A 72,089-nucleotide genomic window follows, 5' to 3' on the forward strand; every position below is an offset into this window, starting at 1 on the left:
TAATGAAGCAGGAGTTTGAAATGACCGATTTGAGAATCATGAGATATTTTATGGGGTTGGAAATTGACCAAAGATCTGTAGGGATGTTTGTGTCTCAAAAGATGTATGTTGAGGATATACTGAAAAGGACAAAAACGATGAAGTGCAATCTGATTCCCACTCCAATAGAACCTAGCACGAAGCTATTAAATACAGAGAAGGGGATTGAGTTGATGTAAGTAGATATAGAAGCTTACTTAAGAGTCTTAGGTGCTTGACGAACTGAAGGCTAGACCTTATTCTAAGCGTGGGAGTCACAAGTCGCTTTATGGAAGAGCCAACGTATACTCATTGAAAAGCACTAAAGCAGGTACTAAGGTATGTAAAGGGAACTATCTCTTTTGGATTATTGTACACTAAGTCGGATGACTATCAACTTAATGGGTATTGAGACAATGATTGGTGTCGAGATACGGATGATCGGAAGAGCACCATTGGTTATGTCTTCTTCATGGGAAATACAACATTTACTTGGCTATCAAAGAAACAACCTATTGTAGGGCTATCCACATGTGAGGCTGACTATGTGGTAGCAACCTAGAGTGTCAGGCATGCAATATGGCTGAGAAACCTACTGATAAATTTGGAGATAATGTAAGAAGGTAAGGTGTTGATCCAGGTAGATAATAAATCAAGGATTGAGTTGACAAAGAATCCCGTCAATCACGAAAAGAACAAACATATTGATTTGTGTTTTTATTGTGTTTAGAAAAAAGTTAAGGAAGAAAGCGTGAAATTCGAACTCATAGGAAGCAAAGAATAAATAGGTGATATATTCACAAAGCCACTGCCTACAACATCGTTCCAGGAGTACAAGAAACTGATGAGAGAAAGAAAAGAGAAATTTAAGTTTATATGGAAGAGTTTTATTAGATAATTTTAGATTATAAAATTATACCTCATAATTACTATTCTCTCTTTCGGTTTTTATTTTCTATTTTGCTGTAGTAATCCAGTCAGCTATTGTTATTTGTTCCTGTATTTATTCGATCAAAGTCCATGTATTTAAAGCCAACACAGATAAATCAATGCGTAACACAGAGCGTTTTTATTTATTTAACATGAAAATCATAAATACTTTACATTACATGAATCTGAGTCACGTCACATTCTTTTTGCCTGGTTTTACAGATCACTATACCGAATTTATCATAGAGCAACTATGGCATGTCAGTGATTGGGTGCAGGAAAATAGCTTCAAGTATTTAAAAAGGTTGAGTGTATGGGGATGTCATACTCTACTGGATGTAATTCCATCTCATTTGCTTTCTTGCTTTTACAATTTGGAAGAGTTACATGTACGATAATGCAGAGCAGTACGGGTCATATATAGTATCAGTGATGAGAAGAAGCTCAAAAAATCCTCCGGAATATTCCGTCTGAAAAGTTTGTCATTATGTAAGCTACCAAATCTAGAGCATGTATGGGAGAAGGATCCGGAGGGAATTATTGGGGTTCAACTGCTAAAGGAAACGAGCGTTGAAAATTGTGGGCATCTTCAAAGTTTGTTCCCAGCATCGTTGGCCAGAGATTTGTCTAGACTTGAAGTGCTTGAGGTAAAAGAGTGTGGTGAATTGGCAGAAATAATTAGGAAGGATGAAAGAACAACACAAGAGTCTGTGTTTCCTGGTCTCACCACATTGACACTGCATGCAGCATTTGCCAGGCCTCAAATACTCTACACACTACTCCAATCAGGAGGTAATTCTCACATCTTTGCCTTTAAGCTCATTCAAACTTAGTTTATATATATGTATTTATGCTTATGGAAAGTATCTATTGTTAATTAATTTCATTTTGCAGGTGAGTTTAACAGATTGGAATCAGAAATATAGTCCACTGCAAGAGCTATTATGTCTTCGGCCATGGCCCATCCCAAACTCTTCCTTCGGTCTCTTAGATTCTTTGACTATGGATGGATGCAATTTTTCGTCAGATGTATTTCTACCATTCAATTTACTTCCTTTCTTAAATAATTTGGAAAAGTTGGAACTTCGAAACTGTAATTTTGTCAAAACCATTTTTGATGTCAAATGCACAACACAAGACACAGTGACTTTTCCTCTCAAGAAATTGACGACAAATAAAAAATATGTTTTTAAGATTGTTTAATTTTGAAAAGAAATAAACAATATTATTTTATTGGCTTAATTAAATTTTACGTTCTTCATAAATTTGTATATTTTCTTCTATTAATCTTTTTTTCTTTATTAAATATTAATTTTTTTTCAATTAAATTCTTATTGTTTAAATTTTTCGTTAATTAAGTTATATTAATATCTTTATCTGTAAATATTAAGAAATGTATAGTTAATCAATATAAAACAATATTATAATTAATAAAACAATCCAAATATTATATACATAAACAAAAAGTAATCTTTTAATTTGGTGCTCTTTATTTTGGGTTATGTGTGTAAAGGGTTTGTTATAGTTATGAGATGTAGATATTAAGGATTATCTAATATTTATGTTACAATATGTAAATGCAACATACCACATGTTCCTTATTTATTCTTTATTATAAAAAGTAGACACACACTCTTTGTACCTTTCTTATAATACAAGTCATGAAAGACAATATAACCATTTTGTTGTCTAATATATTTATAATTAAAACAAAAAACGTTATTTATTTTCTTTTCATTAATTATAATATCATTTTAAATTGACAATAGAACTTCACATTTGTTTATATGTAAAAATAAATAAATAAAATGACAAAATACATAACAGTCACATCAATCAATTATTAAAATAATTAAACGATTAGTATTTAATTAAAAATATAAAAATATAAGTATTCAATGGATTAAAGTTTATAATAAAAAATGATTAAATTTTCAAAAGACTTCAAAGTTAAATAATTGTATTTTATATAGGGTTATGTGGAATTGGATTTATCATTTAATTAAGAACCTAGATATTTTATTTGGGGAGAAGGTATAAGTAGGCTGTTATATTTTTTTCCTTGGAAATATAATTCAAATAACTAAACGGCAGTTCAACAAAAAAGCCAGAACATTATTTTTGGCGGAATGTGTTTTTAATTGCATCGTGTTCAAAATTAACCTGTATATGTTTTTTTTTTGTTTTGAATTAGTTCAGATAGCTATGAAAATAGTTAACAAGGTACATCAAATATTAACTAATGCTACTAAAATTTTTCACTTGTTTTATTTTATGGCGAGTGATACTATCTCTATACACATGCAGGGGATGATTAGTTTTTCATAGTATAACATCATTATTACGTCTCATTACATAAGCAAATTTATAGTATTAGATATTTTATGTTTTATTTAGATTATTTAAGTAGATATTTCTTTTTATATAATAGGTTAGAATGATAATAGTGAGTTTAAGTCTTATATTGAGTAAAAATAAAAAAAATAAAGTATTATATAACTGTGGATGAAGATGAATGTATCTGTATTTTACTACGTATATGTTTAAAAAAGAATTGTGTTGTTAAGCTAGAGTATGATGAAATACATTATTATTTATATTGAGACTGAAATTGATTAACGGTCATGAGTATGGAGTAAAGGTGAAGTTATGAACAATGTCACTAAATGTTGACTGTATTACTTATGCGTGCTTATGCTGATAGAACAAAAATATTATGTGTGTTTTATGTTCATTAGATGTTAATTCTATTTATATTTCAGATTTTAACATAATACTTTATTGTAATCAGAGTTAAGCAACAATTTACCTATCTCTTAATAATTACATCTAAAGCTTATTCGTTTTAATTACCTAAGGCAACGCGAAATTACAACTTTTACATTATTTTTAAGAAGATTGTGAAATTTTGATTTTTTTTTTTTTGAAATTTATTGTGTATCATTATCAATGCTAACACACATCTCAATTTTTTTGAAAAAGAAAAAAGTTAAAAGGACATGTTACATTCTCGAGTTTTGGGATTATTTATGCTTTATTTCTTTTGGTAAAAAACTATCCATGAATTTGGCACACGAAAGAGTTGTCTTAATATTTAGAAAGCACATCAAGAAATGTCCTTAATACTATTATCATTTTGGCTCGAAAGGACCTCTTTATGTTAAAACATATCTAACGATAAATAGAAGATATCGGTTTAATCTCTTGACAATAAAAATATAAAATGTATAATTAAAATTCATATAACCTTTATTTTTCTTTTATCTACACACTTTTTTACCTTTTTTAAATTGCTTAATTTACCGTAAAATTAATTCACCTTTTCAATATACTTTTTTTCTTATGAAAACCTTTGTGCATATATATTTCAAATAATCTATATAAATTAAATATTTTTTATTTTATATTTGAATATTTTTACTCATTTTTAACATTTTTATTCATTATTTTTTCTTACATAAAAATATTTAACTCTGAATTTAAGTGTTTAATAACATAAATTTTCATTAACTAGGTATTATAAAAAAATGTGTTCTTTAATCACGTTAAAACCCTTTTTTATTCTAGCGATTGTTTTATTTTTTTAAAGAAAAATAATAATAATACAATTCAATACAATAGTACAATCCAATTCAATAATAAATTAAATATATACATAAGAAAATAATAATATTAAACATGATAACAATATTAATAATAAATTAAAATAATAGAATAATATCATTATACATCAAACAATATAATACTTATGATTTTTATAAAATGAATTTTATCTATAACAATTATATATATATATATATATATATATATATATATATATATATATATATATATATATATATATATATATATTTAACCCTTGGCACATGAGAGACTATCCATAAATCGGTGGTTAAAATGGACACTAAAAATTATCTATATTTTTTTTAATTGTTTTATCGAAGAACATTTTACAAACGATTTTTCGATCATCCATAACTCGTCAATAATTCTTATTTAGCCACATATTTTTGTTATTATCAACAAATTTTATCTATCAATAATTCTATTTAATGGAATATAGGTTATTAACTGAATAAATAAAAAAAATATTTCTGAATAGTTTGTGAATTATTGAGTGAGTCGTAGCATATCTAAAGTGGCGGATAAAGTTGTGGTTCGAAGGGACTCGGAATTACCAATAGGGTTGAAAGCACTGTATTATGTAATAGTTTGAGCATTAACCTTTAAAATGGATGCTATTAGGCAAGACATTACTTCCCACCTACTGATAGGGACTTACACGTGTGAAATTCCTAAATTGCATTCAACTTTTTATTATAATGCAAAAAAGTGATTCCATGTGGAAACCGAATTGTTGGGTTTGAAGGGTAGCATGTGACTTCAAAACACCCATAACATTTGATTAGTTCTTCAATTATATATAATTATTATTCATAGAAAGATAAATGATGATAACAACACAAAAAATAAAATTAAATTAAAACCAGTTCCTAAATCATCTACTAATAAGCAAGATTAATTACACTTTTAGTTTTTATTATTTTTAATTACAATTTTCACATTAATCCAACAACTTCTCATCCAATAATATTTTATTGGGTGGTATTATATTTGTCCAATTGAAAATTCCACAAAGTTGTTGATAATAAAGAAAATTATCATTTTTTTTCTTTTATAAAGTAATTCTGTGGCGATTAAAATAATTTAAAATCAATGTATAAAGTAACAATTTTTGTACCATCGTATAAAATTATTTATTGCTAAAAATGTTTTCTTTACTTATATCATATACTTTTTCTTGTTTCTATAATATTAAACGATTTATTATAATATTATCAGAGAAAATATATTTAATTTTTCGCTTTTCCTTTTGACAGGAACACCTAATAAAGATAAAATTTGTTTTTCATCTCTTTTTTTGATCGTTTTTATTTTGCATCAATCAAATTTTGGGCACCCCACACTTGTATACTAACAATACTTTTTCCTATTATTTGAACAAAAAAAAATTGTTATATTTGAAAATATTACTAATACAATGTACATGTTTATATTCAGCATGATACGTTTGGATTTAACATCATTGAAAGTCTTCTTGTGATGGGTACAACACAACACTTTTTTTAGCTGAAGTGCCTAGTTCACAAAATTAATTATAACCATTGTAAGTTACTTTGTCATCGTTTTTTATTCTTGAATAATAAACTTTTAATGTTTTCTAAACAGAAAAAAGGTGATATTTAAAAGTAACGGCAAAATAATTGTCTTTCTAAGATGATGGTATTAGTGTTTAATTGGTGTGAATAATGAAGCAACCTAGGTGTTGTTGAAAGGATTTAAGATTTTGTATATGAGAGTATATATTAATTCATGAGTATTATTGTTTTGTGTTTTGGTTTAAATAATAAATAGTTTGGTTTGAAAGAAATTATGTAGTGAAGCAAAGTTTATCAGTGAAGTATAGTTTAGAGGAGCGACTAAATCCTAGATAGGCGTGGAATTAAAAACATATTTAATTTTATTATTATAAGTTTTTAAATTGAGATTAATTTTATATTTTATTGATACTATATTTTCTCCTAAATACATGAATATCTGTGATTAAAATTTAATTCTAAAAATGTCTAATAATACGTAAACTATACACAAAACGTTGAGTCATTGTCTTCTCCGAGGAAGTCATACAATTATTTTTCTCTATACAAATTTTTGAAGTGTATAAAACAATTTTGTCGGTAAAGAAAAATAATTATTAGCAAATATGTCATACTTTGACCTTAGATACATAGTGTTTTTTTTTTAATTTTCTATTTATTACGTGAATATTAATCATACTATTATTCATATGTAAACAATTTATCCATTTAAAATCACAATACAACTAGTTTCCATCATAAGTAAAATTTTCTTGAATCATATTCAAGCTTCACAACAAACATTCAACTTACGTTGAGAAAACTTGTCGTTTAGTTCTTTTCTTTTCTTTTTTCTCGTTCATGTCTGGTGATGTAAAACTCTTTGCCATCTCACAATTATTCCATATCTTGATTTTAGTGGAAAAAAATTTGCCCACTAAGATATGTTTATTTTGCGTTTCCAATCATTCTTGTTCTGGTTGTGGCAATGTTCAAAGTTATTATTATGTGGTTTTATAATTTTTGTTTCTTTCATCGTTTTGGATTATTATTGTTGATTGTTACATTTGGTGATTTCTACCTTTTTCTTGGTGTAGTAATAATGAGTGGTTTGTGATATTTTTTTATAATAGAGACTTTTAATGAGTAGTAATAATTAGTATTTATTTGACTGTTAGTTTGGTTTATCTCTCATTTGAGTTGGATATTGAGTTTGTTGAATTTATATATGTCCATATTAAAGAGTGGGTCCAATAGCTTGTTTAGTAAAAAAAAATAACAAAACATATCAAAGTTGAAAAAATATATTTAGACAAATTTTCTATAAAAGCTTATGATAAAAAATTAAGTATTTTTTCTATAAATTAAAATTACTTTATGTAAAAACTTTAAAAGTAAAAATGACCAAAAAATATATAAAAAAATTCAACAAATAACTTACATATATAAGCCAATTTAATTTATAAGGATTTTTTATTTTATTTTTTACCATCCTTCTCAACCCCAGTCTAACCTGTCTTGGTTAGAACCTGTATATTAGCACATCCTCTCCAAGGTCTATTTAAATTTTAGTTCTTTCAACTTAAGAATCCACAGTTGAAATCAGAGTTCATTTCTTTAATGTGATCATTTTCACTTATAGAAAGAGATTGTTGAGTTTGCAACAAGCTAACTTTTTAAATCATTGTTGAATTTGCAACTTTGTATATATTCATTTTAATAAAGTGCTTTTTAATCAAATAAGCAATTGCTTTTAATGCATTATTTCCTTTTTTATTTTAAAAATTAGCAATTTCACGCTTTATTTAAAAGTTCTTAAAAAAATTGCTTAATTCAGAAATACTTATTTTAAGTTTAACACGATTTTTCTAATGTCTTCAGAATGACTCTTCCATCATCCTTGCATTTCGAATGATTGGTAATGTTTTATATTATCAGAATAATCAGAATATCAATGCAAGAAAAAGGGAATTATGATAAAATAATTTAAAATCACTCGACTATGTTATTAATATAGCCAATATAATGCACATGTACATTATTATAGCATATGATAGTAGATACATAAAGTATAACTAATAAAACACTCTTCAAACATGCTCAGAAATTATTTTTAGGCACTGCAGAATATAAAATAAAACAGACACACTGATGATATTCTGAGCTTGAATATTGTTATCATGTTGATGTCGATTCAGCCAAAGAGATGATGGTGCTTCTTTCCATGAGCTTCCTCATCTTCTTTCTTGTCTTCCTTTTTCTCATGGTGTTCATGGAACACAAAACCACCAGCACCAACCGCAGCAGCAGCTGCAATCTCCTCTTCTACCTTGTGCCTGTGAGCATGTTCTGGGTCTTTCTTTGCCTCGTGCTTCTCATGCTATATCAGATCATTCACAATTACAGCAAAACTAAATCAATTTGGAATCATATTTTCTTGACATTAAAAGGGACTCAATCAACTCTTTCATGCAGCATCATGAAAAACATATACAAAACACAAACCAGAATGGCATGTACAGAAATATATATCTTCCACCTTTTTCCAAATGAATGATGATTACTAAGTTTTTCCAAAGGGGAAGGGGTGATCACACACATATAATAGATATATACGAGTAAAACGTGAATTGATTGAAGGAAGATACATAAGTGATTACCAAGGCATAAGCACCAGCTGCAGCAGTTCCTAGTTCTCCAAGGTGTTCAAGATGCTTGTGATGCTTCTCCTCCTTCTTGTAATCAACCTCACCGGGAACTTCCTCTTTGTGGTGGTGGAAGAGGTGATGGTGGTGCTCCTCGGCCATGATGATAGATATATAGAAAGTCAAAGCCAAAATGTATATGATTAGGGAAATGGGTTTTAGGTGTGTTGGGAGAATAAGAAGCTTAGTTGTTGTATTTATAATGGAAATGATGATCATCTTAAGGATGTGTGATTGGTTGGTTAGATGCACCTTTCTATAGGCCAATAGATGATTTTATAAAAGATTTACTATAACTTTGCTGCCAATTGTAAAGCAAACAATCAGTTAATGTAATTATCTTATACATTAACTTTACTAGCACAAAAATATGTTTGGGAAAACATTTCAAAAACTAATTTAATTTATTTTATATGCTTTTAGTTGTTAGTTTATTTAATTTTTATTATTGTTTTTTATATTTTACTACATTATTATTATTTAAAAAGAAATTAATAATTGTAAAAAAAATTTGTGAAAGATATATTAGGAACTTATAGTTATATAGTATAGATTATTTAAGGTAAAACTTCGAGTTTTAATTTATTTACTTTATCTTTATTGTTGTTTCTTATATTTTGAGATATTTTTTATATTAACAACATCTTTTATTTTAGATAATAGTTTATTAATAGTAATGATAATAATTTTAGAAACAACCAATTCAAATTGACTTTTGAAAGGGTATTCTATGACTATTGTTGAGACATGTCACACACAAAAACAATGTTTACTTGGTTGAAAATGTAGCAAAACTACTAGCTAAAAATTGTAACTCCTTCATATACAATATTTCCTCGTATTTTCTTCTTAATTGTACATTGGAAACACTAGCTTGTCTTTCTTTTGAGAACAATTCTTAGTTGTATGCCTCTCCTTTTGGCGCTTGAAACACTTCACCTCAAGGAAAATTTTTTCTCCTGTCAACCTGTTAGGAAGTGGAGTGTCTATGAGAGGAGGAGAAAGAATTAATAGCCTAACTGCTAAAGCAGTTAGGAATGGCGGGAAAGGGGTTTGTATAAATAGAATGATGTACTTTGCTTTGGACAATTTTTGACAATTAGTTGTATAGACAGGTACCTTTTGGTCCTGTGGCGGAGATTAGGCTCCCATTGATTACTTATACACTGTTTCTACCATATTGAATAACATTCATTCATTCTTTCTTTCTTTTTTGTGTGAGATAGTTAGAGGGTGTGTTTGGGTTTCTTACCCATAAACCTAGCAATTTGGTCTGACCTGCCGGATCCCAAATTGGGCAAAGTTGAGCGTGAAGGAGGGGAGGATGAACAGACAATTGAACGTCGTGGAGTTTAAGTTGGAAGCGATGGAGATTGACGTTGACAGGATGAAGGCGGAGATGGCCGCACTACGTCAAGATTATGCTACCATGTGCTAGGACTTGCAAGAAATCATGAGGATGCTAGGGGGCGAAATCACGACCATGAGGGACAATCGGACGACAGCCAAGCGTCCGTCAATGAAAACATGAGAAGGCGTGAGGAAGAAATTGGAGGGAGAGGGGGCGACCGATCGGAAGGGCAACCGAACTGGAGAAATAAGGTCGAAGTGTCGGTGTTTGAGGGTCTGGACCCTTTGAACTGGATTTACAAGGCTGAGAAGTTTTCTGAGTTGCAAGGGGTGATAAAGGAAGAAAAGGTACACCTAGCGTATGTTAGTATGGAGGGTAGCGCAGGCTACTAGTTCCGATTCTGGAAGGAAAAGGCCAAGAATCGTTCTTGGGAGGGCCTGAAGAAAGCGATGGTATGGAGATTTGGAGGACGAAACCGGGGTACCGTTTTTGAGATGCTTGCCGCGATGAAAAAGGATGGCACCGTGGAGGGGGGCGACCGATCGGGAGGGCAACGAAACTGGAGAAATAGGGTCGAATTGTCGGTGTTTTAGCGTTTGGACCCTTTGAACTGGATTTACAGGGCGGAAAAGTTTTCTGAGTTGCAAGGGGTGATAGAGGAATAGAAGGTACACCTAGCATATGTGAGTATGGATGGTAGCGCGAGCTATTGGTTCCAATTCTAGAAGGAAAAGGCCAAGAATCGTTCTTGGAGGGCCTGAAGAAAGCGATGGTAGGGAGATTCGGAGGACGAAACCGGGGTACCGTTTTCGAGAGGCTAGTCGCGATGAAAAAGGAGGGCATCGTGGAGGATTACGTTCAAGACTTTGAAATATTGGTGGGTCAGATGCGAGGGGTGTCGAAAGAACAAATCTTGAGGCACTTCCTCGCTGGACTACGAGAAAGTATACAAAGTCTGGTCAAACCCCATCATCCGCAGGAATTGATAGTGGCAATAAGGATCACAAGGGATGTCGAGGAGGGTCAAGGCGACGCGAAGGCGGGGAGTTGGAACACAAACAGAAATCAAATGTCTTGGGGGCGCACGACAAGTTTGGTGATGTGAAGTGAGGCTAGTCGAATTAATCTGATTCGACTAGGGGCGGCAGAAAGTATGGGATCGGTGAAAAGAGAAGGAAATGCGAATAGCGACGCGACGAAAATGGGGAATGTTGCGGGAAATGACAACAGGGGAAGAAGTGTGAGAAATCTGCCTTATCCGGAATTCTTTAGGTGTGGCAAACCGTTCAGTCCAGGCCACCATTGCCCTAAGCAGAGTTTGCGGGTGGTTATCTTAGCCGAGGATGAAAAAGAGGAAGAGGAGGTACAATTGACAGAGCGGGATCAGAAGCAAATGAAGTTATCACCTTTGTCAGTTGGAGGATTGACTCAGCCAAAGACTATGAAGTTGCAGGGGAGAATTGGGGAAAGAAGGGTATTAGTGTTGATAGAAAGTGGTGCAAACCACAATTTTATTAGTCGAAGGTTAGCATTAGAGTTGGACTTGTCCATTGAAGATACGCCACCTTAATAGGTGAGACTAGGTGATGGCCAGAAAAGGAAGACCAGCGGTTGTTGTGGGAAGGTTCTGATCACCCTAGAGGAACCCGAGGTAGAGGAGAAATTCTATTTGTTTGACCTAGGAGGAGTGGACGTCATATTGGGAGTAGAATGGTTGGACAAATTCGGAGAAGTGATGCTGAACTGAGGAGAGATGGCGATGAGCTACAGTCAAGGAGGGAAAAAGGTGGTTATTAAAGGGGACATTGCTTTGGCTAGGAGGTGTGGAACCCAAGGCTTCTAAAGCTGACAAAGGTGGAAGTGTGGTCATTGGTTTGGGATTTGGGTCAGGTGGAAAAGGAGGCAGAGGTGGAAGACTTTCCAGGGCTGACCAAGACATAAGAGGAGGAGTTGGAGGAAATACTATGGTTATCCTCCAGAGCTTTCCAAGAAACAGGGAGGTTGCCCCCAGAACGAATAATGGTGCATCAAATTCCCGTTAAGGAGGGGATTGATCCAGTAAATGTGTGCCCTTACCGATACCCACACCTGATGGAAGGAGAGATTGAGAAGCAAGTGGCTGAGATGTTGAGGGCAGGGATTATCAGGCCAAGCACCAGCTCATATTCCAGTCCAGTAATCTTGGTTAAGAAAAAAAATGGCAACTGACGTTTTTGTGTGGACTATAGGACCTTGAACCATGCAACCATACCAGATAAATTCCCGATTCCTGTGATAGAAGAGCTCTTGGATGAATTGAGAGGAGCTAGATATTTCTCTAAGGTGGATTTGAAGGCGGGTTATCACCAGGTTAGGATGGGTGAGAGAGACATTCATAAAACAACCTTTAGGATTGTTGAGATTGTTGATAAGGGAAGCACAATGTTAGTTGAACCCATAATCTCTGTGATATATGTTTTTATGATGACAACACATTGTTAATAAAAACACATGTGTATGTACTGTGTTATTTGTGTTCCATATGCTTATGCTTATTGTGAGATTTGTACAAGCATAGTTGTGGACATATTGTGTTGATTATTGCATACTATTGTGTTTGAAATGTGATTATACAGGCATGCATAATATAAATTTTGGAAATGGAAAAACAACATACACCAAGCATATCTGTATGACTTAATCGATTACAATGGTGTGTTAATCAATTAAGGTCATTAGACAACTTAACTTTTAAATTGTGGCAAAACAACAAGTTTTGAATCGATTACGTTAGTGGTTAAATCGATTAAAACTTTTATCTTTGCACAAATATTTTTCAAGTGTGCTGTGATGGATTTTGAGAAGAAAAAATTTCAAAAATATGCTAAGTGTTAAAGCCTAATCGATTACATGGATCATGTATTCAATTAAGTCTGTTAAAGATTTGAAAACTATTTCATTATTTGACATAACTATCTCAACGGTCATATTTTTAAATATGTTGACCAAACATTTATTGCAAATCGATTATATTAAGTGAACATTCAATTAATGGATTCGACTATTGTTGATCTGTTATAACTGTGAGATGAAACCGATTAGAATAATAGCATAATCGATTAAAACGCGTCTGATTTGACTTACACTATATATAGACGCATGATTTGAAATTCTGTAAGACAATTGAGTTTAACAATTTTCATATTAGTTTCAGATTGAGCTTTGAAGTTTTACAGAAGAGAGAAATGCTTCAAGAAACAATAATTGTTGTGGTGTACAAGTCTTGAAGATTTCTTGAGAAGCAAGATTGATTGATTCGTAAAGTCTGATCGTTTTGCACAACAGAGGTGCTTACTGCTGATCAGGAGCTTTAGCAAACGCTGAGTATTATTATTTCCCTGTGGTGTATACAGGAAAAAGAACATGGTTCTTGACTTTGAGAAGGGTCTCAAAAGGGTGACTGTAAAGAGGATTGTTCTTGCTGCTAGTCATTTTGTATTTGCCTATATTAGATTAGTGAGTTGGAGAGGTGATTTACATTTTGACAGTGTGGTCGCTGTAAAGCCCTTGTTGTAAAAACTCAGATCTTTATAGTGCATTGGCTTCCAGTCTCGGGTTGAGTGGAAGGACACTGGATGTAGGCAGTTGGCCGAACCAGTATAAAACTCAAAGTTTGAATTTTCTTCTCCCTATCTCTCTACATTAAATAATTTATACTCTGTCTCTATTCGAATACACATACTGTTACATTGCATACATTTTTACTTATGAGTCAAGAAAAGGTTCAAAGACTTATTATATTGCGAAAAAGATTTCAAAAGCGATCATTTTTATACAACACCAATTCACCTCCCTCCTCTTGGTGTGAGAAACAGAGCACATCTTTTCTAACAAGGACTCACCAGGGCCATTATGAGTTCTTGGTGATGCCTTTCGGCCTCAATAACGCACCAACAACCTTCCAAAGCACCATGAACAACTTATTACAGCCTTATTTGAGGAGATTTGTGATGGTTTTCTTTGATGATATATTGATATACAACCCGAATTGGGAGGAGCACTTGAAACATGTGAGAGTGGTACTGTAGGTGCTGGAACAGAATAATTGGATAGCTAATAGGAAGAAATGTGAATTTGGGAGATCATAGATCAGATATCTAGGTCACCAAATTTCTAAGAGGGGCATTGAGATGGATCAGGAAAAGATAAGGGCAGTAATGAAGTGGAAAAAACCTAAAACTCTAAAGGCTTTGAGAGGGTTCCTAGGCTTGACAGGATACTACAGGCGAATCGTGAAGGACTATGGAAAAATCACAAAACTTGTGACAGAGTTTTTGAGAAAGGGGCAATCTATTTGGACAGAGCAGGCTAGGGATGCAATGGTAAGGTTGAAGGAGGCTGGTACATCAGCACCCGTGTTGATATTCCTAAATTTTAGCCAGACTTTCCACATAGAATGTGATGCTTTAGGTGGAGGAGTGGGGGCAGTTCTGACCCAGGGAAAGAGACCCATCGCCTTCTTTAGCAAGGCTTTGTCCGAAAGGTCCTTAAGCAAGTCGACATACGACAAAGAGTTGATGGCTCTGGTCTTGGAAATCCAGCATTAGAGGCCTTATCTCTTAAGGTAGAGATTCATTGTGCACACGGATCAGAGAAGTCTCACGTACTTGTTAGAACAGAGAATCACCACTCAGAATCAAAAAAATTGATGGCTAAACTTTTGGGATACAATTTTGAGATTTTGTATAAAGCAGGGACCACCACTAGGGTAGCATATGCCCTGTCAAGGAGAAAGGAAGGTAGTAGAGAGGAAGAAAAGGAGTTACGGGCAATTGCCAGACCTTATTGGCAGGATTTCCAAGAAGTGTTGAAGGAGGTTAAGGAGGATGAGGTATTGGTAAAGGTGATAGAGGATATTCAGAAGGATCTCAACTCTCATTCAACTTTTACTTTAGAGCAAGACAGGCTGCATTACAAAGTGAGATTGGTGCTTTCAGCCAAATCGATTTGGATTCCCAAGCTTTTGGTTGAGTTCCACATGACAAGAACAAGAGGCCACTCGAGTGTTTATAGGACTTAGAGGAAGGTGGCCAAATCTTTGTATTGGATAGGGATGAAAAAGTCACTGAATTTGTTGCGAGTTGCCTGGTATGCCAACAACACAAGTATCTTGCATCGTCTCCGCAAGGGCTGTTACAACCGTTGCCATACCTCATGCAGTTTGGGAAGAGGTGAGTATGGATTTTATAGTTAAGCTTCCAAAATCGCAAGGATATGATGCAGTGTTGGTAGTGGTGGACCCTCTAAGTAAATATGGTCATTTTCTACCACTCAAACATCCTTATTCTGCCAAGAAATTCGCCGAGGTTTTTGTCAAAGAGATAGTTTGGCTACATGGGATCCCGATTTCCATTGTCAGTGACATGGATCCTTTGTTCTTAAGTATTTTCTGGAGATAACTATTTAAGATGTAGGGAACTCAACTCAGGATGAGTACCGCTTACCACCCAGAGTCAAACGGCCAAACTGAGGTGTTGAATAGGATTCTGGAAGGTTACTTAAGGTGTTTTTGTTTTGAGTAACCACAAAATTGGAGTATAGTGTTGCCTTGGACTGAGTATGGTATAATACAAACTATCAAGGTGCAACCAAGTGCACTCCTTTCGAGACAGTATATGGCAGGGGTCCTCCCTCTTTGAAAAGATTCATACCTGGTAGAGAAAGAACTGCCACCAGAATTGCAAGTGGAGGGGCCTACTTTTTGGCCAGTCAAAATCTTGGATAGGAGAAAAATACAACAAGGGGAAGAAAGGATCTTACAAATATTGGTGGAATGATAGACAAGAGGAAGAGAGGGAGCAACGTGGGAGGATATGGTGACTATTAAGGATCAATATCCAGATTTCAACCTTAAGGACAACGTTGATGATGAGGCGATGAGTAATCTTAAGAAGTGAAGAGTGTATGAGAGGAGGAGAAAGAATTAATAGCCTAACTGCTTTAGCAATTAGGAATGACGGGAAAGGGGTTTGTATAAATAGAATTTTGTACTTTGCTTTGGACAATTTTTGACAGTTAGTTGTATAGACAGGTACCTTTTGGTCCTGTGGGGGAGATTAGGGTCCCATTGATTTCTTGTACACTGTTATTACCATATTGAATAACATCCATTCATTCTTTCTTTCTTTTCTGTGTGAGATAGTTAGAGGGTGTGTTTGGGTTTCTTGTTTTGTTTCTTACGCAGAAACCTAACAGAACCTCTAAACCTAAACATTTCTTATGTAATTGTTATTGATGCAATTATTGTTGTTGAAGGGATCCAACTACATTTTTATGTTGCTGGTTTAACATAAGGCTCTTATGATACCTTACCTTTACCAACAAATTTTTTCTCTCTCTCTCTTGAGAAAGCACCGCCATACTTGGTTGGTCCTCAAAACTCTCCATTATATTAATCACCTCCACCAAGAGATGAACCTCTACTTACAACATCAAGTCATTGACCTCTCCAACTTTATCATCAAGTCTCTCACAAGCTTCCTACACTTCCAAGCCTCAAACACTGCTTTCAATTGCACATTGTCATATTCTTAAACCTTGTTGCTTACACATGCATTGACATGTCACTTTGTATCAATCTTATGAACTTCGTTTGTCTTGTTAACTCTTACTTTATCTGTAAATATCACCTTTCTTAAAACCTCCTCTTGAAGCTCATTTGATCCAAGGTCTCGCTTCTAGACTCCACATCTTCTCCATCCCACAAAACCATAACTCTGCTTTCCTCACCCCTTAATAGTCATCGCACAACAACTTCATATCTTTGAGGCAAAAGCTTACCTTATGGGCCTTCTCCAAAGGCAAAAATATGTCTAGTCTAGTATCAAAAACACAACTCAAACTACAACTTTATTTCTTCTTTTAACAAACATAACTTTTCTATACATACTCTCTCAACATCTACTGACTTCATAATATACTTTTTACCAACTACATGTTGTCTATCACTCTACTTTTCCCAAACTTTCAAAATTAAGAAAAGAAAATTTTTTTTGATATAGTCACAAGTGTGAACCCTCATCACTCTATGAAGATCTTTTTTGTTCTTAATACTTCCAGTTTCATAAACATATCTACAATCTGAACTTAAACATTTATACACGTAAGGAATCACAAACCAACAAACTTTAGGTCATCCTAAGGAAGAACTGCTCTGATATCATGAATGTAACATCCCATTTTGAACTCCTCTTGTTAGTTTTTGTAAGTAAAAAATAAAAATAAAAGTTTTAAAAAAATCAACTCACATGTGGTATATCTATAAGGTTGTTGGTATAACATCCAATTTTAATAGTATAATAGTACTAAAATATAAGATTTCATTATAAATATTCAGAAAACAACTTATCCAAGATATATCTTACATTAATACAATATAGCTCAACCCGACTTGTTTTTGACGTGCCAAAACAGGTTGGACTGGCTCGTTTTGCTACCCCTAAGAAATATAAATTCAAGCTTCTATATTATGTTTATATTACAAAAAACTATACCTAACATGATCTAATATCGTTCCATGACTCGGACAATTGGCTAGAACATCCTTCAAAATGTGCCCTTACACTTACATCTTCATTTGCTCACACCAATAATGTTATCATTGAAAAAGAAAAAGACAATCACATACACAACAAACAAACACAAGAGGGTAAGCTAATTTATAATAGAAGCAGCATATATTTAGGAAACATGTTCAATCATAATACAATGCACTCCAAAATAATCACATAGATATACACCATATATCAAAGACTCTTATAAACTAAATTATCTGAATATACACATTGATATCGGATTCTCTAGAGACATGGTCAACTCAGAAAGAGAAAAGAAAAATAGAAAATTAATTTCTAGAGATCATATATTTGAAAATAATTATGAATCTAATTATTTTATAATTGATCGTTTAATTTTAAAATAATGAGTCTCATTATTTTACAACCACGGTAAAGCCTATGATACCAAATTTTTTGGTCCACTATAAATCCTATGATACCAAATTTCTTCATCCTTACAATAATACTAATAATTTTTAGTTTGAAGTGTAAATAAAATAAAATGTCCTTAAAATAATAATCTATGTTCAATATATATATGCAGAAGAGATCCAAAATAGTATAGTCCTCCAACTTTGTATCCTTCTCCATTTTATCTCCTTGACCCATGTTCTTGTATAATAAAAGATTTGTTATCAAAGGTTATTGAACAATTTAATATTTTGGTTAACTGAATTAAGGAAATCGAATTGAAAGGGAAGTTAGGGACAAATAAGTAAAATTTGAGATTTAGAGAGGGAGACAATGAGGCTTGACCGACACCCTTTGAAGAAATTTTAAAGCCATTGGCAAGAGTTATGAATGAAGGTTTTTCTTGAAAGGAAATGGTTGAGAATAAGAATGTATTACCAGAGATGTGATTAGAAGCACCTAAGTCAATTACCCATGAATTTTGAGTTTCCATTGATTGAGAAATACAAGTTGTAGATGTACTTGAAGTTAGAACCACAAATATTCGTAATATTCTTCTTTAGTGAACTTGGAATGGATAGTTTCAGCCATCGAGATATTAGCGGTTTTGGAAGGAAAATCATGCAAGAAGTAGCAATTTTCTTGATTGTGACCCATCCTTTTACAGTATGTGCATCAAAGACATCCCCAACATCCTCCTCCTCCTCCTCTAGTGTCAGATCCTCCTCTTCCTCGTGCGGCAACAATGACAGATGGTCCCACTAGTTCATGAGGTTCTAGAGTCTGAGGTGTAGGGACACGTAAAAGGCGATTGGTCAAGGTTTCCATGGAAGAGACATCATGAATGATCAAAAGTTGATCTTTGACATGATCAAAGTCTGGATGTAGAGCACGAAGGATCAACATCATATAATATTTGTCTAGTTTCTTCTTGATATCCTCCAAAGAGTCCACTTCCAAAAACATCCTGAATTCTTTTACATCAAATTGAGCTTCAGTTATGAAGGACATCATATCATGGTCTGCCATTTTAAGAGAGACAAGCTTGTTTACCATGTCATAGAGACGTTGAATATTGTTGGCATAGATGCTTTGAGCTTTCTTCAAAAAGGAGTTACAAGTTTTAAAACCACTAAGAGATATAAAAAGTTTAGGTTCCACTAATTGCCATAATAGGGCACACAACTGGAAATCAACTTGTTTCCATTTATCAGTTTTTCAACAGGTACATGGCTGCCATCTTGCTCAAAGTGATCATAATGTTCTTGACCAAGAAACCACATTTCAACTATAGCCGACCAAGATAGGTAATTTTTGTCATTTAGCTTCTCAAAAGTGATTGAGGGACTTCTAGAAAATGAAATGGTACTTTTAGTCGCCATTTATGATCAAGGGTTAAAGAACTAGTCAAGAAAACAAAAATCTAGATGACTTTAAAAAGGGTTGCTTCTAGACGTTATCGAAACAGGGTTATAAGGGGCATAATAGAGAGAGGAGAGTTCGGCGACAACTATGAAGGTGGTGCGTGAACAACAAGTGTTTCTTCACGGCACACAAAAATGAGTTTCATGGCAATGCGTGGAGGGGAACAACACTCTGGCATCGGCGAGGTTGGCTATCGCACGGAGAGACGAACCAGATCTGGTGGTCACTAGACTAAACTATGACATCGGTCGGTGGCGAATGGTGGCGAACGACAGTGGACAAGAGCGTACAATTGAAAATACACTGGATAACTGCATATTATAGGTGGATAGCAACAAAAATACACTGGATAATGGCAATTAGTTCCCGATAATGGTGGAGAGCAATGATGGTTGTTTGGTAGATTAAGAAGGAAAAAAAACTAGAGCGGGAAACACGCTTTTATACCATCTCAGATTGAAACTGAAAATATATTTCTAGAGGGCTTCGCTCTTCTTTAATCTCCATGTTACATATATAGGAAGTAAAAAGCAATCAACCAACTCAATCTTGTTAGAACACACTTAAACACAACTCACACCCCACTAGCACATAGCTCCCACATAACACTAATTAATTATTCTAACAATTGTCTTATTTTTTTCGAGCTTGGTCCTGCCCATAGAGGTCTGGGCTGCTCAAATGCTATTGGTTGAGACAAGTTACTATTGTTGGCCAGACTGGTGGAGATGTGGCGGTACCCTTAAATTAAGGGCATAATAGTCTTTTGCCACCTTGGGATCACATTTTAAAGTAGAAAAAGAATACTTTGACATGGTTAAAGGAATCCACATTCATTTGACACGGCGTGGGACCCAATAATTATTAATGTCATTAAGGATATATTAGTCATTTTAGTCTGTGGGCTACTGTTGAGGTGGCTTGTGAGAGACTAAATGAAATGAAACGATGTGTTTTAGTGAATTGGAGCTGCTGATTTGAAAATTTCAAAGGGCGACCATTTCATTTTGAAAGACGCAGTTTTCGTGCTAGGGTTAGGATTGAGAGAGAACGCAAGAAAGAAAGAAAAAGAGAGAAGTCCATGGTTGCCACCGAAGGGTGGACGTGATCAGAGAAGTTCTTACTGGCGAAGTCGAAGGCAAAGGAGAAGTTGTTACCGGTCGTGAATGGTGCGGAGCGCGGAAGGTTCGTCCCCTTTCTATTTTCTCCCCTTTGTAGTGTTTGAAGAATAGAAAGTATGAGGTTGTTCTTCCTTTCTACTTTTGTCATCATTTGTCTATGTTTTCTTTAATTTTTGATTGATTTTCAAAAACCTTAAACTAAAGGAGGAAGGTTGTGAGAGAGAGTTGCGGTAGCGAGAAGAGCAAATGCTGAATCAGTAACGAATTTGATAGCTGGTGAGTGAGACGCATTGAGAAAACAAGTTTGGTAGTTAGAGAGTCAACACAGGAGCAAAGAGTGAGATACATGACATTTGAAGCTAGGGTTGCGGAAAAGGGGAAATCGAACAAGGTATGTGGAGTTAAACCTTCTGTTTTGTGATTGTTTACGCATGGTTGTTAGTCTCTTTTTGAATACTGTACACACAACGCATCCTTTATCCTACTTTAAACCATATCACATTTTTTTTTTTAATTGAATGATCAATCATTGTACTAAAAAACAGAGACAAACGGTTAAAACTACATTAACCATGCATAAGACTCAAAAAAAAAGAAGAAAAAGTTATGGCTTAAGAGTTACAAAAGCTAAGACAGTATCATAATAATTACACTTACTTCCATAAATCCACATACTTAAGTGCTTTTGGAAATGTGATTTCAGTGACTTTTTATTGAAGTTTATGAATGTTTTCGGATATAAAGTTGGAAAAGTTTAGTCTGTTATTAGAGAAAAAAAACTTCGTATTCTTAGTAGAGAAGCTCTTGAAAGCACTTCTATTTTGAATCCAATCACACCCATATGTTTATGATAAAGTTTTGTACATATATATTCCAGTTATAATGAAAAAAAAAAAGCAATGCATGATTAAGTTTTATTGAACAAAATTAAATCATGAGAAGAATATCTTCTTTCTCTCTAGTTATATGAATGTAATAATTTGTGAAACTTGCCTGTGGTGTGTCATTTACGTGTGTTTGAAGTCGATACTCGTGCATTATCCAATCTGATTTTTGTCCATTGGGTGCTTGAGCTTTGTAAAAGACTAGGGTTTTCCTCATTCCTATGAAGTCATGCTTCGAATAGATTGCCTTGTCTCTTCCAGTTTTTTTCCAAAACCCTGCTGCAGTTGGTGTATTTGTGCGAGTTCCTATTGGATAGTTGTTATCTTTATGCAAAGCTCTTCATATTTTCAAAACACCAAAATATCAATGACTTTCTTGTTAAGTTTGAATTATACAATCCAATTTGACCGTTACCTTGAAGATCCCATGGGTCAATTTTATATAAGTCAACATCTTTTATGAAATGTAGGTGAATCCTTCGGAGGTAACTTTCTTCCACATTTAGTAGTCAACAAGTTCCTAATCAGTGGGGTGGAACCTATAACCGAGGGTAACATTAGAAAAACTATTCATATTGTCCCTCTTTCACTTTGATCCCTGCATGTAGACAATACATATATTTTAGAAAAGATCCATATATCCAGTGAATGTAGATGTTGGGTTAAAAGTAAGCCAATCTTGTATATGCAGATATATAGTGTGCTACTATCTTTAAACATAAGGTTGTGTTGTTCTGAGTAAATAAATCTAACAAAGGGTAAGAAATGCATGTAGGAGGTTTAAAACCTATAAGTCCAATCATTAAAAAAATGATCAATATTAGACACTGAAGGTAATAATCACCTCTACTTAAGAACTAATGCATATGAATAATAATAGTGCACTGCAAATTGGTTATAAAAATTGTTGTGAAATATTTTAACATAACATTCACTTTATAAATCTGTTCTCAACATTAGAGTTTATTCCTTAGCTCGTTTCTGGAAGCATGCAGAGGATAATTTTTTAACCTAATTCACCATGAAGGACGAGAGAAAATAAAATTATTTCCATAATTTTGTTTACCTTTCTAACATAAGGTTTTACTTTTTACTCCTGCAATTGTCTTCTTCTGTGGAATTATATTTACATATTACTTACTTTCATATAGAACTTTTACATGCATCATAAAATAATATTGCATATTTTATCTCATAAAATATTGTTTTTTGTTTGAAAGCATATATAAGATTAGTAACAATAGTTAAAGATAACTAAGCTTAAATATTTCAATATTTCGTTAGCATAAAATGAAAGTATATTTCCTCATATATCTTGTATGCAATTACAATATAGCTAGCATGTTCTACAAAAGATTAGCCTAAAATAATTAAATTATGCAACACAGATGAGGAAGACCATTATTTCTAATCAGAGATGTCTTGGAATAATTAACATAAAAGAGTAGAAACAGAAAATAGAATAACTATTGTACATGTTTGGCTAGTTATTTTTTGTCTGGTAAAAGCATAGACTATGCCACAATTTGTATTCCAAGTCCTGACCGATGTGAGATTTAATTTTGCAACCATTCTAGAATTTGTTGTGGTGTTTGAATTTTAACTAGTTACCGATTATCCCTTATAGGTTTTTGCAGAGAAGAATATCAACATCGAAATTCGTAGTTGTCATTGGTTAGTATTGCTTTGAGTTTATAGTTTGGTAATTATAGCTTTATATTCCATGACCTTTTGACCATATGTTATAACTGAAGAAGGTTATTGTTTGTTCTATACTTTATAGTTTGGTAATTCTTGTATGTTTGATTAACATTTTGTGTACTTAATTTTTCGAACTTTTTTTTTGTTGATATGCAATTATGGTGGAGGTTTTGATACTCTTAGATGGATAGATGTTGTTAATTTTAAAGCATAGCTCCTCTTGACATGTTATTTTGTTAATTGTTCTTCCTGGTTGCAAGTGGCTGGTGTAAAAGTTGTTTCCTGTGGAGATTTTTGTTCAATTAGTCAAGTATGTATTTCATTTCTATCTTTATTCTGACTATTGAGGGGAGTATTATGTATGAATTTTACCCTGTGATTAGAGGTTGAAAGAAAAGTAAAAAGACATTACGAAATTATTAAAATGGAGTTAATGATGATTTATACATCAGGATTTCATTTTGAACCAAGTTTGATGACATTCTTTGATCCTTGCACTTGACTTTATCTAGTTGAATAAGTCTATTAATGTTGATTCTGTCGGGCTATTTACTGTTATAAAGTAGTCATCATCCCAGAAAAAGCAGCATGGTAGTGTGCTCCTTTGTGACACAACATTCTGGTTTTGGAATCCACTCTAAGTCTCATTCACCACTGTTCTTCATATGCATTTTTAGGCTTAGCCCTCTAATGGATTTGAAATTGTGCAAAGTCTTCGTTAATATTTTCCATCTTCATCTATTTATTTGGTTTCTTTCCTTTTCTTGTTTTTGTCATCATTAATGATTACAAATATCCATGTCACTTGATGTTCCTGTTTGTTATTGGGGTATACCTCATTTGTGGTCATCATGTATGTTGTGATTCCACAATAAGGAGTACTACACTTATTATATATGAGTGGCAGATGAAATGAGATACGTGGAAAATATAATTATTATATATGCTCCTTTGAATGTGATTTTGTTGTGAGATGTGCCTATATATGTCTTTCATTTTAATCTTTTATGGCTTGAAGTCTAACTTGTTTATTTTATGGACATTCAGTACAAACCATAGAGATAGTTGGAAGAGTCATTATGGAGAAACAGGTTTGAATGCACATGATGATGTATTATGTTTTTAAAATTAATTTGGTGAAGTGGTTTGTTTGACTTATTCATATGTATACTTTGATGTATAGGTTTATGCACAACATTCATGTAGGACAAAATACTTGGCACATGTGAACACATTATTAACAGATGTGCAAAAGACACTGATACAAACAACTCCTTTTGCATGGTTATTGTCCATTGATGTGGATGCCAAAATGAGTAGGACACTACTTTTAGAATTGTGTAGTAGATGGTCAGAGAGGAGGGGCAGGTTTGAAGTTAGGTCTATCTTTATTCCATTCACCAAGTTAGACCTTTGCTTAGGTTTAGGGGTTAGGGTTAATGGAGAGATGTTTAAGTTGTTTAAAGAGGAAGTTGATTGTCATACTAGGAGATTGTTTGACACAATTGATGTAAGTGTACATAATGTTTATGAAGAAATTCAAAAGCGTATAAAAGGGATGAAGTGGGTGATGTTTGTAGATTATATTTACTGTTAGGGTTGAGTGAGTTTTTCTTCCCAAATAGAGGTGGAAAAGTTCACTTAGGTTTATTTGAATTATTAGATGATTTATCGTGTATTGGAAAGTATAACTAGGGGCGTGTTATTTATGAGTATTTGGTTTCTAGTTTCTGTGATGCTGCATTGTGTGTGGGAAAGAGACAAAATAGATCACACTGTCATTTGGTTGGTTGTGTATTTGCATTATAGGTATATTTTGATGTTAGTTACAAAAGTTATTGTGTTATAATTTATAATTGTTAGTTTTTTGAAATTGAAGTTTGTATATAACAGATCTGGGCAATGTAACATGTTTTATTTGGTCACAAGAAGTTGGCTAAAACAAATAGTTGTTTACCTAGAATCCTTCATTGGATACATGTTAAAGTTGGTGAAGCAGAAATTGAGAAAGCCTTTTTGTGTAATGAAGTGAGATTAAATTAAAATATGTTAAACCAATTGGATGTTTTTTAATTTGTATTGATTTTAATATGAATTTTGTGGTTATTTTGTTTTGTATAGGTCATTACTGAGGTATATGTAAGCAATGAAGAGATGTGTACTGAAATAGTTAAAGAAGGCTTAGATGGTCCATAATTCTGGATTGAAGGAGAACTTGCAAAGGCGATCTATGGCTGATATTGTTGCAGAAAATGAAGTTTTGGTTGCTATCATTGTTGGCCAAGAGGCATCCATTGGCAAGCTTGAGAAAATGGTTGACAACTTACAAATGTTTGTTGTAGAGAAGCGGCAACGGGCTAATGATGTTGAGAATTCAAATTCAAAAAAAGATTGTGACATGTTAGTTGATGAATTTGGGACCAGTAATTCAAAGGAAGATTATGAGGTAGTAGTTTCATCTGTTGGGAAGTCAAATTCTAAGAAAGAGTTAGAGATTGAAGGTGATTATGTGGAGAAGTCCAATTCTGAGAAGGTTTTTGACGTTACACCTGATGTTGTTGGAAAAAGTTTCAATGAAAAAGCTGGTGATGTTTTAGGTAATGAAGAGATGGATACTGAAAAATCTGACATGTACACGCATTTAAAAGCTCAACCTAGGAAGCGTGTTAGAAGTGTTCTTTTGAAAACCCCTTGGACAATATTAGATAGGAAAAATCGTAGGCGCATTGTATAGTTTATGAACTTGTTTATGTTACAATATTAGGTTGAAATGATAAATATTGTTACCAAACTCAAATGTTATTTTGAATTATGTTAACTGTTGTATTTTTTGATGAATAGAGGTTGAATCTATGATCCATTTGTAATTGTTATTAGGTTGTTATTTTTTCAGGTTGATTGAAATTCATCTCGGAATACGTAATTTTTTATGTTGTTTTTGTTGATAAGGGCAATTGAATTAACCATGTGCTTCATTCGAGATAAGCAATAACTGAAACAGTTTTGTAGTCAATGTCATAAATTACTAGATTTTGTGTTGCAGTAAGTGGTTATTTGTTTGAAAAGTTGTGGTTGGTTGTAACAGATATTGTGTACAAGAATAAAATGATGTAACTGATTTCAAGTGGTGTGATAACAATAGTTGAGTAAGCAGTTAATGTGCATCCCAATATTTGGGTAAAGGGAATGGTATTATGCACAATAATAAATTGGTCATTTTAAATGCTCAGTCTTTTTGCTGCAGTTAGTGGTTATTTTATTGAAAATTTGTGGTTGATCCTCACACATATTTCGCTCAACAATAAATTGATCAACCTCATTTCTATTTGTTTGATATTAAGGTTTGATTAAGTAGTTAATGTGCATTGCGTGATGTGGTCAAATGGACTGGTATTTGGCAGAATAGTTATTTGGTCATTTTAACTGGTTTGATTATTTGGTTCAGTAAGTGGTTATTCAATTACAATTTTCTGGTTAGTTGTCTCAGACATTTTGTACAAAAATATAATACTTCAAATGAATATAACTGGTAGAGTATAAATAGAACATTTGTGTACAATGATTGTAAATATGACATTCATTTTCACCATATATTTCAAATCACATGACCCAAAAAAATGTAACAACATAGATGTGAGGAATTGAATCCTAAATGTGAATATTGTATTTCAAAATACATTGTCAATATTAGTTGTGGACGATTGCGGGTTTTGCATGTCATTGTGTAATGATGTCAGCAGTGACATGAACCCAGTGGAGTTCACAACTGATACTTGCATGACAAAACAAGAGTATAAAATGACATTTAAATATATGCACGACTTACTAAATGTTAAATCAATAAATTATGAAAATGGAATTCAATCTTACCAGTCCAATTGAGTTGGATGTTGTGTAATGTGTGTTGAGTGTGACATCAATGTTGTTGCTCAATGTTATATTTGGTACGTCCATCATTGTTTTCTTTATGAGTAGTCTATATGAAGTTAGTTTAACTTGCATTAGTTTGGAAATTTTGACATAACCAAATGATTATTGCAACTAATAACGGTAAAATTTAATAACATAATTGCTTACACCAATATCAATGGATGTTTGATTAGTGCCTTTTGTTGATGGTTTCTTCTTTTTTATTCTCTCAGTTGTTGACTTCAACCTTCTTGTCTTATGTCGACCCTTTCGCTTGACAAATTTAGGGCTTTGGATTTGAACAGTGTTTGTAGTGGTGTCTACATCATGGCCTATGTTACTATCATACAGGTGTTCTTCTTGTATGTGGCTTTTGTTGTCGACGTATGGTGAAGGTGAAATTTGTAGGCCATGCTTGTTTATAAATGAACTAAGGTTTTCAACCAATAATTGTGTCATGTGTACTGACTCACAGGCAATCTCAGCAATATTTCCAAAACTCTTCATTAAGTTATCATATCGTTCAATATGTGGGTCATTTTCCTTGTTGTTGTATGTTGCTCTAATATACTTGTGCTTTCTGCAGACATTTTTACACCATTTTGTGAGTATGTACTTAGCAGGAACCTGTGTTACTCGCTCTTGGGCCAAAACTCAAACACAATGTCTACATATAATGCCCCTAAACTCAAAAAGAAAACAACTACAATTAACATCCATTGTGTCTCCCTGAAATGTAACCATGAATGCCCTCTCTTCCCTTATTTCATTATGAATGAAGTCCTCCATGACCTTGTACAGTGACTAATTATCTTCTACAACAACGCCATCATCGAAACAATTAATTTTACCTCTAAATTTTGATTGTATTTCTGTAAACTTAGCATGTGTGTAATGCTTTTGGAATTGCCGCTCTATGAGTGATTGTGAACCACATGCAAGAGTTGTGTTTAATGACGTGAAGTCAGCTTGGGTCTCTTTCTTTGTCTTGTGTTGTAGTGCATTTTCGTATTGTTTAACAAATTCTTGAAGAGTAGTGCGTGAGTTAATATATCCATCAAAGAATGCATTCATGCTCTCGCTTCTTTGAGTTGTTGACATGCCAGCCCAAAAACTGTTTCTCAAGTAACAAGGAACCCACCTACGTCGTTTTTCGTAAAGTGACGAAAGTCATTCATTGGTGTGAAGTAAAAAGGTTGTTATCATCCTCTCCCATCCATAAACAAAACTATCAACTGAATCAAAATTGTACACAACTTGCTTAAGTCGGCGCTTGATATCTTTGTAAACTGCATAACCTTGTAACTTCTCAGGTATTTTTCTCGTTATATTCCACAAGCACTACCTATGACGAGTGTTAGGAAACACTAGTTCTATGGCTTTCTTCATTGCTTTGCACTGATTCGTAACAATTCCTTCGGGTGGTCTATTGGACATGCACCAAAGCCATGAATTAAATAGTCAAACAAATGAATTTGTGTCCTCTGAACATAACAAACCACAACCTAACAATATAGATTGGCGATGATGGTTGACAACAATGAAAGGAGAAAATGGCATGTCGTACTTATTCGTTAAGTATGTTGTGTCAAAAGATATGACATCACCAAAATACTCACAAGCTGCCCTTCTTCGTGCATCAACTCAAAACACATTAAGTATGCGGTTGTCGTCATCCACATCAATGTCGTAAAAAAAATCCTTATTTAATTCTCTCATGGAAGAGTGTCTTAGCATCACCATCTTTTGATAAGGCTCTTCTTTGTTTGGCCATATAATTTCTAACATCGTGTTCGAAAAACTCCATGTTCTCATAACCTCCTGTTGCACAAACCAAGGACCGAAAACTCTTGTTAATCCTAACTCCTGCTTCGGCATTCAAGTCTAGATTTGTTTTGACGTTGAGATTAATTCTTTTATTGCCTTAGAACAATCTGGACTTTGTTGGACTAAGATCATGACTATGTCATCATCAAATCCTGAAATGTACCACATATCATCTCTTTTTGATACAATCATTCGAGTTGAACAATCATTAGCACATGTTGGACGTCCAATCATTTGATTCTAAATGGGGGAAACATATTTTCCAGCCCCAGAACACACCATCATGAAGTAACATAATTCGTTCTTGTTGTTCTTCCTTGAACTCCTTGTACGAATTCCAAAACCCTTTGATATTGCATATTGTTTATAAAATAACTTCACTTCATTAACAATTTCAAAAACAATTCCAATTGTTGGAGCGATTGAGAGAGGTTGAACATTGTTTTCATTTAATTCTTCTCTTGGTTTTCTTGTTGTTCATCAATTTGAATATCATCCAAAGATGTATTTGTATGCTCCATGTTCCTGAGTTTCCTACATTTAATCAATAGAAAAATGATTACTACTTACTGCACTAATTAATATGGTCATTCATATTCAAGAAAATGAATTTTGTATATGTCCATAACCATTTAAATAAATAACCACATACTTGTTCATCAATGTCAATTTCTTTCGAAGATGTATTTATATGTCCTCCATCTACCTATTTTTTCTACATTAATGGAATACAATAAATATTACTAAAAAGTGGACTAATGAATGTCATCCTTACTATTCAACTTCATCAATCTTGTACATGTACATAATCATTTGAGGAAATAACCAGATACAAATGAGAAAATAACTATTTACTGTACCATTAAATGTTGCTCATCAATGTCAATATCATCCGAATATGCATGTATAATGTCCATGTAGTTTGTTTAACCACATTAATTGAATACACCTTTTATTGTCAATTACTGGACTAATTAATATCGTCCTTCATAAATTTAAGTAAATAATTTTTCTATATGTACATAACCAGTTTAACAAATAACCACATACCAATGAGGAAACAGCCATTTACTGTACCGTTAAATCTTTTCAAACGTATACTGTGCAATGATTTTTGTCACACTAAACATTACACACCATTGTCCAATCTCTATGAATTAAAAGGGGGTATAAATTCAAACATCACATTGAGAACAATATCAAAAATACAAGGAAGATGACAAATATCATTCCCAACAATAAATAATGTGAACAACCTTCTGGGCAACTCTAAATGTTTTTGACTTTGAATAGAAAGTTGTAATAACTTACCTATTTAATAAAACTGCAATGGTTGTTGAGATTAATGCACTTCAATAAATGAGTATGAGCTCTCCTCATTCAGTCATCTCGTCTCCTACCAATATTGTGGTTTATGGTTGGGTAAGAACTTCATTGTGTTGGAAACAACATTCTCACTACCTTTCATTCCAATCCTAAAACGAAAAAAATGTGTGGTTCATTAAGTTTTGGCAGAGGCATTAAACGGACCGTCATTGCATGACTTCTATCACAAGAAATCATAATTAATGCTTCATAGGGGCATTTATTTAATTGCAAAATTCTCTTGTTGAAAACTATGGTTGGGTGGGAATACTAAACATTTCACAGGAAGGGAGGCACAATATCCGCGCTTCAAGGTATGCCCAATTAAGGTTTCATTTCCTTCACCCCAACTAATTCTTTGCTTATGGATTTTATTTGGTTATGTCCACATCCTCTTCATTTTTTAATTTTGTGAAGAACAACACAGACCTTCGTTGTTGTATCCCCGATTTTGAAATTTCCCCCAATTGTTAGGGTTACTTTTGTTGCAAACAATACCAATTGTTTGCTTACCTCAAACATCCATTTACTTAGTTTATGTTCAGTTCCTCTTCAATTTTGTGTTTTTCTCATGCATACGTCATAGGATTTAGGGTCATAGGGGTGTAAGATACAACCCGAACGGTATACAACAACGGAATCAAATGGTACCTAGGGGGACCGAAAGGTAGAAAGGGGGGACCGAACGGTGCAGAGGGCGGAACCGAATGATAGACAACCATATGCTATAATGTTGTGGTTACATTTCGTTCTCGGTAATCCAATACTTTGCTTAGGGAATACATCATTTTAGTTTGTTTAACTTAATTTTTTCTTCAATTTTGTTTTTGTCAACAACAACAGAACCCAATGGAGCCATGTGAACAACTTGATATTGATGAAAGTGGTCTTGATGGTTTATTCGCCATTGCAATTCTAATAACAGTGTCATCCTGGGCCCTGCTGGTGTCATTGAGGCAGCTATGCTTAACCGGCAAGTGAATGAAAACATTCCAACACAAGAATTTTTTACTAACATAGGTAAAGCTAGTTTTGATTGTGACTTCACTTCCAATGCTTGTTATGGGCTGAAAAAGTCATTGACATCCATGGTAAGTACCCTAATTGGGAGTTGATGTTGATAAACTTTTTGTAATTTGCTATTTTAGGAAGATTATCGAAATAATAATTTCATTTCAAGATTGTTGGTTAAACATGAGGTTGAACATATCTCAACCCTTGATTCATTAAGAGGAACTTGTAAGGTGTCTTTGTTGTGATGTCTTGTTAAAGCTTGTGAACATAACGGACTGGGTGACATGAAAATAACAATTCGGGTTGGTTGATGCATATTTACTTTAACTACCATCTTCAAATATTATTGTGGAAAATGATCCTCTTTCTTAATAGGATCCAATAGGGACTATAAAAGCAAGTGTTCACCACAAGGCCATTGATAATCCTGAAATAGGTGTACACTTAAAAGTTGGAAGTGTGATAATCCTATAAGATGTAAGTATATTTTATTTTCATAAATAATTAGCTATTGACCTTATATTCCCACATCAATATATGGAGTCAACCAATAATGTTTGAACAGGTTGCAATTTTTTCACCAATACGCGGAACATATTATCTTAACATAACTCTGAGGAATATTGTTAAGGTAAAGATTTTTTTGAACAGTTTTGTATTGTACTGTCATATATATCGTGAACTTTTTTATGACTTTGAATGATAGTCTCGGATTGTGCAGGTTTTTGGAAGTGATATTTGCTGCCCAACTGATGACCTAGTACGTCTATCAATACCAATTGATACCAACAAGCCTCCAACATGCTCTGTTGATGACAGCCTATCCAAATTGATTCCACCTCTTCACAACGACAAACCTGAAGGCAGTGGATGAAAGAAGAACAATGAAAATGCAACAACTTCAAAACTTTCATAATTTGCTTCCTTGTATTTCAGATTTATCGTTCTTGTTTGTTGTCGAATATTGTGTGTGATTACATGGATGTGTTATGTAGTAAAATTTGTGGACTACTAAAGTTAGCTTGATCAATTTGTTGTTGCATTAAGTGCTTATGTAATGTTCGTTATGTTATAAGTTTTATATGATGTTCATTTGCTGAAAAACAAAATTTCATAAATTGGTGCAGTACCTGGTTATTCCTTCTTCATTATGTGGTTATATATGAACGTAGTTCTGTACAACTTACAAAATGACTAATATGAAATCAATTCTCATCCAATGTTGCAGTTCAATAAGTCTTAAACCATAATAGAATGATTAAACAACAAAGTACAATGCTTATACCAAATAATTATAAGCAGCCCAAAACAATCAGGGACAAATGCCACAACTGAGTCCAAAAGAAATAATGGTCCAGTAAGTGGTTATGTATTAACTGTTTTGTGGTTATTTGTTACTGTTATTATGTACAGAAGAAAAAAAACCCTTTACTTCAATTTCAACGATCGTATTACTTTGTTTCACTAAGTTCTTCTGAAATGAAGGGTATGTTGTGTACTAAGAAATTGGTTATATACATGAAATGTAGTAGTTCTTGACGACACATTTTTATCACATTTGTGGTTGTAGTAATTGGTTATGTTGTTGGACCTATGTGGTTATTTCTGATACAGTAAGTGGGTATATGGACAACTTTATTCGGTTAATTACTGAATTGGTTATCTACAACAATACAAGTGTTCAAATTCAATTTAAATGTTAAAAACAAATTTGTACATTAAGTGGTTATATGTTCAGTTTTATATGGTCATTTGCTCAATAACTTATGTACACTATATGTTCTGCTAATTTACTTAATAACTTATGTACACAAAATGGATATTGGTCATTTAAACCTTTTCATTCACACATGCTGCAACTACATTGTACATTGGTGGTAGTAGTACATAAGTAATGCAATTTGTGATTGTATATTATACATACTAAAGAACTTCAAAAACAATAACAAAAATTGTATCATATTCTATCATATTCCACCAACTTCATTACAAGTTCTATCCCTTCTTTAGTGTCTTGAAATTCTTCATGTTGTCCTACTTCATGACTTCTTCATTTGTTATAGCATTCCACATTATTGTACTTCTGTGAAGATTTCCTTCATGTAATACCCAATCACAAATTGTTTGTTGTCGAATAAGTTGTAATTGCTCCTGCATTGATATTACAGTTGTGAAATATTACAATTAATAACCTCTTATCATAAACCATATAAAATAATACAAACATATACTTAAAGAAGACCAACCGTTGTGTAATCGGGCATTTTTTTGCCATCAAATTTAGGTTGGTTGTCCCATAACTTCATATATTTCATCACCAACAAACCATAATCATGCCTACACATTAAACTAATATTAGAAAGATTACATATATGAGACAACCCAATACATTGGTTATGGATAAGGTCACTAACGTATTTGGTTGGATTGACAAATCTTCTTTAATGACCTTCAATTGTCGCTCCTTACAATTTGTTTCATTATCAATCATATTGAATAACTCTTGCAAACAACCAACCTTACAAATTTGTATTCAACACATTCAATATTATTGTAAAGTTTTTACTCTAAAATAATACTTTCATCAAAAGAACAAGACTACAAAACAACTTCTCTTACCATAGCCTTATCAATAGCATATCTGGTCTGCTTCTTATGACCAAGAAAATATAAAATGAACAATTCCCTTGATTGGCAATTGACACAATAGCACCACCAATGGTCATCACCCACAGTGGGCACAAACAACTAAAGAACCACAACCACAAAGATCAATATAATGAACAAGACATGTTATGATAAAGGTATAGGTTGAAGTACTTACAAATTCAGAAATTAACAAATGATTCAATGAAGAACTTTGAGGTTGGAAGAAATGATGGTAATCTGTTGCTTGCAATAATTCTCTCTTTTTTTTAGAAATCTTCATTCTTTCAATGATCATTGTCTACAAAAATTGAATCAATAACATTAGTTTTAACATGTGTACTTCAGTAAGGTGAAACATCAATGAATAATTAACGTACCGCAAAAAATGGATTGAAACAACATCGAGTAATCATTCCTGATTTATGCAATTGATTGTACACAGTCATCGCAGTCGCAAACAACATAACCTACACCAAAAGTTCATAACCAATCATTGAATATCCTTTTCACATTTATATTTCATTAATATAAAATAATGTAGATATTTTGAATCCTAACCATTCTATATACTCCTCACATAGTACTTGTACACAACGCTTTTACCTGACTACTTACATGGTATTACAAAAAAAATTGTCTCTTGGATATCGTAATAACCAACCGATACAAACAACGATTTCAATTTTTCGGGTATTTGAACTTACGATGTTATCAATTTTTGCACGAGGTCAAAAGCATTGCAAGTCTCCTCTAGTTAAGATGTTGTTAGACACCTCCACAAGCGCTCTATATACAAAACAAATTCATCATAAATTTTAATTATAAAAACATTTATACATCATTTAATTTATTTTTGTAACCATTGTGTTATGTATAACTTACACACCACCATCATTAGAAAGCAATGAAGTGTAGGTGGTGTAAGCACTTCCAAAATCAATGTTCTCATGTCTGGAAGTTCCCTCTATACCCACATCCACAAAATTGACAATAGCTAAATCATTCGTTTTGTCATCTGTGGATGATCCCTCCATACCATCATTAAAAGATGGCATTTCATTGAGAACCTCTTCTTGAAGACGTCTTATTTTCATTTCTAACTCATCAAGTCGTTTTGCATGCTTATCAGCTCTTCTCCTCAACACTTTATCCTCTTCCACAACTCTAGCAAACTCTAAGTTCTCATCATTTGACTCAGGATTACTTTTCCCACCGTAAGTTTGTGATTCCTTTATTTCATCATTATCTAATTGCTCTTCAGACAAGTTGCATTCCCACAATATCTTCAAAACAAAATAGAATTTTACCAATGCTAATAAATCATATTAAGTAAATAACACAACAAATCTAAGGATTATATAAAAAAATATGGAATTACTTCTGTTTTTTGAAAAGTTAATTTGATTCTTTTCCTTTTATCTTTAATAACAACCCAATGAAGAAATCGGGGATAAATACACTTTCCACCAACATAATACAAACGGATGTGTTCAACAACCCACAACTGTAAAGTTCATCACAACAGTTATAACTCTTTCAAAAAATATCATCATTTATTTCCTAACATTTAAATAAATGAATGTATAAACATACCTGCAAAACTGTTGCACACCCAACTATCTGTATAACTTCGTGGTAAGATCTGCGATTGTATTTATCGCATGCCCGATTCAAACTACTTACTATCAAACCATGTACAACATCACCCGAGTTGTATATATTTAGATTATTAATGTCATCTAGTTTACTAAAAGGGACACTATTTATCACATTACTATTTCTAGGAAAATAAAATGCTCCAAAACCTAACAAAATATACAACCTACAAAACATGTCAACACTTTTTTTGGATTTAAATGTCTTATGCGTCATCTTTTCCATTATACTTAAAATTGTGATGTCCTCATCCTTAAACAAGTCATTGACAATGCCACCAACATCATTCTCTAAATCAACACTCTCACCAACATTAGGTAAACCTAAAAAAAAACAAACTTCATCAACTCTAAAAGGCACTAAATTCTCCCTAATCCTAAACACCTTATGAACCATGTCCCACCTAATAATTAACTCTATAAGAATAGGGCTAGAAATAACCATATTGTCAACCATATCCACCAACCACTTGAAAGGTGTCGACTTTAAACGTTCCTTTTGAAAGGATGACAGGCAACCGTTCACTTGAACTATATGTTGTGTCTGGACTCGATGCCTAACTCTAAGTGAGGCCTGCAGGTATAAATCAAACCATATGTTACTTAATTGAATACAACAATGTGCATATTCAATATTAAATTATTAAAATTTAACCATACTTACCATTTCACTAACTTCTTTGTCCATATAACTATATCCTGCAAATTTATCAAAACAAAATAAAATTAATTGTATAATACTATGTATCTCACTTGACAGTCACATGTTCAAATTAATAAATTGGTTAAATACAATGTATCTAACTAATGCATGCATAAAGTGGACCTGTGATATTAAAATTTGAATATTGACCACTTACTGTACCAAAAAATACAATGTATCTAACTAATGCATGCATAACTGACCATATCACCACTTACTGCACCAAAAAATGTGAACATTGATATTCAATATAAAAACTTCTACAGTTGTACAAAACCCGATTTACAAATAACCACATCCGACTAACAAGATAACCAGTTACTGCATCTCCTTACTCAACTAATGCATGCATATAGTGGAACTGTAATATTAAAACACTACCAACTATATACACGACTTATGGTGCAGATCAAACTACCATACCACAAACAATATGGAAAGTGTAATAATAAAGTGGTTGGTCAGCTTTTCAATTCAGATATGCCTTTTATAATCATCAAATCATTTTTAATCCAAAACTCTGTCATCACTTTACTTTCAATCAAGATGACAGTGAACCTGAAGAGGTGAGGAACTTGGTGCAAGACACTGTCCTTCTTACAGAGAACTTTAATGTGTTGGATTTCGTTTGGTTCTTGTGGGAAGAGGAAGAGATGATGATCAAATCAAGGATCTACTTCATGTGTAATTGGACATACATGAAGATGAGAACTCTGACATAAAATTGACAAAAGAGAACATAAAGGCCTTCATCTTGGTAAGTCCACTTTCTGTGGCTAAAATTTGGTTGATTTCAATTTGAAGAAATTTTTGTGTTGGATCCAAAATTTGTGGAACATGAGAAAACTGATGATGTACTTGTATAAATTTTGCAGGATGTATTTATGGCAGGAATAGGCACTGCAGCCTTGACAATCATATGGGCTCTGACTGAGTTGATCAACCGTTCAGATGTGATGGACAGAGCAAGCCAAGACATTGATGGTGTGATTGGAAGTGGTAGATTAGTAGAAGAATCAGACTAGGAGAACCTATAGTCAAAGAAACGCTGAGGATTCCACCAAAGACTCAGTTGTTTGTTAATGTGTGGGCTATTGGTAAGGATCCCAACCACTAGGAGAACCCACTTGAGTTTATACCATATAGGTTTCTTAATCAAGAGGGAAGTGGTAAGAACCCGTTAGATGTGAGGGGACAATATTTTCATTTGATTTCATTTGGGAGTGGAAAAAGAGGTTGTCCTGGAACCTCACTGGCTTTGCAGGTTGTACAGGCCAACCATGATCCTATGATTCAATGCTTTGAATGGAAGGTTAAAGGACAAAATGAGACTGTTGACATGGAAGACAAACATGGGTTAACTCTTTCAAGGGCTCATCCATTGCTTTGTGTTCCCTTGCCTAGGCTTAATCCTTTTCATCCCCTATCATATACGCTTCACCATAAATTTCACATAGCTCATCTATGCTTTTCAAAATGAAAAGGTTTATTCCAAAGTTAACGTTGTTATTCAATTACAACTAAGATTTTGTTCCTGTTATACAAACCTTTTTTATGTATTGAAGGGTCTCATTGTTTCTAAGGGTCTCATTGTCTCATTAAATATAAAATCTTCTACTGTTGTACAAAACCCGATTTACAAATAACCAAATAGGACTAACAACATAACCACTTACTACAGCTCATTACTCAACTAATGCATGCATAAAGTTTGTTTTAGGAAAATGCTTCGTGGACATGCATTGTGCTGTCCACATGATTTTGAGATGTGAATGTCTCTTTTTTGCAAAGTTAACACATGATTTTGTTCTTAAAATTATGTTTGTACACCATATGTTGTTGTCTTTTAACTGGGGGACAACAAAGGGAAGAGCATGGGCAATTTATCTGAGAATGAGGCACAATCAAGATGGAAACACACTAACACAAATTACATTCAACTTCTGTAAACTTCATACTACCATTGAAATATAATCTAGTGGAATCATGGCTGCTCATAATGTTAATCAATAATACCTAAACATAAAATATGAAATTAACTTCTCTAAATGAAATTTAAAATTTTAACTATATATATTATAACTATTTCCAATTTATTTTGGGTCAATCTAAATTTCGCATCAGCCAAGGTTTCATTATAAAGCAACCCAAACCCACCTCGGCCAGTGAAGTTCTTAGATGAAAAAATATCAGTCACTTTCTAAAGCTCCCCAATTTTTAACGAAATGAACCCCGTATTACGCCTCAATTTACGGGGTCAAAATCAAACTCAAAAGTCTCAACCTTTTTACTAGTGTGCTTCCTGTCGCACCACACATGAAGCTCCTACAGAAAACTCTCAAAGAGTACTAATAAAACACGTCACCAGCAAAGTGATAACGGTTGAAAAACCGTTATTTTTATACTTAATTTTGATATTAAAAACACCCTTTATGACTTAGAAACTAGCTTGGAATCATGCTTTTGCTTATGTTTTTAAAATAAGGGAGTTGGATGGGTTTTATGCTTGGTTTTCCTTGTTTTTGCAGGTTCTAAGATGAATTGAGTGAAAGAAGTGAAGTACGCAGAAGTTGGATTCAGAAAATGAAGAAAATGTGCATAAAAGAAGAGCCGCAAGTATCGGTCAACGCCAATTAACGCTGAGCGGCACTCTGAAGACCCACAGTCATCGCTGAGGGGCAACACTACAACTGAGGGGCAAAATAGAAGAAACGCATTTACCGCTGAGCGCCACTTTATTGAGCTTTGGGCCAATTTTCATCTTTTTATTTTTTTTATCTTTTGTGTTAATTGGGTGCTCTAGTGCAATGTTCTTTAGTGTCTACAGGATCAAATTTGAAAATCTGTACTAGGAGCACAAGATCATCAAGAGAAGAAGCACAGCATCTACTGATGGATGCCAGGTGATTGAGTATCTACTGAAGGATACTATGATATCAGACACTTATTGATGAGTGTTGATGAAAAGGATTTGCATCTACTGAAGGATACTATGTTTGTATACACCTACTGATGGGTGTTGGTGATAAAGATATGCGTCTACTGAAGGATGCTGGAGGATTTTGGGTTAGGCTCGTGACGTTAAACAAGCGCTTATTGGGAGGCAACCCAATTTCTGACTTTTTCTTTTGGATTTGAATTTACTTTGCAGGAATGACAGCATCTACTGATGGATGCTGCTATGATGCGGGTGATGAATGATAGCGCCTACTGATGGATGCTACTGAAGGCGTCTACTGATGGCGTCTACTGATGGATGTCGATGAAGAGGAGAAAGATTAGCATCTACTGATGGATGCTGATGAGAAGGATCTGCATCTACTAATGGATGCAGGAAGATTCAGATAAGAGAGCATTTACTGATGGATGTTATGCAACTAGACATCTGTTGATGGATGTTATTGACAACATCTACTGATGGATGCTGCTGGATCAGGATTTTTATGTTTTTGCTTTATTTTATTTCAATTTTGTTTTATTTTTGCTTATATACTTGGTTTAATGAGTTGTGCTGCAATGGTTTGGTATGATGTGGTAAATTGTTTGTGATGAGTAATATTCTTATGTTTGTTCTATTGTTCTATGATGCATGTTGAGTTAATGATTGTTGAGGCGTTTTAAGCATAGATGGTGGTTGCTCATAGTTTTGTTAAAAAAACAGATGCATGATTAATATGTTGGGCAAGATGTTTATCAAATTGTGGAACTTGAGTTAACCTGTGAGAGATTAGGCTCCAGAGTTTTTGATTGATTGAGTGTTATTGCTTTGGAAGCATGATTGACTTTTCCTAATTTTCTATGATTGAACCACTTGCTTGCTTGTTACAAATGATCAAGGCCATGTTTTTTCTTCTCCCTTAGAGCCAATGTTTATAGGTGAACCTAATAAAGATCAATGTTTTCTCTAACCTTTGCACCTTGAGCCTAAATTTGAAAAGTGGAAAAACCCCTTTTGAAATTCTTACCTTGAGTTAAGTAGAATATTTTTTGTGGTAATAGAGAATGGTGCAAGTTTGGGGTGGTGAGAAACCGATAAAAACTTTGTGAAATTCATTAAAGAGCATTGGGCAAAAGCAAAAAGCAAAAGAGAAGAAAAGAAAGAAAAGAAAAGGTCAAGCTCAATGCAAGTAAAGTTTGGGAATGAGTTGAATATTGGTTTCTCACATAAAAAAGGAGAAAGAGAGATTATTGTTAATGTGAATGAATGAATTATGCACTCTCTTAAGTCGAGGAATTTCGTTGTCTAGAAAAACCAATTTTCTTCTTAGCCCAGCCTCAATACAAGCCTTGAAAAGCCCTTGTGATGATAACTTGCTTGTAAGTGTGTTTGATATGTGTTTAAATGAAAGGCAAAGTTGATTCATGTGACATTGTGATGGTAGAGTGTAAGAGTGTCACCTCACTATACACTTTTGAGTGCTTGAGTGATACACTTTTGAGTGCTTGAGTGAAACACTGTCTTTGGTGAGGAATTGTTCCATACATTTTATGATAACATTCTTGCTTGGTTGTTGATTATTCATGAGGTTTGCATCGGTTATGTATGTCTTGTTTATGTGAGCACCATAGTTGAAGCTTGATTGGATAAAGCACCATTATGTCTTGACTGATCTTTCTATGATGAGCATTCATGAGTGATTTACTTGTCCTAAAAGAAAAATGCTTTTTAGTGTGCTAGACCATTGTAGTATCATTATTTAATTAAAACCAGGTTTTGTTTTGCTTGAGGACAAGCAAAGTTTCAAGTTTGGGTTGTGATAACAGTTGAAAAACCGATATTTTTATACTTAATTTTGATATTAAAAACACCCTTTATGACTTAGAAACTAGCTTGGAATCATGCTTTTGCTTATGTTTTTGAAATAAGAGAGTTGGATGGGTTTTACGCTTAGTTTTCCTTGTTTTTGCAGGTTCTAAGATGAATTAAGTGAAAGAAGTGAAGTAGGCAGAAGTTGGATTCAGAAAATGAAGAAAATGTGCATAAAAGAAAAGCCGCAAGTACCGCTCAACGCCAATTACCGTTGAGCGGCACTCTGAAGACCCGCAGTCATCGCTAAGGGGCATAACTACAGCTGAAGGGCAAAATAGAAGAAACGCACTTACCGATGAGCGGTAATTACCGCTGAGCGCCACTTTATTGTGCTTTGGGCCAATTTTCTGTAATTTTTATGATCTATTTTGGGCTTGGACCTGTTTTCTGTTATTCTTATGGGCTTGGGCTTACTTTTCTGTAATATTTAGAAGTCCATATAAGGCTTTACTCTTCCTAGGGTTAGTATCTCTTGATGGCTTAAGCACATAAACACTTTTCACCCCTTGGGGGTAGATTTGGAGATGGTAACGGCTCTCCTCTTCTCTTTCTATGATTTTTCTATCTCTTTCATTCTTTCATTCCATTATTCATCTAGTTCTTCCATGACGATGGAGGGCTAACCCTTATTGTTGTTGGGAAAGATGTAACCTTCTTAAACTCTCATGTATTGAATTTGTTCTTCAAAATCTTCTTTAAGATACATGCTTTCTTTTAACCAACCGAAATCCTCCACAACAAACCACTGAAGTGCCTCAAACACAGAAATGGGAAGCAATTAAGAGTGATGGAAATCGGGTTTTGAAAGAAAACCTAAATGGGGATTTCGATTGTGAACCCAAACAAGAAACAAACCCTAGTAGGTGTTTTTCCACATTTACCCTCCATCACTTTGCAATTTTTTTTAAAAAAAGCTGACGTGGACCGTGTCAAATTAGTGTAACACGTAGGCGTGTCAACCTATTACTACTATTTAAGGTAATGATGTTTAAGCCGTTCTCAGCTAGGAATTTCATCGCCATGTATGGGTGATAACAGTTGAAAAACGGTTATTTTTATCCTTAAATTTGACCTTAAAGACAACCTTTATGACTTAGAAACTAGCTTGGAATCATGTTTTTGTTGATGTTTTGGAAATAAGAGAGTTGAACAGGTTTTATGCTTGATTTCCTTGTTTTTGCAGGTTTTAAAGATCAATTGAGTGAAAGAAGTGAAGGAGCTAAGAGTTGGATTCAGAAAAGGAAGAAAAAGTGCATAAAAGAAGCTAAGAGTTGGATTCAGCGGTAAATGGCGTTGAGTGGCACTTTGAAGACCCGTAGTCACCGTTGAGGAGCAAAACTGTAGCTAAGGGGCAAAATAGCAGTCACGCACTTACCGTTGAGCGGCATTCTTATGGGCTTGGGCTTACTTTTCTGTAATTTTTAGAATATTATATAAGGTTTTAGTTAACCTAGGTCAATGATCTTTGGCTGGAACAAAGCAAAAACACACTCTTTCACCTCTTGGAGGAGGATTTTGGATGCTACAGCTCCTTTCTCACCTTTCCAGGGTTTTATCTTTCACTCTTTCATTGTATTTCATCTAGTTTCACCATGAATATGGTGAACTAAACCTTTATTGTTGTTGGGGAATCAATGTAATCCTTTGAAGCTCTCATGTATTAAATATGTTCTTCAAGATCTTTTAAAGATACATGTTTTCTGTCATTAATTGTTAGGATTTTTCATCTTTGCTCTAAGCATGCAATGTTTAACTCATTCGATGTCATGATTATTGATTTTGTCGATATGGACTCATACGGAGAAATCTAGATCTGGGAAATCTCTCCCAATAGTAGTATAAACCTAGACATAGGAGTATGATAGTTGGTTGCCTTTAAGCTTCTGTTCTTTATAATGCATGAGTGATTGTTAGGAAGACAAGACATTGTAAACTAGTGATTATGATTAGGCTTTCTTTGCCGCGACATCGGATTTAAGATAATTTAGAAAGTGGCATTAACAATTAATGAAGAAAGATGAATTCTAGAATACATGAGAGTGGATAGGATGAAATTGATAAACCCCAACAACATATTCATTCATATATTTCAAACCACGTGTTTTGTCTCTTCTTGCCCATTGATCAATACATGCATTCATATTTACTTTTCAGTATTTTACATTTAAACCTACAATATTTTGGTCACAAGTCTTAGATAATCAACAAATCACATAATTGTCTAGGCCGTGAGTCCTTTGGGAGAACGATACTTGGTCTTACCAGTTTTATTACTTGATACGATTCGGTTACACTTGTCGAGGGTCTAACAAGTTTTTGGCGCCGTTGCTGGGGACTCGTGGTTTAACTAGTGTATTTGTGTGATTATTGATTAACTTTGACTTGATTTGTATTTTTTTTTATATTTTAGATTTTTCTTTCTTTCTTTTTATCTTTTTGTTTTTGTTTTTATCTTTTTGTCTTTTTGATTTTATTTGTTTTATCTTTTCTATCTTTCTATGTTCTATCTTTTTATTTACCTTTTCTATCTTTTTATGCTAACAATTGTTTCTAGGAACTTGTCTTCTTGTGTATGCAGGAAGCAATTCGGACTAGAAGCAAGAAAAGTTCATAACCTCTTCTTGAAGGCTTGGACGAGAGTAGACGGACGAGAAGAATCCGTACATCTAGAGAACTATTCCCTCCTCCAGAAACACTTTTACAACCTTCACCACAAAGGTTTAACCAAAGCACTGAAAATATGGTAGAGAAGAATAATGTTAGACGCACTCTTGCAGATTACACCACTATGGTTGGCCCTCAACATTTTAACAGTATAGCAAGGCCAAGGGTCAATGCTGCAAACATGGAGATGAAACTGGCGTTGATACAGTTGGTCAAGAGCAACCAATTTAATGGGCTATCGCATGAAAGTCCATATGAGCATCTCACTACCTTCAATGAAATTTGCGACACTGTAAAGATTAATGGGGTGCCGGATGAAGCAATCAAGCTTAGTTTGTTTCCTTTCTCATTGGGAGGCAATGCTAAGCTATGGTTGAACTCTTTTCCAGAGGATAGTTTCACTGAGTGGGAAGCTATGGTTGCAAAGTTTTTAAACAAGTACTTCCCATAATCTAAAGTCAACAAATGGAAGCAAGAGATATCTTCTTTCAGAAAAGGCATGCAGGAGACATTAGGTCAAGCATGGGATCGGTATAAAAGTTTGTTGAGAAAGACTCCCACGCATGGCTTTGATGAAGCAACAGTAGTCCTACTTTTCCTTGGAGGTCTTGGTTCACAAACCAAATTGATGTTAGATGTCTCAGCTGGAGGTAATATTAAATGGAATACTCCAGAGGAAGCAACCGAGTTGATAGAGAATATGGCTACTAATGATAACGAGTTGCACAGTGAAAGAGGAACTCCAATTCAACAGAAAGGGGTTCTAAAATTGCAATCCAGTGATGCCTTGCTCGCTCAGAATAAATCATAACTCAACAGTTGGAGAATTTAACAAACACACTTACACAATTGCCAAAGGAGCTAAAGGGAGTTGCACAGGTTCAACAAATGTGTGAATTATGTGGTGATGACCATATCAATGGTCAATGCGCTTTTCCAGTGGAGGCCTTGGAAGATGTAAATTTCATGGCCAATCAATTTCCATACTGCCAAGGTAATTACAACAAAGGGTGGAAACCTCACCCAAGCATGGATCAAGGTCAAGGACAAACTGGACAAGCTGGGCAATTCAATAGGCCACAACACAACCATCATTATGGCAACAAGTGTCTACACTCAATGAAAGATCAACAAAGTTGGAAGAAACTCTTCAACAATTTATGCAGGTAACTATTTCCAACCACAAGAGCACTGAAGCGGCCATTAGAAACTTGGATATGCAAGTAGGCCAAATAGCTAAAAAGTTGGAAGATATGCCTGATAAGAATTTTGGGGCTAATACTGAGGTTAACCCTAAGGAAGAGTGTAAAGTTTTAGTGAGTGTGGATGTTGAAAAAGTTGAGTATGAGAGAAAAGAAGAAAAAGAAGAGAGAGTAGAGAGAAAAGGAGAGGATGAGAGTAAAGAGAAAGAAGAGAAGAGACAAGAGAAAAAAATTGAAAAAATTCTTCCTTATCCAAAAGATTGTGAGAGAATAGAGAAAGAGAGACAATATGGGCATTGTAAAGATATCTTCAATCAAATGGATGTTGATCTACTTGTGAATGAAAAATGGCAACAATTTTCAGCTCAGGTAAATCATATCAATCAAATCTCCAAAAGAAAAAGATATATATAGATGAGGTGATTAATGAGTACAAAGCTGTAAAGAACTAGGAAGTTTTACCATTCCTTGCATTATATGAAAGGAAAGGATAAGGAAAGCCCTACTTGATTTAGGGTCAAGTGTCAATTTGATGCCTTTATCTATACTTGAGCGAATTGGAGATCTTAAAGTTAAGCCAACAAAGATGAATTTGCTAATAGCGGATGGATCTTCAAAGAAGCCTTATGGTGTAGTGGAAGATGTTATGGTTTGTGTAGGCAAATTACAATTCTTGGTGGACTTTGTGGTGATGGAGGATGCAAGGATTCCTGTTATTCTTGGAAGACCGTTTATGAAAACGGCCAAGGTCATCATTGATTTAGATGAAAGAATGATAGTGCTTTAGGATCAAGAAGAAAGGGTGGTTGTTGATGTCTTCAAAGAAGAGTAGCAGATGCAAAAGGAAGAGGCTAGTCATAAAGCTAGATGTCAAGATGTACCCATGACTAGCTCTAAAGATGCAAACCCGTACTTCAAAGGTAAAAATTGTTTCTTGTCACAGGTTAGGGAAGAAGAAAAAGATGGCAAAGGAAGGACGGTTCATGATGACTTGATGCAAGCACAACCCAAATTTGGTAAACATGTAAGATTCAAGAACAAGTTATGGGTTGTGAAAGACTATAAAGAGAATGGAGTGATAGAGATAGAATCCCCATATTCAAGAAGAGTCAAAGAGGTAGACCAGAAGCAGTTGATGAGTTGGTGTGATGACAAAAAGATGAACACCAACATTAAAGGTGGAACTTGAACTTTACTAGGTCAAGCTAGTGACGTTAAAAGAGCGCTTGCAGGGAGGCATCCCAGTGATTTAAAAACATTGATTTCTTTAGTTTTTATTTTTGGTTAATGTAATTTTATAAACTTTGGACATTTTTGTATGTTGAGACTTTTGGTTATAGCATCTACTGATGGATGCTAGGTGGTTAAGTATTTACTGAAGGATACTAGATTTGTTACACCCACTGATGGGTGTTAGTAAGAAAGGTTTGCACCTATTGATGGGTGTTGGTGGATTTTGGGTCAGGCTCGTGACGTTAAACAAGCGCTACTTGGGAGGCAACCCAGTTGATTGACTTTATTTTTGTTTGTTTGTTTGTTTTGATTATGCTTTAGTTGCATGATAGGGATTGAATGTTTGAGTGAGGTAACAGATTAAATGCTTGGAGTGAGTAAGAGGGATGAGTATAGGACACCTAGGGCAAGCTAGGAAGAAGGAGAGCAAGTCACGCAAATGCCGCTGAGCGGTAATTTCCGCTGAGCGGTAACACTGCAGTCTTGGGGTTTTACTGTTTGGTCCATTTGGGCTCAGCGAGAGTAGGGCCCATTAGGGTATTTTTATATCCTAGGGTGTGATTTTGCTTCTATTTTCAGATCTACCTCTTCACACATACTCTCAAGCATTTTTCTAAGAGTTCTCTCCTCTTTTCCCTCTTCCCCCTTTACAAAATCTCACTTTCACTCACTTTCTCACTAGGGTTCCATTCAAGTTTGGGGTTTAGTGAGAGCACTGCAATTGGGGGCTGTTTTCTTCAAATTCCTAAAGCATTTTTCATTCATCTAGCATCTCCACCCAAGTAAGTTCAAGCAATTTTAATTACAGGGTTCTTGAAAGCATGAATTTATATGAACATAGTAGTTTATGCATAACTCTTTAGGGATTTTGATTTTTATGCATGATTTGATGAATTAATTGTTGTTTGAACTAATTAAAATGCTTGATTTGGGTCTGTAACTAAGAAGATTGCATGTGGGTGAAGAATAGGACTTCAAAAAGAGGTTTTGAAAAATCTACAGATCCCCCCTCAGCGGAAATTTCCCCTGAGCACGATTCTGGCAGAGTTGCTTTTATGGCTCTTTTGCTTGCTAGTTGGATGTGCAGGTTGCGTTGAGGGGCTCTGTTTGCCCTCAGCGGTGGTTTGGCATGGTTTTGGGGTGTTGTTTGTGGTTTACTAATGAGTAACAACATGTTTTTTGGTTTTATGAATTGTGTTTGATGTAGGGATGACCTCCTCCTCAACCAAGAGATTCAAGACTGCTGCTTCCAAGAGGAAGGATAGGGAACCAGAACACACCCATTCTAGCAAGTTCCTTTCTCGCAAGCATGAGAAGCACTTCAAGATTGTCCAAGATAGGAGGCTCCAAATGGAAAGGAAAGCTGGACTGATTCCAAATTTTGCTCCACAATTTGGAGAGCAATTGGTGAGCAGGAATTCGAGATTAGCCACATACCCTGCACCAGCTAACATAGCAATGGTAAAAGAATTTTACACAAACCCAAGGAGGTTGGGTAATCATCCTGATGAAGACTACTTGAGCTATGTTAGAGGCCACACCATTCATTATGATCCTGACTCTATCAACAGATTTTTAGATACTAAATGGGTTGGTGAGCAGTGTCAGTTTGTTCTCTGCATGGAAAAAGGAACTGATTTTGATGATGTGGAGAGTGTCCTAATGTGTACCTGGAGGACACTTCCAGAGGAACAAAAATGATGCAGTGGTGAACATTAGGAGGACTGATTTAACTCCTTTAGCAAAGTATTGGATGACATTCTCTTATGCCAACATTCAGCCATGCTCCCATGTTTCAGACATCATTGTCAGCAGGACACTTCTTCTATACTGTGTGATCAGAGATATGAGCATTAACATTGGCCAGGTGATAGGCAATGAGATACAGGTGTGTGCCAACACTATGAACAGCAAGGCACCTTTGGGACATCCCTCCTTGATTACGCACCTGTGTGAGGTAGCTAGGTGAATACTTCTGCCCCATCATTTGAGAGGCCGAGAAAAGCTATTGATGAGGCCTACTACAGACAATACTGCGGAGATGAGGAGGCAGCTCATCCAGTTCCACCACGTCGTCCTCATAGAGGCAGAGGACCAACACAAAGTCAGGCATCTGCAGAGACTCATGAGGCAGAACCATTTCAGATGAGGGACATGTACATGTCTCTTATAGATGCCCAGATGCAATCCATCCACAGAGGGCAGGTGGCCACAACTGAGATGATCATTGGGATGTATGATACACCCCCAGCACACAGGTGGACCATGGATGAGTTTCATAACGTGGTGGCATGGCTAGAGGAGCACGCCCAAGGCACTAGAGCTGGAGCAGCTAAAGCTTTGGCTATGGAGGATGATGATATGATGATGATGAGGACACATTTGAAGATGCTGAGGATGATGAAGAGGAGGAAGACACAGATGACGACACAGGCTAATGAGGAGCTGAGATAGCATTTATTGATGGATGATATCAGCACTAGAGCAGGATCTTTTCTATCTTTTGTTTTAAATCTATTGAACTCATTTGCTTCTGTTTGTAGAATAGGGTTTGATGTACTCAATTTGAAACTTTGTTTGTTATGATGGTTTGCTTATGACTTTTGTGTGATAATTAATGTTTGATGATGCTTTGATATTGATTGATGTTGAGAATGTGCACATTATATGCGGAGATACAGGTGGTTCACAAGCTTTGTGAAGAAATGCATGATGTTGTGATTGTGATTATGATGCTAAGCAGAATGTGTATGTGGAATGGTTAAATAAGCCTATGTGTGAGGTTTTGAGATTCAGAGTTTTGATTGAATGCTATCACATTGAAAGCATGAATGACTTTGCCCAGGTTTTCTATGATTGAATCACTTGCTTGTATGTGTCATATGATCAGGGCCATGTGTTGGTAACCCTCTTTAGTCAAAATGCATGATTCTAGCCCATTAAAAGAGAACACTACGTGTTCTATCCTTTGAACCATTAGCCTTGAACATGATTTGAAAACCCTTTTGAAAAAGCTTTATCTTGAGTTGAATTGAAGATGTGTAGTGGTATTGATAAATGTTCAAGTTTGGGGTTGTTGGAGAGTCTAGAAAGGGAAAATAACAAGCATTGAGCCAAGATCTAAGCATGTGAAAATCAAAAGAAAAAGGAAGAAAAGAAAGAAAAAGAGAAAGGCTCAATGCAAAAGAAAGTTGGGAAGAAGGAAGAATGGTTTTTCTTAGATGATTCACTTGACTCAAGGATTTTGTAATCTAGAAAAACCAATTTTCTTGTTAGCCCTGCCACATTATAAGCCATTGAAAAGTCCTTGTGATGACACTTACTTGTGAATGAGTTTGATTGTGATTAAATGAAAGGCAAAGTTAATTCATGTGACATTGTGATAGTAGAGTGAATGAGTGACCTCTTATACACTTGTGTGTTTAAGTGAAACAATTTTTCTGGTGAGAACAATTTCCATGAGCACATAATTTCATCTTTAACCTAAAATAGCCACCTTCGTTGGCTTGGAGAGCAAGGAGAAATCCTCTTCAATAAGAAGGAGACAAGTGGCAAAAATCCTCTCAAATGAGAGAGTGACATGTGGCAACTACCTATGGAAAAACTCTCCATTCCTAGAGTGACACATGGCCACTAACTAGGAGGAAAACTCTCCAATGGGAAGTCTCCACATGCCATGGACAAAATCTTTCTCCCTTGTCTTCCAAGCTTAGCCAGAATCTTGACTCCTTGGTCGATACACCCATTTTGGATGTCCAAGCATAGTCAACTTTGGGTCTTTGCCTTTTGTTTACTTGTTTGGTCAAAATCCTATTATACTTGGCCTAAAATACAAAACCCAATTGAAATCCTATACTACTAGGCCTATAATACAAAGCCCAAATAAAATCTAGACTAGTTGGCCCAAAATACAAAACCCAAATAAAATCTAGACTACTTGGCCCAAAATACAAGGCCCAAAATTATTTTTACTCTATTAAATCTTCATGATGACTTAAGATGGTCCAAGAGAAGGAGTCTAGGTCCATCTTCCATAGATGCCTCCAACTCTTCATGAATGTGCTAGGTTATGACAAGGGGTATGTCATCATCCCCGCCCTTTTGAAATGAATTTTCGTTCAAATCTTCAACATGGGCTGGCAACTTCCTTTTCTTTATAATCTTCAATTCTTCCTTATTTTTCCACCAAGGTCAAATACACATTTTATAACAAAAGTTAGAACAAGTTTTATAATAGTGAGCATATGAAGGATATAGCTCCCAATAAGGATACACCATAAATCAAATGAATGATTAAGGTCTTGGAAAGTAGGAGCATTTTTCTTGAAATTTTATTTCCCACACAAGGATGCTTTGGGTTTTTTCTTGTCATGCTTCTAGAGGTAGATGGCAAGGAGACCTTTACACTTTTACACAAGCTTTTGGCCCTTAACATCATAATTTTCTTGTTGGGGGCATTCTTGAGACTTATGAATCATGCTTTGACACTTAGAACAAAAGGTGTCTTTTATTTTCTTTTTACCTTCTTTTTATCTTTCTTTCTCTATTTTCTTTGTCATTTGTGCTTGATCCTCTTCCACTTGAGAAGGTGTGAGAGGATGAAGTACAAACTTCTTTTTATTGTGAGTGATGGTTATTTCATTGGTGTGACCATTATGTAGAGATTTTCTATCAAAAAGCCAAGGTCTTCCCAATAAAATGTGTCAAGCATCCATAGGTATTATATCACATAGAACACTATCATAATTCCCTATGGATAGCTTAATCATCACTTGTTGATTAACTTCCAATTCCTTATCCTCATTGATTCATTGAAGTTTATAAGATTAGGATGAGGAAAAATAGCTAATCCAAGCTTGTTAACCAACCTAGAGCTATAACAATTTGAACATGAGCCACTATCCACAACAAGGGAACATGTTTTGTCTAAGATTTTACATCTAGTGTGGAAGATGTTATCTTTTTGTGTGTGCTCTTGTGAACTAAGTTGATTATGGAGAACCTTTTTTATCATAAGAAGTTCTCCCTCACAAGGATGGGCATCCTCACTTGCGCTTTCTTCTTGTTTCTTTGCATCACTTCTCTCACTCTTACTTTCTTTATCTTGGCTACTATATACATCAATACCCCTTAAGATCGTGGTCTTTTTGGTGGGGCATTGTGATGCAATGTGACCTCTAGAAAGACACTTGAAACACTTAATTTCACTGGTGCAAATGTGAGATGATGTTCCCACCCTTGGCCTCTCTTTTTCTTTTTCTTCTCTCTTCTGCCTCCTTAGATTCCTAGAGAGTTCTTCTTCTACCACTTGCTTACCCCCCCCCCCCCCCCCCTCTTGTAGTCTTTCTTAACACTAGAGTTAGAGTGGAAAACTTTAAAACCTTTTCTTAAAACTTGTTGCTCTACCTTAATGCAAATTTGTACCAAGTCATTTAAGTCTTGGTGGGGCAAAAATTTCACTCTATCCCTAATCTCAAGATTAAGCCCACTTAGAAATCTAGAGATGGTGGTCTCTTTTTCCTCCCTAATTTTCGCCCTCAATATGTAGAGCTTCATTTTTTGCCTATAGCTCTAAATACTCATGTCTCTTTGTTGGAGTCTTTGGAGTTTGTCCATTAGCTCCCAATGATAGTATGAGGGAATGTGCATTCTTCTCATGGCACTTTTCAAGTCATTGCAATAGGTGACTTGGAGAAAACTAGAGAGTCTTATCTCTCTCACAAGGGAGGTCCACCAATACATGGCATTCCTTTGGAAACTCAATGTGGCCAATGTGACCTTTCTCTCCTCACTCACTTGATGGCACTCAAAGAGTTGTTCAACTTTCATCTCCCAATCTAAGTATGCCTTAACATCTTTTTTACCATGGAAATGGGGAGGTCTACTCTAACCTCTCTTGGAGTGTGCTCTCTATCATGAATTCTATGTGGGTGTGGTTCATAGTATTGCTTTGCAAGCCTACTATCTACCTCATGGTGTGTGAGTTGAGTTGAAGTTTTAGAACTCCTCCTTGTATGACTCCTACTTCTCTTTATTTCCTCTTAGGCTTTTTCTTGTTTCTCATTAAGGACTCTAAGTTCTTCTTCCAACTTAGCAATATACTCTTCTCTTTCAATTCTTTCTTTATCTTTGAGAAGAGTTTATTGCCTTTGCCAAATTTTAAGTGACTTTATCTCTTTTGCTAAATTTTTCAAAGTGGGTTTTACATCCTTACTAGAGTCGCTTACAATTTCATAGGAATTAGTCTTAGACATCCTTAAAGGTTTTGAAAAAGATGCAATGTAACAAACAAATACTTAAATTTCAAATAAAGTTCCTTAAGAGACTTAAGGAGGCAAAAGACATTGAAGTTCACTTCCAGGAAAGGGAGGTAAATCACAATGTATTTCTTAAATACCAAATCTTTCCTAGCCAAAGTTTACCTTAGGCACTCTTGAACCAAATTTCTCAAAGGGAACTAAAGTTTAAATTAAAGTTGACACATACTAAACTATCACAATTAAAGAAAACAAATAAACTACTTATGCGGCCTAATGATTAAGTTAGAAGAAATTTGGTTCCTCCAACCAACTAAAAATGAAATTTACTAAGAAATAAAGGTTCTTGTTAGGAGATGGGATTGAGAACCAAAGAATACCCCAAGACACCTAACAAGGCCGTGAGTTATAAGAGAAAAAAAAAAGATTACAAAGCCAAAAAAGTTACAATCAAATCAAAGCTTCCTCCCAAGATGTTTCTCTCCTTTCTTTTTGGATACCACTCTAGACTTCTATCTCCCTTTGGGTCTTCACCTCACAAAGAAAACCTACACCACACAAAGTAACCAAAACCGAAATTGTGCAAGAAGAAACAAGGAATAAAACAAATAAAAAGGTAAAAAAAAATAAAGGTTTTGCAAAAGGAATTTAATTATGACAAAACTAATAAATCCAAGAAGACAAGAAATTAAAGTTTAAGAAAGAAAGGTTAGCACTCAAAAGAAATATTAATGAAAGGTGCTAGAATAGATTCACAAAAGAAAAATTACTAGAAGAAAAGTGGGTGGTTCTTGTCTTTTGGAAACTTTGAGAAAATGGGGCACTAAGGCCACTCTTTTAACATCATAGTGAAGACTTTTAGCCACTGTAAAATTGAATAGAAAAAGGCCAAAAATAGTGAGCAAAACGTTCCAAACAGATTGCACAAAAACAGTGGTAGTGGTCCAAGCACACATTTGTTTTCAACACTTTTTAGGCTCTCTTTTGGTACTCTTTTGAAGCCTTATGCTTAAAAGCTTTTACCACTTCTTTTTCCACTCTTTTAAGGTGCAAAATAAGACAACCATGCACTTGGAACAGAGGTGATATATGGGTTTTAAAAGCTACAAAGACAAGAAACACAAAATAGGAAAGAATCCTACTATAATCAAAATGAAGTTGAAAACTAGAAACGTCAATAGATTTTTTTTTTTTTTAAGATCTTGCCAATGATCTAACGGAAAGTATGAACCCAAAACATCAAAGATAAGACCCTCAAATGGTTGTATATGGTGTAGTTTTTCAAACTAAGTTACATAGTTCTTTTGATGATTTTTCAAAGTTTCAACTAGGAAATAAAGACATCAAAAGGACTAAACATGACTCTAGACAACATGGAAAGATTTGAAACATAAAATGACTCAAACAAGCATATATTGACCAACAAAAAACATTAAGGAATGACTCAAAAAAGAAAAGGCACAAAACAGTAGTCAAAACTACCAAAACATAACTTGAAAAATGCTAATGCCAACATTCTAGCAGCTTTGACCTTTGTTGAGTGTTTTACTCTAACTTTCTCCAAAGAAATCCAAATGAAATGAATTTTTTTTGTTTGAAACTAGACTCATGGGCTTTCATTTGAGTATATTTTATGTATTTTTGGCCAACTGGGCTAGGTGCAGTTTAAGTTTGAAAATCGTCACAGTTTACTACCATAACAAATGATATGAAAAAAAAACACAAGACAAGTAAGGAATAACATCAACAAAACAGAACAATAAAGGATAGACAAGGACCAAAAGACAAGAATCCTCTCAAATGAGAGAGTGAATTGTGGCCACTACCTATGGAAAAACTCTTCATTTCTAGAGTGACACATGACCACTAACTAGGAGGAAAACTCTCCAATGGGAAGCCTCCACATGCCTTGGAAAAAATCTTTCTCCCTTGCCCTCCAAGCTTAGCCAAAATGTGTACTCCTTGGTTGATACACCCATTTTCGAAGTCCAAGCATAGTCAACTTTGGGTCTTGGCCCTTTGTTTACTTGTTTGGTCAAAATCCTATTATACTCGGCCTAAAATACAAGGCCCAATTGAAATCCTATACTACTAGGCCCATAATACAAAGCCCAAATAAAATCTAAACTACTTGGCCCAAAATACAAAGCCCAAATAAAATCTAAACTACTTGGCCCAAAATTATTCTTACTCTACTAAATCTTCATGATAACTTAAGATGGCCTAAGAGAAAGAGTCTAGGTTCATCTTCCATAGATGCCTCTAACTCTTCATGAATGTGCTAGGTTGTGGCAAGGGGTATGTCAAGGGGTATGTCATCAAAAGGGGACATGGGAAATGAGAAATGGATGCAAAGGGGAAGGGAATAACTTCTCACCGGAGTTTTTCATTGCTTCACCAGAGTCTCACTGGATTGCCTTACCGTAGAAGATGACCCTTTATGATTGCTTCATGAGAGAGAAACGAGAGGAACCACACATTGTGAGAGAGAGCACGTAGAAAATGAAAACGAAAATGAAGAGTAGAGAGAGAATGAAAATGAAAATGGGAGGGGTATTTTCAAAAACGAATTCCTAGCACTCTTGCACATATAATTCGTTGTTAACATATCGGGATCCAGCTAAGAATTCGGTCCAAGCGCCTATGTCGTCAACATCATTACATTAGACTCTTTCTTTCTTTCTTTTCTTTTTTTTCCATTATAAGCCTCCCAAAACGTTATTAATTCACTATGGCAAAAAGTTAACAAACAGGAGGTTTCCATTCATGGAATAATTTGACTTTTTTTGTTTCAGTATCATTTTGCATGGCATTAATAGTATGTGATATTATAAGCTTTCATTTTATAGAAGTTGCAACTTTATTTCTCTAATTGCTTAAAAAGTGGACTAATATTTTTTAACATATAAGTGAAGAAAATTCATATTTTGACATATCACGTCACGAAACACAAGTCACAGAGTTACACTATAGAAGCTAATGAGCTTACTTCCCAAAAGCCCCAAAACATTTTAAAAAATCATGCTCTGATACCACTAATGTAACATCACATTTTTTTACCAAAAGAAATATGAAATTTAAGAATAGAAGCTTTGTTTATTCGAAACATCATTCTTGTCCAAAATACTTAAAACGAATTTTAAATATTAAAACTTAAAACATTTTTCCAAATGCTTTCCGAAAACAACCAAAAGTTTCCTAGTGTGTCTCCTCACACTTATACGTATTCAACTATATTTGTATCAAACTTTGTTCCTGTATAACACACACGTTATACGACCATCGCACAAACACAAACAAGTAGGGGTGAGCTAACATGCAAAAGATCATTCATAAAACATGTATAAATATATTACTTCACATAAGAATGATCATGGGGTCGTACACTTGTGGGGCCTCCACTACTCTTACAGAGTCATTGTCAATGCAATAATCATGTCATCCACAAGATTAGTCCGTCAACACTTATGTCCAAAAAAGGCACATAGACTAGGATCTCATGTCACTCTCACCACACAAATCATCCTTCTCTACTTGAGACTAGATGGTTATTAAAGTATGAGGATAACCTCCAACATCAGGACTTCCAACATCTACGTGTACACTAGTCCATTACAAACATAGAATCTCTCTGCAAGACCCTTGACCAATCTCATATCATGTTCATATTCATCAACCAATTAATCATGCAAATTTGATCTAAATTCATGTTCATATCTTAACTTAGAATAGTTTTCAAGTCAATGATACAACCATACATACAAATGAATAATACAATCACTCAAGATTTCACTCGATTTGATCAAAGATTATTAACAACTTAACCAATTGAAATATTACACTGAAGCATTTTTCTAATTGTAGACATTTAATCAATGATCTAATCTTATCAAAGTAAATAACAACATGTTTAAAATATATGGTAAAATTTTAGTTCAATCCAATGGTTAATGAAACAGAAATCTTAATTTTGCCTAGATGATCCAAAAATAGAATTAAGGTGGCGTTGAGTTCCCTAAGAAGTATAAAACTAATTTCTCTGTATTTAAACATTTAATTACAAATCTGAGCGGTCAAAGTGAATCAATATGTGTTAAAAACTACATATCCAAATTTCAGGTTAATCTAACGGTTAACTAGGTAGAAATTGAGGTTTTACCGAGAGAACTTAAGGACATAAATAAAGTGGTGATCAAGTTCCTCAAAAATTAGAAATTAATAACCTTAATCACATACCTCATCTTAATAATATGAACGGTAGAAGTAAAGTAATAGATCTTAGGAATCACAAATCAAAATATTAGCTTAATCTAATGGTAAACGAAGTGGAAATTGATGTTTTACTTATATAACTTAGAGCTAGAAATAGAGTGATGATCAGTTTACTCAAAGAAGAAAAATTAATTCCTTAATAATCTGAGCATTCAAAATGAAGTAATATGTCTTATGAACCATATATCTAAATTTGAGGTTAATCTAATGGTAAATGAAGTAAAAATGGATGCTTTACCGAAGTAACTGGAAAAATAAAAAATAGGGAAAGCATAGTCTAGAAAGAGTTAGCTCTCCCTACCTCTTTTTTAGAATTTTTCCTTAGTCCAAGAATTTTTTTTAACCCATGTCCCTAGTGTCACGACACATAACTACCATATAAGCTATCACAATTTCTTGTTTTATTTACCACTTTTCTTTCATATAAATCCATTCATCACATTTTTTATCCATAAAAAATTACTAATAATAATAATAATAAGAGAAAGTCATTACTATTTATTATTAAGGTAATTTATTTTCATTGGTCTTACATTCTTCGTGTAGCTCAAAAATTATTTTGAATCAACATAATCAATTATTATTAAACATAGTCGATTATTTACGAATTAAAATCTCTTTAACATAATTGATTATTGTTTAAATTAATTGATAATTTGTAAAACATGTAAAAATCACATTTTGATAAGAATAATTGATTTTTTTAAATATAATCAATTATTTTCTTAAATATTGATTATTTTTTATCATAATCAATTATGTTAAAAAAACATAAAATTAGTTTTTCGACGCAAATTTACTCAAAAGTATATTAGAGATTGATTTATGCTTTACATTTTGAAAAAATTAAGATAATGAAGTCATGGAACCAACAACAAGAGGTGAATGTATCTTCACATATATAAATGTTGTAATTGGTTTGTATATAGTATTTGATAAAATAAAGGAATTAAGTGTTATATATATATATATATATATATATATATATATATATATATATATATATATATATATATATATATATATATATATATTCGAGGACTTTAGTTCGATACTAATTTCAATGCTAATGAATGAACTAAATCAATTCAAGTAGATTCTTATGGAGTGGAGTAGCAAATTTATATTTTTCAATATGAATTAAAGTGTTTATGAGTTCATTACCAAGATCAAATGGATGAAAAATCCACTTATATTATGAAATAGAATCACAAATATCTTCAAATTAAGTTCTCTCTTAACATAAATTTCAATCAATAATTTGTGCATTTATCTTCAACAATCATATTTTTGGTATTTTTTTTTAAAGATTGTGGTAGATGGCTCAAAATATAAAATGCAGTGTAATAGATGAATAAGAGAATAGAGATGAAAGTTTTCAACAATAAATCGTAGTAAAGTAAATTACTAAGGATAGAAAAACAACCAGTAAAGTAAATCAACAAAAGTTGTGACCTAAATTGCTACAACAACACTAGATTAAGCATTTTTCTTGTTTTTGGTGTTATCAAACTATTTGAAATTATATCCACAATTTATCACCCTTTTTTACATTGAACTACCTATTTATATTTTTTCCATTTATTTTGAGAATAACTTAACAAATAAAATAAAAGTAAAAATACATAAATAAAGTAATTGCCTTAAACTATCCATGTTGTGCCAAATGTTCTCTTTATTTCCATGTGTTGTAATAATTATTGTATATAACTTCTCTCTCTATCTAGTTGTAGTATTTGCCCTTTTGATCCCCTGTTTTTTATGTCTCTATCTTGATCATACTTTTTTTTTATGTCTTTTTGTCTTAACTCGATTTTTATTTATGTTTTTTTTTCTTGATCAGGCTTTTCTAGATTTCTTAATAGTACTTCCTCAGTTCCATTCACTAGTAAAAATTATGCCTTTTAACTCGTCCAATAGACTTCGGTCTAAGGAAAACCGAAGTCTATGAGAGAGCGGTGACAATTTTGTAGTTTTGATGAATTTATGTCTCGGTTTACTAAGGACCGAAGCATATAAATTGTGTTTTGGGCTATTCACTCAGTTAAAGGTGGAACTGAGGCTGTATTTTGGCGTATTGACTCGGTTAAAGGTAGAATCGAGGCCTATTACCCCGGTCAAATCAGTCACACTTGACCTACTCTCATCTCCGCTTTTTCATTTTACACGAAGCGGTTCTTTCCTCTGGCACTCTCATCTCCCCTTTTTCATTTTCATCTGGCAAAAACAAACTCTCATCTCCCCGTTTTCATTTTCATCTGGAAGAAACAAAGAGGGCGCGATCTCTCTTCTCCTCTCCCACTTGACAGCCACGGTGCGAGGACGAGACGCGATGGTGGCCGGCGTCAAAAGCGGAGGGGAGGCGAGATGGTGTCCGGCATCGAAAGCGGAGGGGAGGCGCGATGGTGGAGACGAGTACCGCGACAACGATGATGGGAGGCTCGCCGATCTAAGGCGTTTGTGCAGAGAAGATGGTGCCTTGGAGATTATGGGAGGTTCACCGATCTAAGAGTTGAACGGAGTTCCTTGGCGAGGTGGTGGCGAGGTCGCAACGAGGTTGCAGCGAGGTCGCGGCGAGGACGTCCTACAGCGATGGCGAGCAATGAAGAGGTGGCGGCAAGGCGTCCTGCAGCGGTGGCGAGCAACCTCCCTTCTTCTCCAAATGCTCATTGCATCAAAACCCATACTTTTTTTTTCTCTGTTATTTTGGGAGCGATTTTGTTAAGGTTGGTGTAGTTGATTTTTCTGTGTTATTCTGATATTTGGTTCTATATTTTCTGAGATTTGGTTCTGTGAAAAGGAAAAAAATTCAATAACCCTTTGCTTGCTTGGACTGTGCAACGAAGAGGGAGAAGTGGATTGTTTTGAAAAAAAACACGCAATTGCCTCGGTTCTTAGATAACCGAGACATCATCCAATCTCTTTTTAATTCGGTTTAGAACTGAGGCATAAAGCAACCTTCTTTTACCTCGTCCGAATATGGCTCGATTGTGGAACCGATGCCCATAAACAAAATTGACCGAGGCCATTTCCTGATCTGCACTAGTGATTCTTCAATTCTACTTGTTTCGACACATTTTTTTTCACTATTTTACTCTCTTTAACCTTGTGTGTCTATTTACTTATTTATTCTTTGACTTAATTTATTTATTGATATCCTGAACAACATGATATATTTGATGTGAATTGAGCAAACTTATATGTTTGATAAATAACTTATGTGAATGACATTACCAAGATGGTAATTGGACTTGACTAAGATATAATGTGCATTGAGTACCAATAAGGCAAAGAGATATATAAATTTCACAAATTCCTAAATTATGCACATGGGAGGGAGTACTGGAGATAAGAAGTTGACAAGAGTTCTTCCATTATCCTCATTATAGTAAATGGAAGGAGTTGCATTAAAACCTTGTGAACTACTTGGTTATTAAGATGTGGTAATACCTCTTTTTTTCTAGATTGAAGTGTACTTTAATTCAAAAGTCCTTTGGAAATTTCTTCCAGCAACTTAATCACTTCATGTAAGACTGCAGAATATCAATCCTACATTTGCAACGTATTAAACATCTATTCAAGAAGAAAAGGAGAACAGAACTAAAAATCAAGTACGATTGTTTTATTTATCAAAACTAAGATTTAATTTATCTAAAGAATGAATTATAAGGTTGATTTAGTCATAAAAATTTAAAAAAAAAATGAGAGAAATTGTGAGTTCAATTTTCCTTATTAATATTTGGGGAATATAATAGTTGAAATTACTGTTATTGTTTAGTGGAATTAATAACATGAAAATAACAATATTTGTTTCATCCATTTACCTTGTCCAAAAAATGTTGAAATAAAGTTGTTATGAGTCTGTATTTTCTATTTTATTATTTTATTTTAATGAGCTAATAACATTTATATTAATTTTAATTTTATATGTTTTTAAAATAAAATGGTTTGTATTTTAAAATTTAAAGTTTAACTATGCAAGGGTTTCACTCATCACAATTACACTCTCATTTTGTTAACCTGCGTTCCTTCCCTTCCACATTACACAATACATTTATTACAAATAAAAGTAAAATAAAAGCATAATTTATATACACCAAATAAAAAATTCTTATTCTCATTATACATTACCAAAAATTATAAATTATACTATAATTACGATATTTATACACTTAAATTTGTAGTTTGTAGAATAAGAAAAGAAAGGGGGTTATGGAATATATTTTATTTTTACTTCTGCTTGAAATGTTTTTCTTCATCAAACAAAAGCTATTAATCAATCTTTTGGGCATAGCATTAAACCTAGTTCATCACATAACATTTCCAACCATGCTTCAAACCTTGGTTTTCTGAAACAAGAAAAGCAATAGTAAGTGACACAAATAGTATTGGAATTTCATTACAAGACAATAATCATGAATTCACTGAACAAAGGTCTGGTTTTTAATGAAGAGAGCTTTGAAAACTAGAATCTTTGAAAGGAATGCAAGTACTAGCTTCCCTCAAAAGAAAGAACAACACAAACCGTATAGGCATCATCCTCATATTTAGGACTCACAATGAAAGAAAAGAATAATAACTTCACAATTATGACCAGCCAATGATAGAAGCCTCAAATATCATTTTTCTGTTTGGATACTTATTACAAAATCTAAAACTTTTTATTTTAAATTCTGACACCACATTTTTTTAATCCTTGTTCTGGAAATATTATAGCAGCAACATAATAGATGGACCTGGAATTGGGACTCAAAATCACCAAAACTAGAGATGACGTTGCTTCCATCTCTGAATATCGATTAGCAAAAGCAGGACCTGTTTTTCAATCTAGAGAAACAAACACTGCTTTCATCCTCACTGCTCATCTCAAAGGTCAGTCTTGTAACATCTTGCATAACTCATTTAGCTTTTTAGCAGAGATCACAATTATTCTTCATGATATACAATCTTGCTTGAATCAGGCAAAACTATTATGATGGCAAAACCCTCTTTCAAATCATTTAATGCAGTTATATACTTAGAATTCAAACTTGAGTATCGGTTATGTAAGAACAAGGCTTGTAGGATTTGAAGGATATCTGTGATCTAGCATATAAGTGATAAGTGATGTACTTGTTTGTCCTTATTTTCTTTTCACATTTTTGTTCTTTTATTCTTTATGGAATAAATCATAGTAAGTATCCAATGAAAACAGGTTTTAAGAAGAATAACATTAACATCAAGATTAGTGAAGATGGTAGCAAGATATCAGTTAGTGGAGAGAAGCCTGTTCAGAATATTTTGATGATGGGATGGTTAATGCATAGGAAAGAGGTTGATGTTGCAGGGTTTAATAAGGTTTTCAAAATTCCTGATGGGGTGAAATTGGATGGGATCAAAGCCAAGTATGATGAGGAGGAATGGATAATGAACATTGTCATGCCAAAATTGGTTAAAGGAATTTGTGGGGTTAAGATTGAAGAGATCAAGGAAGAAAAATCTGATGGAAGGAGATCAGAACAAGAGAAAATTGAAGGTGATCACATTCCTAGTGCTGTTGGAGAGACAAGCCAAAAGGGGTCTAAAGAGTCTGAAGTTCAGGAAATGGAGGAGAGTGAACATTCTATGGAGAAGAAGGAAGAAGTGTCTCACAAGATACTTGATGATTCCAACAGGAAAATAACTAAGGATACTGTACATAAAGAATTAGAAGAATCTAAAGTTGGAACTGATGGTGAAAATGGAGATAGTTTTAGAGAAGTTGGAAAGGAAGAATATGAAGTGAAGAAGACATCAGAACCAGAGCAAAAAGTTGGAGTAGCCACCTCACAGAAAATTGGAGAAGCAAGCCAAAAGGAAATCAAAGAATTAAAGTTGAAGAATGAGGATGGAAGAGTAAAACCATCAGCAGAGGGGAAAAGTGTAGATGAAGGTATGCCTAAAGACATTGGAGGAGATACAAGACAAGATAAAGAGTTGAAGGTTCAAGAAATGGAGGGCAATGAAGGTTTTGTAGAGAAGGAGGAGAAAGGACCAAGTGAAAATATGCTTGATGATGCCAATGCAAACATAATTGGAGAGGTGATCCAGAAAGAAGAAGAATCCAAGTCAGAAATCAAGGAAAGAGATGGAGAAAGTGTGAAAGAAAATAATGTGAGAGCAGGACATAAAGGAATAAAGATATCAGAAATTGAGCAGAATGTAGGTGCAGATGTCACACAGAATATTGCAGATAAAATCCAAGGAGTATCTAAAGATTCTGTTATAGAACAAATGGGGGGAAACAAAAGTATTGTAGAGAATATGGAGAGAGAAGAGCCAGAAGAGATGGTTGTTGAAGCCAATGTGTCTACTGAAGGAGAGACACTTGGAGAGTCAAACCAAAAACAATTTGGAGAACCGAGTTCTGAAACTGAGGATAGACTAAATGAAAGTCTGAAGGAAAATAGAATGGAAACAATGAAGGCCCCACAACTTGACCAAAATGTAGATGATCAGATTCCTGCTAACATTGGTGGTATAAGCCAAGAAGGATATAAGGAGTCCAGGATTCAATGGAAGAAGAAAACTAAAAGCATAAAAGAGAATATGGATGAAGGGAAATCTGAAAAAATTCCAATTCAGGCAAGTAAGGATGGTAAAAAGCACATATATGGCAAGAACATGCAAGAGAACATTAAAAAGCCTAGGATTCAAACAGGGAATAAAGATCATATTCTGCCTAAGATTGAAACTGGGAATGGAGATCAAGTATATGATGGAGTAAAGGCTGGTAAGGAAGAATTTGATTTAATGGAAATAAGAAGGAAAGAATTTCCTCAGAAGTTACCAAAAGGCACAACTGAGGATGGCAAAAGGTTGAGTGTTTCAAAAATGCAAGAAACTGAAGATGTCAAAGAAGCAAAGATCAAAACAAAATGGAAAGAGAATGAATATTTGGTGGATAAGGATGAAGGTGAAGAACTCAGAAGGATGCACAAGGAAGCCAAAAAAGACTTGGCAAAAAAGACACTGCAAGAAAATGAAGATGTCAAAGAAGAAATGTCCAAAAGAAAAGACGAAGGGATTGAAAAAATTGAAGATAAGGGTGAAAGGAAAGAACACAACAGGTTGTATATGGAAGCGAAGGACTTCAAAAAAGAGAAAATACAAGAAAATGAAGATATCCATGAAGCAATGCTAAAAAGAGAAGGCAAAAATAATGAACATTTTGGGGATAAGCGTGGTGAAAACCCCGAAAGGATGCATATGGAAGCAAAGAAGAACATAGCAAAGGAGATAATGCAAGAAACATATGGTGTCAAAGAAGCAATCGTTAAAGGAAAAGGAGAAGAGATTGGAAATTTTACTGATAAGGGTGAAGGTGAAGAACCCACAAAGATTATTACGCATGCAAAGAAAGAATTAACAAAAGAAACAGAGCAAGAAAATGAAAAAGTAAAAGAAGCTATGCTCAAAACGAAAGACAAAGAAATTGAACATTTTGTGGATAAGGGTGAACCCAAAAGCATGGATGTGGAACCAAAGAAGGGCTTAACAGCAAAGACCATGCAAGAAAGTGAACATGTCAGAGAAGCAATGGTCAAAGGAGAAGGCAACGGTTATAAATATTTTTTGAATAAAGGTGTAAGTGAAGGACCCGAAAGGATGCATATAGAACCAAAGACGGACATGGCAAAAGACAAATTGCAAGAAATAGAAGGTTCCAAAGAAGCAATGGTGAAAATAAAAGGCAAAGAGATTAAAAATTTTGTTGTTAAGGATGGAGGTGAAGAAAACAAGAAGATGAATATGAAACTAAAGAAAGAGTCAACAAAAGAAACAAAGCAAGGAAGTGAAAATGTCAAAGAAGCCAAGGGGAAAATGAAAGGCAAAGAGACTAAATATTTTGTAGACAAGGGTGAAGGTGAAGAACCCAAAAGCATGAATGTGGAAGCAAAGAAGGAAGATGATAGAGAATGCAAAGATTGTGAATGTTTTGTGGATAAGGGTGAAGATGAAGAGACCAAAAGGATGCTAATGGAACCAAAGAACGTAGCAAAAGAGACAATGCAAGAAATAAAAGGTGTCAAGGAAGCAATGGTCAAAAGAAAAGGCAAAGAAATTGAAAATTTGGCTGATAAGGATGAAGCTGGGGAACTCACAAAGATGCTTGCGAAGTCAAACAAAGAGTTAACAAAAGAAAAAAAGCAACAAAGTGAAAAAATCAAAGAAGCTATGGTCAAAAGGAAAGCCAAAGAGACTGAATATTTTGCTGATAAGGGTGAAGATAAAGAACCCAAAAGCATGTATGTCGAAGAAAAGAAGGACTTAACAACAAAGACTACACAAGAAAGTGAAGAACCCAAAAGGATGCATATCAAACCAAAGGACATAACAAAAGATACAATACCAAAAACAGGTGTCAAAGAGGCAAAGGTCAAAACAAAAGAGAAAGAGATTGGAAATTTTGTTGACCAGTATGATGGTGAAGAACACATAAAGATGCTCGTGAAAGAGTTACCAAAAGAAAGAGACAAAGAAAGAGAAAAATTCAAAGAAGTTATGGTACAAAAGAAAGTCAAAGAAACTGAATATTCTATGGATAAGGGTGAAGATGAAGAACCCATAACCATGCATGTGGAAGCAGAGAAGGACTTAACATCAAAGACTATACTAGAAAGGGAAGATGTGAGAGAAGAAGTGGTCGAAACAGAAGGAAAAGATTATGAATATTTTGTTGATAAGGGTGAAAGTGAAGAACTTAAAATGACAAATATGGAAACAAAGAAGAACACGGGAAAAGAGTCAATGCAAGAAACAAAAGGTGCAAAAGAAGCAATGGCTAAAAGAAAAGGCAAAGAGATTGGAAGTTTTGAAAAGGGTGAAGAAGATAAAGAGACTAAAAGGGTGCATGTGGAAGACAAGAAGGACTTAACAACAGTGACAGTGCAGGAAAGTGATGGTGCCGATGAAGGCAATGAAAACAAATGCTTTTCGGATGAGGGTGAAGATGAAGAACCCAACAGGATGTATATGGAAACAAAAAAGGATTTTAGAGAAGAGACATTGCATGAAAGTGAAAATGTCAAAAATGTGAAGGTAAAAAGTGAAGGCAAAGACATTGAATATTTTTCAGATAAGAGTGCAGACAAAGAATCAATAAGGATGCTCATGGAAACAAAGAGAGACTTGACAAAAGAGGAAATGCATGAAAATGACGATGTCAAAGAAACTATGATCAAAAGGAAGGGCAAAGAGATTGAGTATTTTGTGGATAACAGTGAAGGTGAAGTTGAAGAACCCAACAGGATGCATATTGAAGAAAAGAAAGACCTAGCAACAAAGACAATGCATGAAATTGAAGATGCCAATGAAGTCATGGTCAAAAGAAAAGACAAGGAGATTGAAAATTTTGGTAAAGAATCCAAAATTAGGGAAACAAAGAAAGACTCAACAAAAGTGACAATGAAAGAAAGTGATGATACCAGAGAAGCAATGGTCAAAAGAAAAGGTAAAGAGGTTGAACGTTTTGTGAATAAGGGAGAAAAACCGAAATGGATGCATACGGAAGCAAAGAAGGACTTAACAACCAAAACAAGAGAAGAAAGTGAAGTTATCAGAGAAGCGATGGTCAAAAGAGAAGGGGAAGAAGAGATGGGCTATTTTCTGGAAAAGGGAGATGAGAAAGACATACCAAAAGAGAAAATTCAGATAGTTGAGAAGATTAAGCATGGAATTACGGATAATGATCAACGAAATGTACTAGGAAAAACTACTGAAGGAAAATCTGAAGTACCATCTGAAGAGGGTCCCAAGCTGGTGGGGGAACAAGATGGAAGTAGAGGACTTAAGGTTTCAAACATGGAAGACCCAAAAGAAATTATCAAAGAAGAAATGGCTGAAACAGAAAATTTAATGGAAAAGGTTCAAGGGCAAAAGTCTAAGAAGGGCGAAGAAGCAAGGAGAGTTATTCAGAAAAACACAGCAACTGAGATCTTACAGAAAGAAACTGAGGAGTCCAACAATGAAAGGAAGTCCAGAGAAGGACCAAATGTACCAAACAATATGGTCAAAGTCGTATTTGAAGTGTTGGGGACTTTTCAGGCAATGCTTCCCAAGAAGGTGATGGAAGCAATTGGCCAAAATAAGGATAAGAATGAATATGTTACTGTGAAGTTGAAAGCAGAGGGGTCTATAAAGATGCATGTTGAACCAATTGAGGCTTTTGATGAGGATGAAACTGAAGAAAGAAGCGAGAAAGAAGTTAGAAAGCCAGAACTCAAGTCTACTGACCAAATAAGTGGGAAAGAGAATGTTGATTTTGGGGTATTTGATGGAAGAAAGAGACCACAATTTCTAGAGATAGGAGAAACACAAGGCGCAAAAGAAGACAATGCACAAATAGAGGAGTGTGCGAAGAAAATAGATGGAGATCGATCTGAGAAGATACAAGTTGAAGAAAAAGGACGGAAGTCGTCTCAGTCATCTCAGAAAGGAAGAGAAGGTCCAAAGATCCAAACGATGGTAAAAGATCAACATCGTTTGCAAGAAGAAAAGGAAAAGCCCTTGGGAAAAACAACAGCAGCAGAAGATAAGAAGCCTAAAATGGGGGAAATAACTCCAGAGTTTGAGAAGGCTAGTGGATTCAAAAGGGCTGCAGAAAATTCGCATGAAAGTAGCAAGAGAGAACATCAAATAATGACTCCAAAGAAAGAAGTTGAAAAATCAAAGAAGGAAGAGCATTCTCCTATGCCTACAGCAAGCCAAAGAAAAGAACCTCTTGAATTATCACTGCCAAGCAAGGACTACAAAACTTCAAAGATAGAGGAAGTACAACAAAAGGAGGGAAAAAGAACCATGCATTTACTAGAAGCAACCTTTTCCAAAGAAGGAGAACTTGCACAAGCCATAGCTACACATTCAAAAGAAAAAAGTGAGATTGATGAGCTGCAGGTAAATCAACTACCATCTCCATCTACAGAAATGGGGAGTACAGAACCACGTGAATCAGAAAAGTATGGTTTGAAAGAAGATGGCTATAAGGCTGTGAGTTTAGATCATATGCAAGAAGGAAAAGATGAAACGGATGAACCATCAAAATTTCCAAGTTCATCTTCCACTCAACCATTTGAAGTTGAAGGAAAGGATAAGATAAATGCTAGTTGTGATGATGAATCTCAAGATTCAGACACGGACTCTGAAATAGATGGGGAAACATCAAACCAAGGTGAAACAGACGAAGAAGTTGTACAAAGAGAGACACCACAGCCAGAGTCCCCTGAAGATCAACAATGCACCCACAAAGCTCTGGAAGAAAGCAATGGAACACATGAAATAGAAGAAGAAAAGACAGATGAACAAGGAGATGAATCCGATCAGGAAGAGTTGGACGAGCAAAAAGAAGGTGAGGAGGAAGCCATTGGAGGGAACAAGGACCAGAAAAGGTCAAAGAAACTTATCATTTCCACCATCATAGCAGGATCAGCCCTTCTTGCTTCTGGAATATTTCTTATCATTCGACATAGAAGATCCATAAAAGGGTAAGTATGTGTTCATCAAATCTAGTTTCCACTTTTCTATGTGAAGAGAATCTTCCTTAGTGTTCCTGTTTTGCTCTCAGTGCTAAGTGATATTCAAAGTGAGTTGAAGTTTACATTTCTGCTCAATTTTTGAACTCCTGAGAATTCAACGGAGAAGAATATGCAATGGCGTGTTTGCTGTGTACATGGCAACACCTTTGTTGTTTGGGTAAGCAAATTGGTACGCATGACTTGGATCTTCTCATGTTTTATGTAATGAGAAAGAAAAATGTATATTGGCATGATTAACCAAACTTACACAATTAACAGTGGCTCTTGTTGTAGTCCTAAAATGATTTGCAAAAATGTTATCTTTAAATTTATATTTTCTTCATCATTTCAATTGATTAACTATTTTATGTTGGTGTTATCATAATTCATAGTATTTATCATTTGTACTAAACGATTTGTCACGACATTAGTAAACAATCTTCAGTAGATGATATTTTTTCTTCCTTCCATCAGACAATATAAGACTCTGATTGAACTCCAGAATTGTCTATTGAACATGATTTAGAATGAATCATAACACATGAGAGCAATACTGCAATTAGAGCAATATTCCAATATTAGACCCTGATTTATAACATTGTTCTTATGACATCAGATTCTGATGTGCTTGAAATTGGAAATGGAAGAATGAGCGCGCACGAAACAAAATCGTGTCTTGTTCACAATTTCAGCATTAGCTAAGCCAAGGTACCGTGAAGTCAAATTCAAACGCTTATTTGTAACTTTTAAATTAAAATTTAAGGCTTTAAAAATAAAGATATTTTTAAAGAGTTATCCTGCATAATTTTGAGTTCTCTGTTTATGGGTATGTGTGTTGTTACCCCCACTTGTAAGTGTATCAAATTCTAATTTTATTATACAAAAATCTTCTCTTTAAAGACTACTTTTACTAACACTATATAAATTATTTTTTGGTGTTAAGAATATTTTATTTAATACCCTTTTTATTTAAATTATTTTTAAGAAATTCTTTAGAATATTCTTTCAGTTTTTAGTTATTATTTAGATTTAAAAAATATTTAATATTTTGTTATGTTTTGTTCTATATATAAAATATATGAATAAAATAAAAAAGTTCATTCAGACAACATATGATTCATATCTTTTCTAAAAAACAGTGATGAGTTTATCTTGGTGACATGTTTGGAGAAAAAAAAAACTCATAATAATGATGGCATAAGTAAAGGTCACATAAAAAAAACTCAATTCTATTATTTCAAGGTTTTGAGTAAATGGTATTGATTTGTTGAGTAAATTGGATTCATGTAACATTTATTTCTAAAAAGAAAAAACCATTATTTAAAAACCAAACCAAACAATCAGGAGAATAAATTTTATTATAAACATGAAACAAAATTATTTAATAAATATCTATGATTGCTAATTTCTTAGCTCAAAAATCAAACTGCTTGTTACCTATAACATCCTAAAATCACTAGAAAGTTTCAACTAAATTAGGGTAAAATATATATTGTATCGCTCAAAACATTTCAACATTTCGGAATGCTTGTTCAAAAAAAAAAAAGTAATCCATTTACTTTAAAACATGTGTTTTGAATAAATATAAAAACTAAGTCTATTAAATTTTTGTCGAAATTAAAACTAATATTTTAAATACTTTAAAGTGCCGAAAACTTTTCTTCTCATTATTTACCACCAAACTCCTTCATTTATGATAAAACTTACATATATTTATAATTTCGTTATATATTTAAAAAAATCATTTTTGAAAATCATGTCTAGCACTAGTAAGTTGTATTATCATAAGACTGTGATGTCAAGATGAACGCAAACTAGCTAACATTATGTTTGTGAAAATGTGATCGTGATCTTTACTATAATCATTAGTTTGTTCTTTATCATATAATTTTATAGTATTCCTATCAAGATATATAAACCATAAGTATGATCAACAAGTTCATAAGTTCACTCCAAAAGGAGCAACTCAGAATTCAGGTATTATACCAATAATCAAAGAAAAATTACTTAGAGGAATAACATTGTGAAAAGAAAGAAAGAAAACGACAAAGAGTTTTCGAAGAATCTAATTCAAACATCAAGTTTGATCCCTCCTTATATTGTTCCTCGGTTACTGTGTTATTTGCTTTTGCATCCTTTTCGTTTCTACGTGCGTCTATATGAAACGTTGGAAAAGTCTTAAAATCTTCATTCTTTACATTTTTAGAATTTAGAATTTAGAAACTTGTTATGAAATGCCCAAATATAAATGTGAAAATATATTTCAAATATATAAATTACATAAATTCAAAATATATTTTCAAATTTTAAGATACATTTTAGATTATACATTATGGGACATGACCGAGGGGTGGATCCCCGGCATATTGGCCGCCGTCCATGCGAACAAGTCTCTGTTCTTCCACAGGAGCGACCTAAGCTCTTTTTCCACTCCGGACTCCAATCCCCTCGCCATGGTAGTCGTCTATGAGGGTTCCTTCCCTATTAGGATCGGTTGGGTCTCTCCCATAGGTTCCAGTCGGTCTTTCGTGTTCGTCCTCGGGTCGAGATCGGTCATGGCGACTTCAGAGTCGGTCACCCTCCTCTTCCCTTGATGGGTGTACAACTTCAGACCGGTGGCATAACATTCCCGGGCCGTCTTCTGATCTGCCCGGATAATGCATATGCTTCCCTTTTCGGAGGGATATTTCATTGTGAGGTGGGGTGTGGACACGATCGCCCCAAAAGCATTTAAGCATGGCCGGCCGAGCAACACATTGTACGAGGTGTTGGCCTCGACCAGCAAATACCGAACCCTCTTTTCCTCGCTGGACCGCCCGGTCCCCAGCCTTGTCCTCAACTCCACGTAACCCCGGGTGTCCACTCTCTCTCCCGCGAAGCCTACAATTTGGCCGTTGTAAGGGACGATGAGATCCTCCGAGATATCCATCTGTTGGAAAGTTTTCCAGTAGAGGATATTTACTGAACTCCCTTGATCCACTAAGACCTTACTGACGTCGTAGCGGACGATCTCAGTCGTTATCACCATTGGATCATCCTGGTCGGGATTGGGTGCGTGGAAGTCTTCATCCGAAAAGGTGATGGGAGGCATTGTGCGACGAGGTTTGTCCACCGAATGAACGGACTGCAGAGCCCGAACATGTCGCTTTCGCGCGGACGAAGACGATCCTCCTCCTGCGAAGCCTCCCGAGATGGTGTTAATGTGACCCCGCAGAGGACGTTCGCGGCTTCTGCTGCGGCTCCTGCTCCGTCGCCGCTCCGAACGTGGGCGTTCGGCAAGATTGTTCCTAGACCTGTCTGGTCTGTAAGCTTGCCGGGGAGCCGAACGCTCCGTAGGTGCCTAGGGACGTTCCACCCGAACGTACTTCTTAAGTTGTCCTGCCCGAATCAACTCTTCAATTTTGTCCTTCAGGGTCACACACTCCTCGGTGGTGTGACCCATATTCTTGTGGTAAGCGCAGTGTTTGCTCCCATCCGCTCCGGATGGAGTAGGTCGCTTCACAAGTTCGGGGAGCAAATCCGCGCTTAGTTCCTCTCGGAGGATCTTCTCCCTGGGGGCGTTCAGGGGGGTATACTGTTGAAAACGGGGTCCTCGGCATGGTTCCTTCTGCCTGTGGCCGCCCGGTTTTCACGCCGAAATGTCGGGCTTCCCTCCGTCCGCCTTATCCACCCTAAGCTCCTGGCTTTCCTTCTTGTAGGACAATTTCATCTCCTCCACC

General features: G+C 34.5%; 5 protein-coding genes and 2 pseudogenes across 9 annotated transcripts; 4 read left to right on the forward strand and 3 right to left on the reverse strand.

Annotated features, from left to right (window-relative positions):
* Positions 1–8,068: 8,068 nt before the first annotated feature.
* LOC124841855 (abscisic stress-ripening protein 2-like) lies at positions 8,069–8,968 on the reverse strand. The gene is made up of 2 exons (XM_047318223.2): positions 8,747–8,968; positions 8,069–8,466 (listed from the first exon to the last, which is right to left on the reverse strand). The coding sequence occupies exons 1-2, from the start codon at positions 8,891–8,893 to the stop codon at positions 8,281–8,283; spliced, it is 333 nt and encodes a 110-aa protein (XP_047174179.1). The 5' UTR covers positions 8,894–8,968; the 3' UTR covers positions 8,069–8,280.
* A 5,861-nt stretch (positions 8,969–14,829) lies between these two features.
* Positions 14,830–15,201, forward strand: LOC124841869 (uncharacterized). The gene has a single exon (XM_047318245.2). It carries the CDS (start codon positions 14,830–14,832, stop codon positions 15,199–15,201), a length of 372 nt encoding a protein of 123 aa, XP_047174201.2.
* A 5,324-nt stretch (positions 15,202–20,525) lies between these two features.
* On the forward strand, positions 20,526–26,152 carry LOC148195649 (uncharacterized). Of its 5 annotated transcripts, XM_088095460.1 has the most exons (5): positions 20,528–20,758; positions 20,899–21,085; positions 23,206–23,252; positions 24,327–24,370; positions 25,401–26,152. In XM_088095460.1, exon 5 carries the CDS (start codon positions 25,465–25,467, stop codon positions 26,011–26,013), a length of 549 nt encoding a protein of 182 aa, XP_087951586.1. In that variant the 5' UTR covers positions 20,528–20,758; positions 20,899–21,085; positions 23,206–23,252; positions 24,327–24,370; positions 25,401–25,464; the 3' UTR covers positions 26,014–26,152. The 5 variants fall into 5 exon arrangements, 4 of the variants coding, with proteins under 4 accessions (XP_087951586.1, XP_087951587.1, XP_087951588.1 ...); XM_088095461.1 differs by lacking the exon at positions 24,327–24,370; XR_015781055.1 differs by lacking the exons at positions 23,206–23,252; positions 24,327–24,370; positions 25,401–26,152 and adding an exon at positions 22,049–23,199 and having other exon boundaries at positions 20,526–20,758.
* An 8,619-nt stretch (positions 26,153–34,771) lies between these two features.
* On the reverse strand, positions 34,772–36,386 carry LOC148195650 (uncharacterized). Its single transcript, XM_088094121.1, has 5 exons — positions 36,363–36,386; positions 35,637–36,272; positions 35,422–35,547; positions 34,926–35,326; positions 34,772–34,829 (listed from the first exon to the last, which is right to left on the reverse strand). Exons 1-5 carry the CDS (start codon positions 36,384–36,386, stop codon positions 34,772–34,774), a joined length of 1,245 nt encoding a protein of 414 aa, XP_087950247.1.
* An 8,742-nt stretch (positions 36,387–45,128) lies between these two features.
* LOC148195651 (uncharacterized) lies at positions 45,129–46,266 on the forward strand (annotated as a pseudogene).
* Positions 46,267–48,315: 2,049 nt separating this feature from the next.
* On the reverse strand, positions 48,316–52,564 carry LOC148195652 (uncharacterized; annotated as a pseudogene).
* Positions 52,565–61,569: 9,005 nt separating this feature from the next.
* LOC124831777 (uncharacterized) lies at positions 61,570–68,710 on the forward strand. The gene is made up of 3 exons (XM_088094052.1): positions 61,570–61,711; positions 62,034–68,340; positions 68,421–68,710. The coding sequence occupies exons 1-3, from the start codon at positions 61,570–61,572 to the stop codon at positions 68,428–68,430; spliced, it is 6,459 nt and encodes a 2,152-aa protein (XP_087950178.1). The 3' UTR covers positions 68,431–68,710.
* The last annotated feature ends 3,379 nt before the right edge of the window (positions 68,711–72,089 follow it).

This window comes from Vigna umbellata, chromosome 7 (genome assembly GCF_029865625.1).
Source record: "Vigna umbellata cultivar VRB3 chromosome 7, Vumbellata_1.0, whole genome shotgun sequence".
Classification (NCBI taxonomy): Eukaryota; Viridiplantae; Streptophyta; class Magnoliopsida; order Fabales; family Fabaceae; genus Vigna; species Vigna umbellata.

Excerpts from the sequence above, each read along its gene's own strand:
- LOC124841855 (XM_047318223.2), bottom strand. The coding sequence starts at position 8,893 with ATGGCCGAGGAGCACCACCATCACCTCTTCCACCACCACAAAGAGGAA. Across the intron at positions 8,467-8,746 it reads CAGCTGGTGCTTATGCCTTG|CATGAGAAGCACGAGGCAAA; the intron begins GTAATCACTTAT and ends GATCTGATATAG.
- LOC124841869 (XM_047318245.2), top strand. The coding sequence starts at position 14,830 with ATGGCTAAACTTTTGGGATACAATTTTGAGATTTTGTATAAAGCAGGG.
- LOC148195649 (XM_088095460.1), top strand. The coding sequence starts at position 25,465 with ATGGTCCATAATTCTGGATTGAAGGAGAACTTGCAAAGGCGATCTATG.
- LOC148195650 (XM_088094121.1), bottom strand. The coding sequence starts at position 36,386 with ATGGACAAAGAAGTTAGTGAAATG. Across the intron at positions 35,548-35,636 it reads GGTGTGCAACAGTTTTGCAG|TTGTGGGTTGTTGAACACAT; the intron begins GTATGTTTATAC and ends TGAACTTTACAG. Across the intron at positions 34,830-34,925 it reads CTTTCTAATGATGGTGGTGT|AGCGCTTGTGGAGGTGTCTA; the intron begins GTAAGTTATACA and ends TTTTGTATATAG.
- LOC124831777 (XM_088094052.1), top strand. The coding sequence starts at position 61,570 with ATGGACCTGGAATTGGGACTCAAAATCACCAAAACTAGAGATGACGTT. Across the intron at positions 61,712-62,033 it reads CCTCACTGCTCATCTCAAAG|GTTTTAAGAAGAATAACATT; the intron begins GTCAGTCTTGTA and ends CAATGAAAACAG.